The following is a 55,657-nucleotide window of genomic DNA, read 5'->3' as shown; positions in this document are numbered from 1 at the left end:
TGCACTTTTAAAAGCGCGAACATGCTGGCGCAGTTGCGTGTGGTTTGAGAGATACAGCTGTGATCAGCTGATTTCCCGAAAACAAAAATGAGGGCCCTGTTACTGATGCTCATCGACTTGAACGAAAACACGCAGCACCATACCGCCGAGTCCTGGGTGGCTCATGCGGCGTTAACTCATAAGCGGTCGAAGTCTACAGTCAATCCCTGAGAACAAATGGGAAGTTCTTTGCTGACGCCATCGAGATGAGACGCCGCGCTCTGAGTTCATACGGAGCGAACCCAGGCGGTCGGGTTGAGTTTTGCAAGGCCAGCGGACGTGTCCAACTCAGCACCGCTGTTTTGACATGGACAAACGGTAGAAGGTACGTCACTCCAAAATTTCACCAACCTATGTTCAGTCACGTGCAGCGACATCACAAAATGCGTTTTCGTATTTCGTCTACATCAAAAAGCGCCAAGTTTCAATCAGGGACGTTCGGGTCAGCAGCATGGAGCCAAAGCGAATAAAGCACCTCGGAAAAAAACAAAACAAAAAACAAAAATAACATACAAATGCAACCAGGACAAGAACTAGGCGGCAGAAACCATGGTGAGCTGAGCACGTACGGTATGAAGGCAGGAAAAAGTGAAAGGCATTCCTGCCGCAGATTCGTTTAGGGCAGACTTTTATTTTCGCGTCGAATACGCGGTTATTACCTAAGAACAAATAGTTGACGAGATAAGCGTAAAATATCGATTCTCTAAACGATGGAAGCGCGCATCAAATCTAGCACAGCGGCCTCACAGCACATGAGTGACAAACAGCTCGCTGCGAAAATAGCCACAGCTGTCGGCTATTTTCTCGAAACTACATCGAAGTGTGTACATGGCTGCACGTTCACTTAAAGCACGACTTCGTCCAAGCGCGAGAGTTACACCTACAACCGGTGCAGCGAGAGCGAGAAGCAGGAGCGCGCGCGCAAGAAATCTAGCACAGCGGCCTCACAGCACATGAATGACAAACAGCTCGCTGCGAAAATAGCCACAGCTGTCGGCTATTTTCTCGAAACTACATCGAAGTGTGTACATGGCTGCACGTTACTTAAAGCACGACTTCGTCCAAGCGCGAGAGTTACACCTACAACCGGTGCAGCGAGAGCGAGAAGCAGGAGCGCGCGCGCAAGAAATCTAGCACAGCGGCCTCACAGCACATGAATGACAAACAGCTCGCTGCGAAAATAGCCACAGCTGTCGGCTATTTTCTCGAAACTACATTGAAGTGTGTACATGGCTGCACGTTCACTTAAAGCACGACTTCGTCCAAGCGCGAGAGTTACACCTACAACCGGTGCAGCGAGAGCGAGAAGCAGGAGCGCGCGCGCAAGAAATCTAGCACAGCGGCCTCACAGCACATGAATGACAAACAGCTCGCTGCGAAAATAGCCACAGCTGTCGGCTATTTTCTCGAAACTACATCGAAGTGTGTACATCGCTGCACGTTCACTTAAAGCACGACTTCGTCCAAGCGCGAGAGTTACACCTACAACCGGTGCAGCGAGAGCGAGAAGCAGGAGTGCGCGCGCAAGAAATCTAGCACAGCGGCCTCACAGCACATGAATGACAAACAGCTCGCTGCGAAAATAGCCACAGCTGTCGGCTATTTTCTCGAAACTACATCGAAGTGTGTACATCGCTGCACGTTCACTTAAAGCACGACTTCGTCCAAGCGCGAGAGTTACACCTACAACCGGTGCAGCGAGAGCGAGAAGCAGGAGCGCGCGCGCAAGAAATCTAGCACAGCGGCCTCACAGCACATGAATGACAAACAGCTCGCTGCGAAAATAGCCACAGCTGTCGGCTATTTTCTCGAAACTACATCGAAGTGTGTACATCGCTGCACGTTCACTTAAAGCACGACTTCGTCCAAGCGCGAGAGTTACACCTACAACCGGTGCAGCGAGAGCGAGAAGCAGGAGCGCGCGCGCAAGAAATCTAGCACAGCGGCCTCACAGCACATGAATGACAAACAGCTCGCTGCGAAAATAGCCACAGCTGTCGGCTATTTTCTCGAAACTACATCGAAGTGTGTACATCGCTGCACGTTCACTTAAAGCACGACTTCGTCCAAGCGCGAGAGTTACACCTACAACCGGTGCAGCGAGAGCGAGAAGCAGGAGCGCGCGCGCAAGATAGCCTTCTCTCACGATGGAAATACAGGCGCGAGCACCAAAAGCGCGCAAAGCAAGTTGGCTTCGCGTGCGGACGGCACAAAGACACAAAAGTGTACAGGCGAGTTATTCGCTCTGCTCAGTAAAGTATGAGGCGTTGTCTGGAGAGGGCGCTGTTCACTAGCGCCTGCTAAAGCCCCGCGCCTGCTAAGGCTCGCAGTTCTCTTTTTTGATTGCATAGAGAACGGGGAGGGCCGGACGCCGCTCCCCGCACTACCAAAAATTACGTGCTACACCTATTAGATGCAGTGGCAGGCTTCAGCATAGCCAGAATGCAATGGCCAGCCTCAGCCCGGGTAGGCGGTATTTCTGATCACCGCTCTACCAGCACAGGGTGAGAGTGTTTTCAAACCGCACCGGTGAGCTTATTAGTCCACGTGCCGACCCACAGAACTTCGAGAGTTGGAACCTGCGTATCAGCTGGCGTTACTTGCCCAATAATTTTGACACTACCTTGATGATACGTTAATTTCGTTTCGTAGGCTTCACTGCATGGAAGTATTAATAACAAACAGCGATGCGGCGATGGCTTTACAAAACGTTGGGCTTTACGGCGCAATGAGTTCAATACCCTTCGTTAAAATTGATCGTTTTACTTTATATTCGTCACTACACACTGACACAACGAATAAACAATTGTCCCGCGACCAACAATAAACAACCATGTGCGCTGGTAGGTTGCTAAGAACATTAGCCATATTTTGTGTGCAAATGAATGTGAACGTGCTTGCGGGGCGTTGATGAATCGCACGCAACTGGTATTTTCTGCGCGCTTGATTCACATTGGTGTTTGTTGCGACGCGCGGATTTCTTTCTTTCTTTCTTTCTTTCTTTCTTTCTTTCTTTCTTTCTTTCTTTCTTTCTTTCTTTCTTTCTTTCTTTCTTTCTTTCTTTCTTTCTTTCTTTCTTTCTTTCTTTCTTTCTTTCTTTCTTTTTCTCCTCTGTCCGCACGAGGCAGCGGAGGTGGCTTAGCCAGTAGCGGGCCCGTGAATTTTTTTTTCCGTCTTCCTACAGTCGCAACAACAGAATGGTTTCGTATAGGCCGGGGTTAGACAAGCACTGTCCTGTGCAGTGCTGGGAAGGTGAAATCCTAGCAGGGCGCTGATTTATGTCCTCTTAGTGTAGTAGTGTGTCAGGTTTCCAGATACGTTTCATGCGCTTTGATAAAGGCCCATACTCTTGCCTGGTGCCGCCCTTCGTCGTAGTTGGGATGCATATTTCGTTGGATGGGGGTTACGGTGAAGTGTGAGCTAATTTCATCCGGGATGCGTTGCTAGGTGCATTTTGGTTCTACGCCTTCTCTGTATCACAGTTTCTTGAGGGTTGCACTTACCGTTTCTGTTAGTTTTAAGCGATCTAATTGGTTGATTTTAGCTCCGTTTGCATGGACCGGGACGGTTTGAGTTGAGTTATGGGGTCAATAGGACGGTTGCTGGGTTCATGTAAACGCGAAGGACTCGAGTGCAGTGAACTCTGCTGCAAGAAGCGGATCCCACTGAAGAAAGCATGTAAACGTGGTCTTAGTAGCTTTGGGGAATCGTGAGAGAGGTGAATGCGATGAACAACGCGAGGGATGCGCGGGTAAAAATACAGGACCCGAATTCTATCTGCTAGTTGTTCCTCTCGACGCTGCTCGTCGGGTAGGGTTGGTGTAGATGAGCCGAGTTCACTCAATCCTACGCTTCAGCTTGGTTCCCGCTGTTGCGTCCAACAGGGGGTTTACACGAGACCGACAAAGTCGAGTCGAGTCGACCTATCGGGATGAAAATCGGCTGCCGTGCTTATGCATACGCTATGATATCGAGCTAAACGTCCGTTGAGCCGCACTGCAGGACATAGTTTGGCTCTACCCGACCCGCGTTAGGCGAGCGCCTCCCCTCTTGCTATCTCTCCAGCCTGCCCGTCCTGCGGTGACATGCACGCTGGAGCATTTGCTTCTTGCATACCCAACCTCTGCCAGTTGCCGACTTCGACTTCAGACTGGCTATCGAAATCTTGGTCTCCCTGGAAGTGCAACTACTCTTCCCGGTTCGGAACCAACTTTCGGCACACCGAATCCTCGTCTGGAGGAGTCCGGTCTGAGCGCTGCTCTTTAGGTCTGCACATGCCTATAGGGCCATGTGAGTTTGAGGCGGCCCCTTCGCCTCCCTACAACCTCATCTCCACTCCCCTGGGCACCAAGAGTGATGCCACCACGATGGCCAACATACGTCGATACCAATATCCTTTCCCCCCCAAATATCCCATAGTTACCCCCACTTGCTGGTAGGGCAGCAGCAGGATACGGGACCGCGAGCTGTTCGTTTCCTAATTCTTCTATCGCCTGCGCGCGGTTTGCTTGCTCGACTCGAGGTGTTGCGGCAGCCATCGCTCTCACAGCGTCAGGTTTTATTGTGATATAGCCAGGTTACAGGTTCTTTCAGATATGATGGCTGTCTCAGCCCCCCCCCCCCCCTGTTGTCATTTTGAGGCAATGGCCATGATTGTGTATATATGCGGTGTCATATTCGTCAAGATGGCGGCGTACAGGCTGAGCGGCGGTGGGACGCTGGTACAGGGATAGGGAGAGAGACTTCAGCTTGTTTATGTTTGCCGCTTTTTTAATCCACTGAGGTTCGACGCTGTACCCAACTTCAGGGGCGCGTGAGAAGAGTGATAGGATTTTGAAGCCCGGGGTGGGTCTGAGGAAATGACCATCCTAACTTCTTGATTTCCAAAAAGTTTTAAAAAGCAAGGAAAATCAGTATTGAGTAGCCTGGCCTAGGCGAAGGAGGTCTAGTAGCTTAGAGTCTCGCGCGCTGAAGGCGCGCCAAGCAGTTGTTTTGGGATACGGAATCCCTGTCTTGAACTTTGGTCGGTTAGGCCGATAGTGATTTGTCGAATCTTCTCGACGTTGTAAATAAGCTGTGTAGATATTCGTATAAAGCCTTCCATCTTCATTTCAATCTTCTGCCTCCATGTTTTCGCCACAACCCACTACCACCGGAAAGACTTACTGTGATTTTGACTGCTTTTCGATCGAGAAGGTTGAGTTTTGAGCTTCTGCTTTCTTTAGAGCCAAACATGTTGTTTAGTATGTTATGTGGCTTATGATGAGAGCTTGCGATGCGGATGGTATCTTCTTTTTTCATACCGTGTTTTGTGCTGGACATGCCGAGTACCAGGTGTGCCACTTGAGTAACAGTAGTTTGAAGTTTCGGGAGTGTTGCGAACCCTGAGCAATCTTTCGGTATGCTTAGTCCAAGAACGCAGTGAGGCCGCTTGAAGGATAGGGGTTCTTTAAAGAAAGATTTCTGGATCAATAATTTTATCTTTAGGAGGCTTATTAAAGTTCGCTTATACTAGCTAAATTTATTTTCAGTGTTTAACTGACTGCAAGCGATTGATCGTGGCATATTATTTCTATCATACAAATAATGTATGCGAAAGCTTCGAAAACAAAGATTTTGAAGACTGACAATAGCTACACGACAACTTGTTCACGTTCTGTGATTTTATTCGTCTTAAGTGTGTTATATACAATTTTTTGCTTCTATATGGATCACTTAATATATATTTACTTTAATTTGCCGATCCCTGACATATAGGCTCCGAGTTATCGGGAGCTTACTTTATGAGAGTTTTAATCTAAAACACTGAAATAACAATATAACATTTCTGATCGTGATTTATTTCAATTTCCGCCAAATTGAACAGAATGTCATGTGTTGTCGGTTTGAATGCTCCAGCTCTTAGTTTTGTCCATTAATAATGACCCTGTGCCAGACGGAGAACACTATGACTCAGAGCCTGCTCTGGTTTCTGGATAAGAATAACCTCTCTGCGGCATACCGAAAACTCCGTCACAAAACTCGTGACATGTTGTCCAAATAATATTATAATGGAACATGAACAGAAATGCTTGCTTTAATGGGGCATGCGTCACGCTGAAAAAGGTCCGCAGTTTGGGCGCGGCAATAATATGAATTACTTCACCTAAAGAATACGTTGCCAAACGACCGAGAAATTCGCGCACTTGGCACAGAATTCCGCATCGGGAAATAGCACCGCGATAATTTCGTACACTCATCGATTTGAGGTTCCAAGGAAGGCTAGGAGATCGGCTTCATACTTTCCCATTAGCGACGTACAGAAAACGTGACTACTTCAAGGTACCTCAGCTGACCATTGCCCACCGCCAATGGAGGTAATGTCGTTCGCGTTAGAAGTCACACCTTATCTCATCATGACTACAGATGGCAAGATCAAATGTGCTCTTGAACACTACTTCCAACGTTAAAACTATTACTAACGGGGTGTTTTGCTAAACTTTAATCACTGCTTGTGCTATGTCTTTCGAAGAAGGACTGTTCCCCTTTATACGACGAAACAAAAAATATGCCCAGTTTTCAGTGAGGTCAAAACAATGAGCTCCAGTTGTTATTTAAGCGCATCTATGTGACGAAGCGGCTATTGCCCAGGGCCGTGAAACAAGACGGAATACATTCTCGCATCCTTGTCCTTGTTGCATATATAAGAAATATTTCTTCGACTTTTTCTTTCCGTCAGGGCAGATCCATGTGCGGGGAAAATCGAACCGGACCGGGGAAGGTTAAGCACAGTAGAGAGCAAAATAATGTCATTACGCGGGCATAAGCGAACATCCTTGCGTTGTGTAGCAGGTAGATCGAAAGAGACAAGAGTCCCGAAGCGACTAATTCCGGCATCACTGGCTCTCCTTGGACAGGGCGCGCTATCTTTGAAGATCCTGTCCTTGCCTAGGGAGATGAGATCTGCGGTAGCGACAAAGCGCCCGCTTCAGGGCAGTCCGCCAGGCCTTGTTACTTCATCCAAGGTGGTTATTATCCAATCCTGAGCCAGCTTTTCCGACCAGTGCTATCCTTGAAAAGATCGGCCAGGTTCTTGGGGTGACCTGCCAGGAACCCCATTTCTCGGAGTGACTCAAACGCCTGCGGACCTGTGGGGCAGACGGGCGACCGAAAACTTGCAGGCATGAGGAACGTACTATTCTGCTTGTTCGGGATTGGGCTTGTGGGCACAGGTAAGTGGAATCTGACAAGGAGGGCTGAAGTGCGAATGCATATTCTCTAGTTGAGGGCTTAAGCTTTAGAGGCAAGAGCTGTTTGGTTCTGGTCCTCGCAATCTACTGGGCGTGCATGAGGATATACTTTAGAGTTGCGCAACGCACTTTAATTTCTAGAGTTTTTTCATGGAAGGAAACTCCTGTATACACACTTATATCACTTATATAGTATAGAAATAGCATCCATCTGTACTATTGCGCTAGTCTGTTGAAGATGAATTTCGATGCTCTTCAGTTAAGACATCGGTAGGTAATGCGAGAAGGACTTTTAACCAATTGCTCGCAAAAACGACTTTTTTGAAAGGCCGCTTAAGTTTTAGACAGATTAATGACGCGAGCATACGTCTACATGGTGCTTATTTCCCCAAGAGTGTCTTCAACAACTTCCTACGTTAACAGATAAAACTCGTTCTGCCAACCAGTCGGTCAAATATGGTTGCTAGAAGCGTGTCAGAAGGAAAAAGGGAATATTCCAACCTGTTTGTTCCTAATTTTGTTCACATATTCTCAGTCATATAGCTTTAGGTTATATATGTGAGGCTTCAATTGCAAAGTTAATAATGGATGTAGAAAGCCGCTCGTGAGATGTGATGCCAATTTGCCAATTCGCCAAGATGGTGTGCGTGGGGGTTTTCGTTGCCCATACTGCTGTTCATGGGGCAAGAAAATCTCACATGTTCAAAAACGCATCATACTAAACGCCGCAGTCGCTTTCCTTGAGGCACCGCTCTGTCGTCGTGACAATAGACCCAGCAGCCGCAATCGCGACCATGGCAGCGATGAATGAGAAGGGCACTGACAATAAAACAGTGCTCGACCAGGCAAAAGGTGAACTGCAATAAATAGGAATAAATCATGACGGACCTAGAAAATGTCGTATAATTATGTTTACTGATCACACGAGAATGCTCTCGGAACAGAGGATGCAAATGGGGTGATTTTGGATGAATACAAGTAAGTGGACGTCGAGCTGAAGCAGTTGAATACAATTACACAAAGCCTTCGTCCTGTATTATGATGAATGATACTCCTGGAAGGGGAGGCATAGAAATATTTAAATCACAGTAGCAAGTAAATGCTAAAAGTAGAACAAGATCAATGACAAAATAAGACAAACAAGACAGTAAATTTTGCACGGCACTGTTAATAATGTTTTGCGCGGACTTATTTCAAACTCTTATTTCAAAGAGGCTATACAGATGTGAAACAGAGGCATCTCCGAATGACGTGAGGGGATAATCTGTCGTTCCTCTCATCCGGCAGCCGTCGCTCAGGTCGTGAGTCAGGGCAAAGGATGCAGCGATGCCGATGCCGAGAAGTGCGATTTGGAGTTCCTCACATTCGGCTTCAGCTCCAAGCTGCCGGAGACAGCCTCCAAGCTGGCCGACCTTTGCAAGTGAGTGCTGGTTAACCTTGCTTATCCTAATCGGCGCCACCGTTACTGCACTATCCACCGTTACATAGTCCTCAAATCCTATCATTGCGAAACTCAGCATCAAAGTGCGGACATGTCCTGCCTCTAGTTTTTCACGGTTAACAGATAAAATTGTCGCCAGTTAGCTGCGCATTCAGCTGTTGGTGACGACCAGCGACTTTTATTTTCTCGCCAGTGTGCGGTAACCGTGTGAAACGGTGTTATTCCAGACGCGACGTTCGATGGCGACAGCCATCGCCCGCTGGTCATCATCATCATCATCAGCCTGATTATACCCACTGCAGGGCGAAGGCCTCTCCCACATTTCTCCACTTAACCCGCTGGTACACCCGCCCGAAGCGAACAAGATTTGGTGACAGAGTGGAGCGTTTCGGGTGTGCCGCTTCAGTGTTCAATCACTTCGATTACCGGATGAGCAGACTTGCGCTAGTACCCCAGTTTTAAAAGAATAAACAGCATGAAAGACGCTTAAAGGATAATCATAATTTTTTGGCAATGAATTGCGTTTAGGTAATAAATTAAAAGGACCAGATGAAAGCTGCACAATATGGCCTAACTGCACTTCTGATGTGCTGAAACTTGTAATGAGTTAGAGACGTGCCCTTAATACACTCTTTCCTGTAGCGTAGCTCCTACACCAACCGCTACCATAATTGGTTTCATGCACGGGGGATGAAGCGAGCATCGGCAACGTGTTCCCTGGGAGCGCGCAGGGAAAGTATACATTTGCTTGCGAAATAGATCGCTCCTCACGTATGTGCCCTCCCACACCTCCAGCTATTGGCTAGGTTCGCGAGCCGATTCAGAACAATGGCCAAGATCTTCAACAAAACGAGAATCTGAACGACGCGATGAACGCTATAACTGTATTCGTGCGGTTAGCGCTTACATCGTATTTTGAACCAAACTGAGCGGTTTCATAGCCGCATATGGTGGGTTTGTCTGCTAATACAATTTTCAACCAATCAGAGTTCCGGATTTAAAAAAAAATTCTTGATAGGAATTTTGTCCTTTCCCTTTATCCTTTTGTTTAGGATCTTGATCGTCAACGTTAACACTGTATCCACATGAAATAAGAGAGTAATTACTCATTGTCATCCACCCAAGCGCAGCCATTCGGTCAGAGAAAACTACACAGCTTTCTCAGAAAGTTCGTAGTTAAGCAAAAATTCGTCCTGATCCGGGGATCGAACTCGGGACCACCACCTTTCCGGGGCAGTCGCTCTACCAACTTAGCTAACCAGGGCGGTCAGCAGAACAGATGGTAGGGCGAGAGCGAATTTATCAATCACTTCGTTCACCCTAGTGCCTACTAACAGTGGATTGCGTATTAAGCACCCAGCTTGCCATAGGCCGCAGAGACTCGCGATTAAATTTTATTTTCCTCTCTAGGTGATGTAGGACTCCAGGACAAACTTTAAAGCCTCGAAGTTTCGCAACATTGCTCAATATATAAGAAAATTACAGTGCCAGCACATTTGTCGGAGACTACACATCCCCTGTAGTTATTTTATAACATACCACTTTGTTGCATTTCATTCGCATTACATGGCATCGCAACTTTTTGGTTTTGTTACTTTTTATCCAAACGCTACACTTCTGTACTTCCTTCTTCCTCCCTTCAATTGCGCCTCCCTCCCCACTCCCCGGAATAGCAAGTCAGCGGATTTGAAAAGCTGGCTGAATTATCACCCACCCTTTTCATTAAAGAGTTTGTTTTCTCTCTCTCCCTCTCTCTGGTAACGGAAACTAGTATTTATTTTTTTCTGTTTTGTTAACAGAATGCCGTTCTTTCTTATTTGTGCGCAAAAAAAAAAAAAGGAATGTTTAAGTGTCCTTGGGCTTCGAAATGGAGAATGCCTCACAGCTCTTTAATGAGAAGTCTTTTAGATGCTTGCACAACTGTACGTCGCTCACATGACGTGAAGTGAAATAATTGTAATCCTTCGTAGTCCACCGTCATGCGTCAAGTGATCTCATGGGTTGCAGGAAACGTACGAAGGCATTGCAGTGCGCGCTCAACTACACCGACCGCTGCCTGATCGGCTTCTATCGAGGCACCGCATTCACAGCCATCAACACCATGCGAGAGGAGAACGAACGCCGGTGCAACTCCACGCACGAGGACCACGCCGGTACGTATAAAAAAGATGGCAGGCCAGATGAGTGAAGCAAAGTGAGGAAGAAGCATTTTGAAAAGACACTAATATTGCCATCCTTGTAACCGCCTACGACAACTGGCGCATGAAGAATATTACTACTAACAGGCAGGATTTGCGAGAAAAAACAAAAACAAATAAACGGTCAGACAGCCTTTACAGAGAGCAGAACATGAACAGAAAATTAAGCGCTATTTTTTTTTTTTTTGCGATGTTTATTGCCTCAGGGCATAAAAAGAATGCTATGAAGGATGAAGGGTGTAGTCAAACAATTGAAAAAAGGTGTTTATTCATTTCATAATTGTCATATATACAAAGCTTGCTGCTGCTTCGCTCCCAAAGCTGTGCTCAGAACATATAGGTCCGTATCTGTAGCGATCGTACTGCAAATAGTTCTGCCGATGCGTACTGCAACTTCGAACCGAAAGAAGTTATGGGCAGGGTAGCACATTTCGACTTAAAAAAAAAAGGAAGAACAGAACGAACTAGAAGGCTAAACAACGGTAGAATGTTAACTGGGAAGGCACAATTACACAGAGAATGCTATTAACCGCCAGGTGAGCCGTAATGTGCACTAGTAAAAGAACTTCGGCCTTTGCAAGGTATAATACGAGCGTAGTCATTATTTTTGCACTGTGCTATTAAGAACTGCAATTTGGTTGCAGATCACCATTTACGCCAGGCCTCATTACTAATGCGTACACCAGGTCTATGTACACCAGATCATTATAAACACCAGGTCTCCCACAAGTTTAAGCGTGCCGTGAGCAGAGCGGGAGTACACGTTATGTTCAGCGCTCCTTAGAAGCTGCAGCGTCTGTGCAGATGAGTCAACTTTTCAGGACATCGAAGGGCAGTTTGCGGCAGGAGGCATAAAAAGCGTCTTGTTTCTTGCCCTATCCACGTGGTTTACGAGGTGCATTTTTCCTGCGGTGCATTATATGTTTGACAGCATCAATGATCGCCTCAGAGAACATGCGTTGTTCCTTGATGATGTTTGGTTGGTTTGGTTTGTGGGGTTTAACGTCCCAAAGCGACTCAGGCTATGAGGGACGCCGTAGTGGAGGACTCCGGAAATTTCGACCACCTGGGGTTCTTTAACGTGCACTGACACCGCACAGCACACGGGCACCTTGCTTTTCGCCTCCATTGAAAAGCGGCCGCCGAAGCCGGGATTCGATCCCGCGTCCTTGGGAACAGTAGTCGAGTGCCGTAACCACTGCGCCACCCCGGCGGGTCTTGATGATGTGGTTCTCAAAGAACCTTGATGATGTGGTTCTCAAAAGCAACCTAGTTCTTCATTGTTGATCGTGGGATTCGTGCTCAACTTTACTAATATCTTCGATTTCGGATGACTAAGGGGAGCTAGCTGATTCCAGATGGTTGCAAGAGTGTTCCAAAAAAGCCGCAGTGGGCTCAATATTAGACTTTCAATTTGACCTTCGCTAACGCCTTGCATAAACGAAAAAAAAAAGTGTTTTTTTTTTTCTTTTTCTTCTTTTTGTTTTCTTTTTGCAACCGACAATACGCGGTGAGTGGGAATTCTCAGTGTCATGCGGCGCGAAGAGGATGTAATTTCAAATACTGAACTGTTCGGAATTGCTGCGCATATTTTTACAGCGCCTCCAAACTCTCTTTTCAGCTTTCTTGCAGCACGCTAAATGCCTGAACAAGGCCGGAGATTCAATCCACAAATGCATCGTGAACTTCAAGAAGGAGCTCTTCACCACATCCACCAAAGCTGAGACGAAGCACAGGATTCGTTACGGATGCTGGTGAGAACGGGCTGACTTGCATGATTTAGTGCGCAAAGCAAGCTTCGCGGAAGAAAAAGTTCGACGGAGTGAAGCTCTGGCTTTTTGAAATAAGTTCAGCAGGCAAAAAAAAAAAAAAAAAAAACAAGAACAAAATAAGGACGTGTGAACAGACCAGTACTAACACAGAATACAACACTACGCTGAGTTAACACTCCTTTATACAGCAAGCACGTGCTTGTTCTGAATAACCTTTAGGCTTTCTTGTCGGCATCGTTATACGCCTTTTCTTGTTTGCTTCTGTGGTGTTCACATGCGGTGAAATGGTCGGAGAGTTCAAATAAGGAGGCATTTAGGCATGCTTCTTTTCTCCATGGAAACCTACCATCTTTAATACTCGCCCCAGAAGGCTCTAGTGTAAAAGACATGCGACAGTGAGGCTTCATATTGGTTGCGACTTTAACTGAAGCCGCATCGAACGGGGTCACTCCCGTTTCGTTTGTTAAAGCGATACGAAACACAGCAGAGTCCTCTGATTTATTGGCCCGTGCTTGCTTGCTTGCTAACAGATTCTTCAAAACGTTTAGAAATCGATTGTCTCATTACGAAAGAACATGAAAGTATCGGTGCCATCGAAAAGTATTTCTCTGACAAGGAAGGAGAATTGCACCAGCTGAAGGTACGACTGGTCCTGCCCGAGGTAGAGTCGACTTAGTAAGCCTATGTAACCATATATTGCCGGTTTGCCTGCGGTCTGTATAAAGAAAATGCTTGATGGCAAGCATTGCTTTATTATAGTCGTACCATAAGGACGGTACAGGCAGACCTTTCACGATAGTTTCACGAGTTCAAGCTTCGCTCTCGCTCTAGCTGCAGGTGATATTTTTTTTTTCATTAGTGAGTACGTTGAACAAGAAGCCGTAGCTCATTGCCCTTTCCGCACGCGACAATGACTGATGTGGACGTCGTCGGCCCTCTACCATTCAGCTAGGAAAGCAATGAAACATTGGTATTCAGTTGTTCAGGAAAAAAGAAGAAATATCAAGCACATCATCATGCGGCGCATCTGGATCGTTTACGGCGTGTTTATATATATGTTACCTTTTGCTCTTTAATCAATAGCACTGTTTTAGACAAGCTGCCGCATGCACAGTCTTGGTCAAAAGTCCTGGAGCCAAATAATTTTCGCCCTCAGTCGCAAAAAGAAGCAGTCACAGTGCCATTAAAGACTAAAGGGCTGTGAAATGCTATGAGACAGTTTCTTAGTGCGGTAAGAAAGTATTTCCTGAATTTTAAACGTCTTTTCGCTTTCAATGACGGTGTGACGGCTCCAATTTTTCGGCTGAGATGGAAATCCGTCGGCTTCAATACTTTTGACCACATTGTTTCCGCTTTAAGCACTGGCAGGTCACGTAGTTCTAACAGGGATCGTTAGTTATCTGGTAGCTACTAGTGCACAGAAAACGCAATGACATAAAAGATGCAATTACAGAAGAAGGAGAAAGATAGGACCAACGACAACGTAAGCTAAGAAAGCTAGGATTGTTGCATGCGTGCTGCACAAAGCTTGTGAGCATATGTGGCCTATTCTTGCTGTCTTCCAATGCAGAATAGTTGACAACGTAAGATGCCTGTAATTTTAGCCGTGTCTGCAACATATCATGCTGGGATTAGCACCAAGCAGTCCAATTAACCCGGTTTTGATATAAAATGCAATCAACTACGAATAGTGTGAGACCGGTAAAAAGTGACGAGAGTCGGCAAATCAATCCGAGCTAAATAAATGTATACAGTGTAAAAGTCATCCCTGGCTTGCAGTCACAAAATTATGCTTCTTAATTCATTTTGCTCATCCCGTTCATATGTCTTGTATGTGTATAGTTTTGTGATATTGTAGTATCACTGGGCGCTATTTGAACTGAGTTCTCAATCCAGTTCTACATACGCATCACATGACGAAGAAGAATGAGTAGAATTAAGATCTTTTAGTTGATTGCCTGATTTAATGGTGGTATGACTGAAGGGTTGCTAGTTTCAATAACAAATAAAACATTTTTAAATGGTGTCGTTTATGTTTGGCAAGGCTAGCGATACATCAAAATATATGCAAATGATGTAAATGACTCCTTTATATCTGAGACAAGTGAACAATGCCTTCATCAAGCTCAGCCCAAATGGAGCGCTCACACACGCGTTATCGATTTTATACGCAATGTCAGAGCTTTATTGATTGATTGGTTGATTTGTTAGCTGATGCATGATCCTCAACTACCGTTTTTTGTTTTACCCTTCATACGCGCAGCGACTACACCAAGATGTTCCAATGTCGTGAAAAGAACTTGCGGGATAAGTGCGGTGACGCGACGGCCATCTTGTTCGCCCGCAACGCCGGAGAACACATCCTGGGCAACGCACTCAAGGTCTTCTGCGGCGGCTACACCACTGAATCCAAGTTCTGCAAGTCGCTTCCCAGGCTGCCCAAGCTGCCCTCCGGCACCAAAGTGCCGAAGAGCGTCCTGGTCATCCTCAAGAATTTCGCCACCCTTTGAGGAACTGCAACGAATGCCCACAGCTAGAAACTATCATGTCTCATTCCATTGTCACACCTGGCCTTGTTCGTCCTGGTCAAGGAACGTCACAGAGCAAGAGGGGCAGAGCACAATGCGTAAAAACTGTGTTTAAAAAAAATCCAGTTGGTCAGTCACTGGGAAGTGAGAACAGTTGCCGAGAAGTGAGAACATCTTGAGAACTGAGAAATGCGCACGCTTCCTCATCAAAGCAGATAGGCTCGTACAGACTCTCACCACTTTCATCGGGAACAAATCAGCTTGCTTGTTTGAGTTTTGCTATTAAATCGCTAAACAAACTCAAAATCTGCGAACTACCTACCTCGTGTGTAACATTCGCCTCCTTGAGAGTTGCTGCCTAATGACGCCCTAAAGGCCTTCGCTTATCGCTCCAAGAACCTTGAAATGTTTTCTTGTATTTGATCGATTATGCAATGCCATCTCGATAACGGCTTAAGTCACGCACTGAGAAACTTCCAACTGCGCACATTGCATGTCTTGTCTTCTTGGCATGAGGAGCCCGTCATCTAAGCAGCTTAGCGCCTATCTATGCGGGATTGTCTTGTACGGACGTCAAGAAGCTGCGGCGCAGGCGTCTGCCTTGCCTTGACCGTTAAGTGTTTGAGTTAGGTTACATGATGGGACTCCTCTGAATATCATACACGGCTCCAGCTTTCGCTAATCGGCCTGTGGGCGAGGTCCGGTTAAGCTGTCCTCATTAAAACGCATACCTAAGAGCCGTCCCACAACTTTAATTTCCTCTTCAGATTGGTCACATACTGCCAATAATACGAACTGAAATACACAGAAAAAAAGTAAGCGCTAATAGCGAGGTGATGTACACTGCACGAGGTGTGTGGAACATTGCTTTGAACATTAAACATTTTGTAGTTGATTGCTTAGAAGGTGGCAGAAGAAAATAAAGCGACGGGTGAGGTGGAGGGGTGCATCTAGGTCCTGTCCTTGCGGAGCCGTTCGTCGGCCGCCCTAAGCAGAGATCGCGAGACAAGGCCTCTCGCTCGAGGAGGGTCCCCCTTTCGTCTCGCGGCTGTTCCGCTCGCACTCCCTACGACGAACGACGACGCCGTAACGGAGTCAAGGTAACGCTCCCTCCAATCAAGGAAACTATCGCTGGCACGGCGCGCCGTTGAAAAAGCGTCGAACCACGACGAACCAAGAACGACGGGGGGTGACGACGCGCTGCTTTCTGGTGGTGGTGGCGGCTAGCTGCTGCTGGTTTTTCGCCGGAAGTTGCAAGGTTTGTTGTTAAGGCAAGCTGCTGCGGACCGCTACGTACGAAGCTGTGCGTGTGCAAGCCGAGAAGGATTTTCCTCGCAGCTTCAAATCGACGAAGAGGATGTGGTACCTACTAACTATTCTTGGTGGCGCGGCTTTTGGCCCGCTACTGTGTGCTGGTGAGTGACGTTTGATATCGGTATCTTTTTGTTCTCCCGCGCTTCTTACAATAGGAGCACCGTGTAAACGTACCGGAAGACACCATATATGTTCAAGCGAAGCGCAGCTAAATGTGGCGCGTTTATCGCTGCCATCTAGCGTGGAATATCATTACCATCAGCTTCAGAGAGCCTTTACAATGGAAGTAGTGGCACCGAATGCAATCCATCACATGAATTGATGGCATTCGCGACATCTATGAGTGCTGCGAAAAGAAAAGCCAATTAAGGATTCTTTAGAAATTGATGCTTCCTCCCGGGCAAAAAAGCAAGGGCAACTAAAACTAGTTCCCCCCCCCCCCCCCCCTTTTTTTTTTGTTACAAAGTGTTTGCTTACAAAGGAATCTTGACGCATATAAATTTCGGTATATTATGGAGCCGCAAAATATTTGGCCTATAGCGGTCTTACTGGTGAATCTGATTTGCAGTTGTGAGGATGGACAGCAACACGTGCACTCGTTAACCTCGGGCCATCTCTTGTTGAAAGAGAAACACTTACAGGCAGCCTCTATCGGCCTATGGGCGCAAAGGCAGCGCCTAAGTGAGAAAGAAAAAGAAAGAGGACAACGTACACTGCAATTTGATGCAAATAAATCTCACTATTGTGTGAGTTTAGTTCTCTATGATATGTTCCTTGGCGAGTTACAAGTTGTCACATCCAAATAAACAACTATGGAATGCGGAAGGAGGAACTTTGGGAAAACATCGTTGCTTGTCGCTTGTTTTAAAATTTATGCTGTTGCCGCTTTTTTTGATCCTTACGTCACATCAACTTCTTCCTGTATTCCATCGACTGACAAGTTAAGTCTCCATTGTTTCTATGGCCATGTAGATGCGATAAAAGTAGTTAGCCCACGATGGCCAGACTGGACTAGCCAAACGGGTAGCAATTCTTATGAAACGCGAGGTATCCGGCCATCAACTAGTTTTATGGCAACCGCGGTATCAACACCTCGCAACATTTCTCGTCCCGATCTCTTCGCCAACGCTGGGCTCAGGGATGTACACCTTATCATACGTGTAAGCTAACTAACTCTTATAATGGAGGCGTCGCATTCATCGCTCCTCGCATTCATCGCAGTAGAATGGTTGAAATAGACTAGAAAATGAAACTATTCGAAGTAGATGTCGCTTGGTAAAGCTGTCCACTCTATACGTATACCGCTGACGGTTAGCCGAATCCAACGGCGGCTCACCGCTTAGGGCTAATTGTTGCTGAGCCTTAGGACTCGGGCTCACTCACGGCTGCGGCTACCGCGTTTCGTTGGTGGCAAAAAGCAAAGGGTCCACCGGTCCGTATGCTGTGAGATGTTAGTGCTTGTAAAAGATGTCGAGGGGGTTGAAATTTATCCAGAGTCCTTTAGAACGGAGTCCATCTTAGCCCATCTGTATTTTGTTCTTCAAAAAGGGTATCTTCTTTGCTGTTCATTTGTGACTGATTCATTTCGTTTGCAAGTACGGAATCTTATGACTATTGGTTGATCGACAAAGGGCAGTATTCTTGGAATGCAACGTATAGTTAACTACTATTGAGTGCCAGCTACCCAGAATAAAAGTTAAAACGGCAGTAGAGAAGCCAGTGGCGTGATGGGACGGTGCGCAGTGTCACTGGATAAGCAAGCAGTAATGTGTGATTTGCATCGGTTTAGATAATTCAGTGCCTTATAGTTAGATGGATGCGTATAGTGGCCTTAAACCATTTCTAAAGGCGGAACTGGGCTGTCTGTCTACTGGGCTTGCCAAGCCTCATGCTTTATACTAGTCTGTCCCTCCTAATTGGCCTGTTTTTATACCATAAACCTTTTAATGCTGACTGTCACGAATTATTGACACCGTATACCCACTGCTACGTAGGGCGTGTGTAGAAATTTTGATGTCGACGTCCTTTTAAGCGATAGCTTACACAGCTCTCTAGGTCGAAAAGCCATCGGTCTAGAAGTAGACACCGCGTCTCGGAAATAATCGGGAGTTGCGTAAAAAAAAGAAGCGCATCATTGTAATTTGTGGGTCTAGTGTTTCTTGATTGATTGGTGCATGGTTAGAGATGACGAGTTAATGAAATTATTTAAATTAGTAAAAGAATTGTGCAAAATAAATAATAAAAAAAACAAAAAAAAAAAAAACAAGAAAAGAGGGTTCAAAAGGGGTCAGTATGCTATTAACGAAAAGCCACTGTTTGATGGTGCTAATTAAGAAAGTCTGTAATTGATAAATTGGTTAACTTAAAAACTGAAAAAAAAGAAAGAAAAATGCGTTCAAAGAAGCCAAACAGCTCCTAATGGAAAGCCAGTGTTTGCTGATAGTGACGCCAATGTTTGCTGAGTCAACTACCTGTCGCCGCTCGTCTCAACTTTAGAAGAATATATTGCTCGTTCTAGTTGTTCAGTTATATGCGCTAATTTCTACTGCTGCAATAATTTTACTGATTTTACTGCCAGTATCACGGCGGTTACCGCCACCCATAAATAGTATAGAGTGCATTCTACTCTCTACGAATTAGCGACAGTCAGTTGATCTCTGTGTTCTGACCCTGTCAGACAACGGAGTTGAATAGATTGGTCCTGCGCGGAGTTTTGCAACTGCTTCGAACAAATGGTTTTGCCATAATGAGCAGGTTTGATTGTACATGCTTGTTCTGCAGAAGATAAAGAAATAACACGGACCAGTAAGCCTCCGACAGAAAACGTTGTGAGAATGTCAACACGTGACCTCTGTTGGAGAGCGCAACAGCGGGACTGTAATGAATGAAACGAGCGCTAGAAGAGTATACGACACGCTCCGAAAGGCGGACTTAATAAACGAGGCTCACTTTCGTCCGTTCGGAGCTTTCGAAACGTGCGACGCATGCAAGACGGGAGAAGGGGGTCGTGATGGCGGGGGCAGCGTCATTTAGGAGGCCTAACTGGGCGGAACCGTCTTGCTCCTGGACGGCTGAGCGGACGGGGAAAGCTCGCAATTCGGTTTGCTCCATGAACCGACGCCCGCGTGGTGGCTTAATTATACGTCATTCATTCATCGGGGGACTGCACAGCAGCCAGTTAGGGTTAACACTGTAGCGGGGAAGGTTAAGAGGTGTCGACACTGAGCACGTCAACGGAGCGCTGTACCGTGGTGCCCAAGGAACGACACAGGAAACATATACCGGTTAAGGACTGAACGCGTTACGCAACGAAGCACTGACCCGAATTTTAAAGCCAGACAATTAGGTACGAGTAAATATCAAAGGTACACAAATAAAGCTTTTTCAACAGTGCAGACTCGGAAAGAAACCGCAACGAGGTAATTTCAAGGCATGCATGAAGGAAACAAGGATTTCTTTGCTTGCTTAGCGGGCGTTAGAGAGACAGTGTGGGTTGTTGGGCAATACCGAGCGCTCAAATCTCTGCACTGGGAGTCCTGCACCTCCATCGTCTTGACTGAGCCATGTAACACATTGATCTAGTGTACTGAAGGCGAAGTAACGCCTCTACAAAAGTAACGGCTCACCTTAATGCCCAGTTTAGGCGAAATCTTCAAACTAAATTGTACATGCAGTAGGAAAACTGCGCTGGCGCGCAACGCTGCGGAGTAGGCCCAAACAGTCGCTGATTGCAATTTATTGTTGTCAATCAGATATGCATTTGAAGAAAGCATCGTGATTCCATCAATAAAATGCAACCTAAAAAGCATTTTTTTAAAACTGTGCAGTGCGTCACAATGAAGGAAATTACATATTACGCATTATTTTGTGATAATTATACTGACGTCAAAAAAGGTGCTCAAAAATACCCTTATATTTCAAATGAATAACTTTCAAAAATTTAACCAAACCAGATAGGCAGGAATTAACACCAGATGAAAACTGACCCTAAAAATTGACCAATGTGAAATTTTCGACCACCAAATGTTTTGTTCTGGAGCATTTCCTCTTAAGTAGTAAAAAACAAATTAATTTCGCCTTTCAGCGGCGCTTAAGCGTCTGATAATTTTGTTCCCTTTTATTGTGCTCCACCGCCGTTCTCATACCAGTGCCTCCTGAATACTGTATATAAATGATGAGGCGTTGCTAATTAACACGGTAGGACGTCACACGCACGCACGCACGCACGCAGGCGCACGCACGCAAACACACACACACACACACACACACACACACACACACACACACACACACACACACACACACACACACACACACACACACACACACACACACACACACACACACACACACACACACACACACACACACACACACACACACACACACACACACACACACACACACACACACACACACACACACACACACACACACACACACACACGCACACGCACATACACACACGCGCACACACGCACACACACACGCGCACACACACACACACACACACACGCACACACACACACACGCGCACACACGCACGCACACACACACACATACACACACACACATACACACACACACCGCTTTCTCTAGACCCTCCTCTAACGCGCTTAAACCCCAATGGCGGCGGACGCAGGCTTCCGCCGTTTGTTTTCACGACTTCCTTAACGCTTTCACGTTAAAGACTCACTTCCTGTCCCGTAATCGAGAGGAGATATAAGCATGAATTGAGTTTATTATCGACGCAGTTCTTTCGTTTGGCTCCATTTCTCGCCTTAACCAGTTTACTCTGTAGACGATTTGTTGGTTCGAAGACACTAGTCTCGAAGTTGAGAGCCTATCAAAAGCGTCGAAGGCTTTTATGTCCATTTCGTGTTAGGTGTCCGCTGAGGAGTGATGAAGTTATTGGGTTTTTCTTCCCCTGTCCCCCAAATGGCTGTTGCTTAGCTCGGCTAAGCCCGGTAATACAAGCGAAAGCTTTTGTTATGTTGTGTTGGTAAGCAGGGTTAGACTTACATAGACAACCTAATTTATAGATCGGAAGTCGATTAAGCATTATTAGGCACGGTTTGCTGCGCTTTAACTCCAAGACTGTCTCCGAACGCCAAGGAAACACAACCGAAACATTGGTTCCAGCGCACGACTACTCCATAGCTGTTTGCGCGGACATCAAGGACACCCCAGCTGGGATTAGACAGCACGAAAGTGCCGAGGGCATTTTGAAGGAACTCCCAGGAGGCCAGCCAGACAGCCAACCGTGGCGGTGGAGGGAAAGGTTATGCAGACGACTGGAAGGTTGTGTGGCATTGTGTCGGGCAACGTGTTATTTCCTATGCATTGTGTTATTTCCTATGAAAAGGAAATAACAAGAAGAATAAGATTGGGATGGAGCGCATTTGGCAAGCACTCGCAGATTATGACTAGCAGCTTACCGGTATCGCTCAAGAGGAAAGTATACAACAGTTGCATCTTACCTGTACTCACCTATGGGGCTGAAACGTGGAGGCTAACCAAGAGAGTTCTACTTAAGTTGAGGACAACCCAGAGGGCTATGGAACGAAAAATGGTAGGGGTAACATTAAGAGATAGAAAGCGTGCAGAGTGGGTCAGAGAAATAACTCAAGTTACCGACATTCTAGTGGAAATTAAGAAGAAGAAATGGACATGGGCAGGACATGTAGTGCGAAGAGAGGATAACCGATGGTCGCTGAGGGTAACAAACTGGATTCCAAGGGAAGGAAAGCGTAGCAGGGGGCGGCAGAAAGTTAGGTGGGCGGATGAGATTAAGAAGTTCGCAGGGGTCAAGTGGATGCAGCTAGCACAGAACCGGGTTAAGTGGAGAAATATGGGAGAGGCCTTCGCCCTGCAGTGGGTATAATCAGGCTGATGATGATGTGTCGGGAAACGTTGTATGTCTGTGGAGATATGTACCGCTACTAGTAAAGTTTGGCAGCTATGTGAAGGAGGAGGAGTAGCGTATGTGCGAAGTAAAAGAAGAAGAAGCGAGAGCCGCCGGCTATGCTCGCTGCACCTGAGGAGAAGGAGCGCGGCGCCGGCTCCTTGTGCCGCACCTCAGGTCAAATCTGGCACGCTTATGACCTTGGCTCCTACTAGGCCAGTAAAGCTTTGGCTTTAAAACAAACCAACTGAGCATTTTAGTTTTATTGCGATAGCAATACTACGCCCGGTTTCGGCCCGTCGCGTCGTCCAGGGAAGGACCATGTTTGACCTTGAACAACCGCGGACAGGACGAAGACGAAGAAGACGAAAAAGAAGACGAAGAGGGCTAAGACGAAAAAGACGAAAACTAAGAAGATGAAGACGATGAAGAAGAAGAAGAAGAAGAAGACGAAGACTAAGAAGACAAATAAGAAGATGAAGACGAACAATACCAAGACGAAGACGAGAAGAAGACGCAGAAGGAGACGGCGAAGAGACGAAGAACGCTCGGTCACCCGCAGCTAATGCTTTCGTTCCACATTCGGTTCAGCAGCATTGAAGCCTTCTCATTTATATGGGGGCTGGTAGCGTATACGCTCTCGCGTCATACTTTTAAAGGATGAGCTTAAGTGTCCCTAATAATGTAGCACCTTACACTGATAGGGCGTGACAGGGGAATAATGTATCAGGCAAAAGAAGCTTCCGCAGTTGCTATCGCAATTCAACTAGGGTTAACCAGGGTTAAACCACAACTAATTTTATTTTGTTCTGTTTATAATGTTTATCGCTCCAAAGCGACTCAGGCTAGGTGCCGTAATAGTGGGCTCCATAAATTTCGACCACCTGGTGCACTTTGATATGCCCACTGATCACACAGTACTCGGGTGCTTTGCAGACTCCGCGTAAATTGCAAGTTGGTGTACGGGTGATGAAAGGCGTAGTATCTTTCATACTTCTCGCTGTATACATGATTCCTGTCGTGCAGGAAGAGAAGGTGTAATTAAGAGAGAGAAAGTATAGCTATGAATTAACTTCCATCACCTAGGAATTTTTAGGTACACTGACATTCCTATGCTAGTTTTTCAATGCTAAACCGCTTAACAAATTTATGCCAAACAGTTCTTTCGCACTTCTTATTCGGTTTAAGCGGAGTTAAACCCCGGGTAATGTTTACGTTCGTCTCTTAGTGGCTTCCTCAATCCAGCCTTGTTGCAATATCAAGCCTGCGTGTGCTGACGGGGGAGGACGCTTAGACAGCGATAAACACGGGCTTGGCTCATGTACTCGTATATGGAATGTATTCAAGGGAAATGTACAGAATGTCTACCTAGTGGCTCCGTAGCTTATGTCGAGTATAATTGCACTGGACTAATTGTATATTTCAAATAATTATCGTTAACTAGCTAAGTGTGAGGACACTAAACTCTATGCTACAGTATGAAGCCATATATCGCAGGACAGCTTCCGTCGAGTATAAATATACTAGACTAATTGTAGGTCTTGATTAATTACCTTAATTAGTTATTGTAAATAAAAATTCAGCTTTATGCTGCATCATCAAGTCATATATCGTTGAATAGCTTATGTCGATTGCGGCTTCATTACACAAATTGGCAGTATTATTACATGTAATTGGCTAATGGTGATTAACAGTTAAACATTAAGCTGCACCGTAAAGTCATTATGTTCTAGACGAGTAGAATACAAAATCAAAGGCTAAACAAAGCAGTATCATGTAAAAGCGACCGTTAGCTGAGTCCGACTCTGTTCAAAAACCCACAGCACAGATCATAACAGTAGCACTTGATGCTACGCATTCAAGCCCGTAAGGAGATTTAGACCTAAGTGAGCCCGGTAGTTGTCTTTTCTTGTCCTCATGCACCGCGGCGGACCGTAGGAGACGCGAGTTGTATGCCCAGTGCATATCCTTCATAGAACCTGACTGGCCTGCTTGTACGTTCGTGCTGACGATGACATCGGTAACAGGGCCGGGCGCTCAGCGCGGACGCGGTGAATGCGGCGGGCATAGTAGCGTTATATAGCTAGATAGAGCCTCGTTTCTAGTTCAGCACGTCTCCCCTGTTATGGCGCGTTTGAGGCGTCCACAGAGAAGTGAGATGGTCTTGCTCCTTTTCAGTTCTGCGCCACCAAACTAGCAAGGACTGAAGGCGGGCTATAGTTGACGCATGCGCGGCTCCAGTGGCAGCGCGACATGTATGCATCAGTATGCGACAAACGGGCGTCAAAAGCATTTCATGCGGACTATGGGTTTTCCCTCAATGTCGTCGTGGAGGCCTTTGTGGTTCTTTTTTTCGGCTGCCGCGTCTCTGGCTCGTCCTTGCGTCCGCTTCGACGGAGCACCTTGCTAAATCTTCGCGCCTACACCGTTGCGTGCGGGTTGTTGCGACATGTGCACTTTGGTATTGCCGATGAATCTGCATTGCCTCTCCTTCGGCAGCACGCGTTGCTGATTCTTCAGGGTTCCGCCATTTTGTCTACTTGTCGGCAACCGGCACATTTATATTCCGTCTTCGGAGTTTGTTGCTTGGGGCATCGGATGCACTAAGAAGAGGACCTTCGCACACGGCTTCGCGCCCTTCGCAAACCTCCCCCCTCCACTGTATCCCCAATAACACCATGGCTTTCGATGCGCTATAACTGAAGGCGATTCTTACTGAAACGATTATTTTTTCTGCGCCAATTCTGATCTACAAACACCTTGGTACGGACGAAGAGAAACCTAAAAAGAGGGTAAAATTTGAGAGCTTAGTCAGCCTGCATATATAGAGGTGAAAGCTCGTTCGCGCAGTGACGCCCTATTCGAAAAAGTGCACAGCGCTTGTTGACGGGGCTTAAGGGCCATTCTTTTAACCTACATAAGCTGCATCAGTGTAGCAAAACTTCAATACGTACAGTAGTGTTTTTCTACACTAGTTTAGCTGGTGTTGGTAAAAACAAAATGTCCCTTTAACGAGGGGATTCGGGCACACAACACGAGGTATTTTTTAGGGTCGCCTGGAATCCCTATCTAGCCACATTGTTTTGCCAGTCTAGCAGTGTATGCCACTCCGGTCGCGAAATGGTGTGACACCACCTGAAGCGTCGCGCGAAGAATGGTTGTGTCACAGTTTGGATTAGAAAGTGGAATAATCTTGCGTTAATGCATGCGTTAGTGATGTCTTAATAGCAAATGATACGCCTGAGGGGATAAAGAGGAAGAGCTCTGGCACAGGAGTCGCACTCTGAATCTTTTGCTGTGGGCCAGCGAACGTGTGACCATGTGTGAAGAGGCTCTTGGGATTAGAGATAAAAATAAAAACGCACGAGGCGGCGACACTTGGGAAAAAAAAAAAACCACTCTAATTTAACAATGAAGAAAAAACAACACACACAAGCAAGAAAAGGCAAAGAAACATGCGCAATGAATAGGAAAATAATTCACGCAAGAAAAGTAAAGGCACACTCATGTGTTCGTGTCTGGGGTGGTGGTGCGTCCTGCGGAGTAGTCCGTCTGGGCGTCGGTAAAGGTGGAGGCTCTGGGTGCGTCCCAGATTGACGAGTCGGGTCAACGGTCGCTCTACAGTAGGCCTCTGCGCTGTAGCCTGGATCCAACAGACGCGTACTTCAGATGGCCCGAGCAGCGTCTGGTGGAGGACACGCGGCTCACCTGCGTTCGTCCACCCAGCTGGTGGCCACGTCATCACAGCTGCTGGGAAGGTCCAAGTCTCAGGCATATGCTTCTGGAGTCAGGATTGGGTCAATCCGAGTCTGGAACCCGGGACGTCTGTACCGGAAGCCCCAGCCTGGTCACTCGGATCGCTAGCAGACAGATCCAGCCGAGAGACGTTTTCTCCCTGACAGTTCTCTTCTGTGTCATCGTCCCGACTCCCTTCTCTGGCTGCGCTCTCATCTCCACCTGCCCCTTGCTCCACGTGGCACCTGCTCAATGCGCCATGCTTCTGTGCCTTTTCCACGTGGCACTTTCTCAATGTGCGCCACGCGTTTGTTCCTTCCTTCTCTTCGTCGTCTTCGGCGTCTTACTTATGTGGCGCTTGCTTATCACATCATGTGAGCTCTACGGAAATCGACCGTTCAGGATAGATGTGCTGGGCAGCCGGAGATCTCGAAGGGCATTGTAGATTGCGAAGTGCGCACTAGCGCGTCTTCCGGAAAGAGATAGCCCTCTGTGTTTCCCGATTTCTTTCTTCCGTTTGCAAATCCATGTAGCTCAGTTGAAATGTGTGAAAGATAAGAATATGAGTGAAATGATAAGAATATGAAATACGAATGTTGCACCTCACTACTTCACGTCGCATTTACATATTGCTTTCTGTAGTCCTTGCGAGAATTAACCTTGCATTCATCGTTTCATTGTCATATATCCCCAATAAATTTCCTCTGAATCTAGTGTGCATGCCGTCGTCCCTCCCACTCACCGTTTCGGTGGCTCGACAGCGGTTATTCGCAACTGTGACGCGAGCGAGGAACACGAGCCCACGACCTTCTTTGGAACTCGACGTCTCGACCTCATGTACGTTCATATAACACGTTATGCCATATTGTTAGCATTGGGGTGTGTGTTTGTTCGAACTTTGTCGGGCTTGAAGATCAAGAGGGGAAAGCGAGGCGAAGCTCTCGGATGTACCTGGCACAGTAGAGCTATTGCTTTAACATAACTCGCGCTCACACGTAGTTGAAACCGAAAAATTGGGAACTTTTCAAATGAAGCTTTGCTAGTCTATGTATGTACTACGCAGAGTTTCGTGTGGCTCCGATTCAATCACCTTTAAACCAGACCGAGGTCAAACCAAGCCCACCTCCCAGGACTAGCAATGTGCATCATTTATGACTATTATTAAAGCAAAGATACTCTGTCTGTCACAGGTTTCTATAACACCTGAATTGCACAGTAAGGGAAGGAAGAAGGGGGGAGGGAAAGAAGAGATAGATAAAAATGGGTCCTAGAAGAAAGCTACGGAATAACTTTGAAACCACTGAAGTCTGCTTCAGAGGAGAAATGCGAAAGCATTTCATTTTATTGCTAAATAAGTTAAGTTAAATTGGTTCACAGGAAGGGAAAGGCGCAGTAACTGTCACACTTGCTCTGTGGACACCCGAACCGCGCCGTAAGGGAAGGAAGGAAGGTGGGAATGAAAGTGGAAAGAGAGGAAGAGGAGCCGTAGTGGAGGGCTACGGAGTAATTTCGACCACCTGGGGATCTTTAACGTGCGCTGACATCGCACAGCACACGGACGCCACTTCGTTTCGCCTCCATCGAAACGCAGCCGCCGCGGTCGGGTTCGAACCTGGGAACTCCGGCACAGTAGTCGGGCGTCATACGACTGCACCACCCCGGCGGGTTATTGCTACTGGTGATCCCGAATTACGTAAAAAAGTGCCAAGTGACTCCGGTATGGCATCATCACTTTTTTGCAAGTCATCCTGAATCACGTGAGACTTGTCACGTGACTGCGGTGCTACATCATTATAGGTGGTGGCCAATCTGAATGAGCCCCAAAGCACGCTGGGTAATTCCGACTTCCGGACCGATCGACGAGACGCGCGTCTGCTGCGCTGTGCTTGAAACTCGGCATCGACAAGCTTAAATTCTACTCTGCACCTGTTTTATATGCGCGAATGAAGTCGCAGAAGAAACCATAATGATCTGCACACATGTTATGACTCCATTTAACGTTTCGTATTTGAAGATGTGGTTTCTACGTGGACATAGGCCACCAACCACCGCGGGTTCGAGCGTCGCCCGAGCCGAAGCCCCGATCAGCTGTCACCACGCGCACACTGAAACACTGCAGCGCGCACTCAACCTCCACCGGGAGGAGAGCATTTCGCTGCAAGGACACAAGCCTCCAAGTTCACAAAGGAGACGTTTATTGAAATGCCATCCTCCAGCGGCACACACACACACGCACACACATACACATATATACAAACGCACATACACACGCATACTAAGTCACCGTGTCCCGGGAGCGCGCGAGGAGCAAGGCTCCCCTGCGCGCACGAAGTGACACGGAGTGCGCGCCGCAAGCATGCAAGGGCGTGCTGTGATCTCTCTCTCGCAGTGACCAAAGGGTTCCTTTGAGAGAGAGTGGGCAACCATCGCTAGGTACGCCTGTCGCGGATCGTTGGATCACGATCGACAGGCTCGAGTTGCGCTCTCAGGTACGACCCGGAGCAGACGAACTCGAGTACACACTGGTCTGCGCGGACAAAGGCCGGCAGACAAGAACAGTTGCGTACGCACCTTACGATGTCTCGGAGGGGTCTCTCCTTGGGCCCCGCTCAGAGGGTCGCGCGAGCGCGGCCGTCGAAGCGGTGCCGTGTTCCCGCCAAAAGGCGCCAATGGGAACAGCCACTGGGACGCCAGGGCGGAGCTGTGGCCCGAACGACAGTGACATGTCGTCCGAGCCTCTCTCCGCCGCCTCAGGCGGGAGGAAGGGAACGAGGAGAACAACTGGGAAGCGGGCGGCGGCCGCACAAAGGGCAGCCGCAGCAAGCCCGAATCCCACAAAGAAAACGGGTGAAAAATTATTGCGAGTGCAACCATTACAACGTGTGTCGTCTGTTCTCGCTGAAGTTTAGCATGCATCATTCATTTGGCGAAAGTTGTTTTTTCGTTGATGCTACCATGCAGTCACTACATATATTTCTAAAATATACTAGAGTAAGAATTCTTAGATGTATTTCGCTAGCAGAAGCCGCATAATTAGACTGCCGGCAACTGCAGTTTAGCGATATGTAGGAGCGGGCTGTGGCGCAAGTTGTGCGACGGCTAAGAGCTGAAAGCATGCAGATACCAGGCGGACATTGTGCACTTTTTTTGCAGCCTTTACAAAGCTTTATCGGTTTATGCTGCTCTGCCTGAGAGAATCAGAGCAGCTAGGGTTTCTTGTCTTGCGGTGTACAAAAGCTGCCTGCAAGCACGGCCGGTGCACCGTGTTTTAGTTGCTCAGCTAAAACTGTGACATGCGATTATAACAGTGTGTTGTGCTGTTCTTCCAGTAGATCTAGATTTACTTACCAGTGCTTCGAAACCTTAAAAGCGTGCACAATGCTATTTTAAGCTGCATGCTCTTGACAGCTCAACTTATTTTGTTTACATATGTGTTAGTTTATCATGTTTCTTCTAAAAACTGTAGGAGAGAATGCCAAAGAACTGTATCATGGGTAACATCATACTGTAAATCAATTAAAACATTAGGAGGATCACGAAATAAATAAAAATTTCTCAAGCATTTGGTTTTTACTTGGTGTATTACGAAGCTGAAACTGCATGATGCATGTGTTCTATATTCATTCTGCATGCATATTATACCCCAACATGTATGTAGCCAAGACTATATGGCCCAAAACCTCTACTGATGCTTGTTGAGGGCCTGGGTCGGCTGCTATTCCGGCAGTCAGAGAGGCATATCCACTTGCCGAGACTGCAGTGCATGCGAGAAAACCCCATTCATAAACAAAATTAACCAAGCATAGTGTGTGGGACATTTTACACCATTCACATACAACTGTGGAAGCTCTTCACGTTTGAAATTCCTATGCTTGATCGCCCAATACTGATTGCTGCATTATGTCGGTCAAAAAAGGAAGTACCAAAACAAAAGCTTGGTTTTAATAGCATTTCTTGAAACCTCCAGAAACTTCAGAATGCGAAACCATCACTTCTTCCAATTAAAGCTTGGAAGAGCCTGTAACTATTTTGCTGTTCTGTACTTTGTGCTTGGGGTCTGGTTGGACAGAAAAACTAGACTGTACATCCAGATGTTTCCAGTAGGCACATAAGTTTTTAATTCATACATACTGAAATGTGGGAATGTTGGAGTCCCTTTGCATCTGCCCGGCCCCACACATTCCGTGTCACAGCGTTAATTTGTGTTCAATGTCAGAGGCTTTTCCTTAGATGATTGAGCTCTGATAACAGTACTCATGCGCACTTTTGGTCTTTGTTTGCATATAAGGCGCAGATCGGCTGTTTTCCAAAATAAAGTTGTTAGTGAGCGAATATGTGTGTGTCCTCCTCTTCCCGGTCCGTCGTCTGCTATTGTTCTTTCTCTGACACTGAATAACCAACTCGCCCAGCAACATACCCTATTTTTTCTTACAGCGCTGGAGTGATATGCAACGGAAAAAAATTGTAGCTTGCAGTTGCTATCTGAAACGCAATGCGGTCGCTCCTTACCCCATTCTACGAGGAACTTGTGGTCTCTCACCTTGGTTGCTAATTGCCTTGTATTGTGGTCGTCTCATCAGAGACATCGTCTAACGTCAGTAAAGCTGATCTTTTCGCGCAAGGAGTAACGTGCCTGCAAAACATTTTGAAAGGGACTGTATATTTGCTAGCTTGGTTATATAGATGGTTGTCTTATGGTCAGCGTGCGTTCAACCCAAGAGACGACGCCAAACGACCCTGTCCCATAATTTATACAAAGGTTCATGATAAAATTTACATCCTTTTACGCGTCTATGTACATTTATCATTTAAGAAGTTTTTCAACGCCGGCAGATCTAGCTGGTAGTGTAACTGAAGGTACAGCCTTTGTCAAAAGTGCAGAGCCCAGTGGGTCTGCTTTTGAGTTTAGCGTTAGTGGAGGTCCTTCCAAATGGAGAGGGTAGGACACTAAATATTCTTACCATCAAGAGCTTCGGAACACTGGACATGCATTACAAGCCGCACGAAGCGGCTCAGAAGCAGACCCGCTGGACTCTACACTTTTGACGAAGACTGTACGTTGTTCGTGCACAGAGACTAGCAGGCAGCCAAAGCTTTCTGTTACTTTCCAGTTTCTTAAGCAGAACGAGTGGTTACATTTGTCCAAGTAGCTAAACTTTCCCAAATAAATAAATAAATAAACTGAGGATCAGCGTAAAGTTCTCAGATTTCACTGTTTCCTCTTGCTTCCTGACCTGTCTTTATCTTTGCCGGTTCGCTGTGCAGGAGCATCGTACGTTCGCGATATTCCTAACTGCGGTGACGAAGCCATCGATGCCTGCGGCACCGAGTTCATCTCGTTCGGCCATGGCCCGCGCCTGCCTGAGAACGAAACGCATCTTGCCCAGAGCTGCAAGTAAGTAGGGGAGGGATGAGGAATGAAGAATAAAGAGAAAAACAAAATGTTATCACAAAAAGAAAGAAGAGGGGCTATTTGATTGAATTCTTTTTTTTTTTATTTCGTACACTTGACATAAGGCATAATTTGGGCTCGCTGTATACAATAGAAAATAGTGTAAAGCATTTTCTTGCATGTACCGGAGACGATTCCTCCTCTTATTGTTATCGGGCAACCCTTTGGAGAAATCCTCCCCCTCCCTTGTCGCGGTTAGTTTCATTTTATTTTTGGGCACATTGATCTTTATTTGTTAATGTCGTTCCGATGAATGAACTTGCATGACCACTGCGTAACCTATACGCCTCCTTCGTCTTGTGCAGGCGCCAGCTGAAGGGCATCGAGTGCGCCAACGAGTACTCAGAGCGTTGCCTGCTGGGCTTCTTCCGTGGTTCCGCGGTGACGGCGTTGATAACGCTGCAGGAGGAGACGGAGCGGAAATGCGACGCTACTCATCCGGACCACAAGCGTAACGTATATGCCACGCTGTACACACCTCCGCCTCCAAGGTCGGCCGTTGTAACCTTTCGGTTGCAGGCGACTCTTTTGCGCTGTTCCATTTGTGTGGCCGCTCAAGTATGTTTCGCTCGCGACTTTCTTCTTGAAAGGACGCGCAATGCGCTGATGGACCGCGCAAAGGAGCCTGTCTGGCGTTATAAGGGCGTGTCTTCATGACGTCATTTCCGGACTGTGGATGTCATTTCCGGTCAGGACATGTCATTTCTGTTGACTGGATGTCAGCTCTGGTCTAGTAACATGAATGACATCGTGTCATGAGTCATGGCTGCTCACATGATTTGTACAACCTTTGTCAAAAGGGTAGAGCGCAGGGGGTCAGCTCCTGAGTCATTTCATGCGGCTTGTAATGCGTTTCAAGTGTTCAGAACCTGTTGATGGTAAGACGAATTTTCGCCCTACCCTCTACAAAGGGAAGAACCTCGACTAGTTTTAAATCAGCGCCACTACATGACTCACAATCATACCCCCTGGGCTATATACTTCTGAAAAGGCTGTACATATCCCTCCTCTACAAGGGATCTGTTCGTATCCAGGACTACCAATTACCACCACTAACTCAGCTAGTCACCCGTCGCATCACATTCGTATTATGTGCAAGCATCACGTGTAACGCTTAGTCATAAGCCCTGAAATACCACATCCACACGACTTGTCGATTACACGACTCACCAAGAATCCACTGTATGAAAGAGAACCGAACAAGCGTTGAGTGGGCGCTTTAGTTCGCAAGGCAACGTTTCGACAAGAGGACTGCTATTCGTTTGGGCCCGGACGAAGACGAGGTCCCTGGTCGAAACGCTAGCTTGCCTTGCGAACTAGCATGCTAAGCTCCAATTACTGAAATTAGAGGATGTGTATTTCCTGATGAAACTATTGTTTGCGCCTCGAGATTGGTTTCTGTAATATAGGACAGTTGAAATGTTCCCAAAATGCAGCCCATGTTTCAGTGTTAACACGAAAAAAAAAAAAAAATACCGAAACCGCTGTGACTACGAATACAACATGAACCTGGGAAGCTTGTTGTGGGCAGGCAGAAAACAAATGTTTTTTTTTTTTTTTTTTTTTTTTTTTTGGCAAAGGAGAGGACCCAACAGTTGCGTCACTTGTCTATGGATACCCGTACCGAGCTTCTAAGAGAAGGAAAAAGAAAGGGGTGGGAAGAATGAAGAAAGAAAAAGATGTCACAGTGGAGAGGTTGTAGGCGGTAAATGACTGCTCGACTGAGCAAAGCTAGAGATAGAGAAAGAGGAGATACGGTAAGAAATCAAGAGTGTGTTCCAGTCGGCGGCCCGGCATTGGGAGACGAGGACTTGTAAATGACAGAGAGGGGGCTATAGTACTCATGAAGGACGTATTCTAGAGACCTCTATGCGGTAAAGTGGCAACCTATCGAACGAGCATAAGAAGCGGGAAATAAGAAAGAAAGGATAAAGAGTGGGCGAAGTCTAAGCGATACAGCAGGCCAGTAACAAGCCAGGGTTGTGACTGCAGTGAGACAGGAATGGCCCGAGTAAATTAGCAGGAGACCTCAGTAAATGCAGGGTGTCTTGTAATTGTTGAAGACAATAACAATATAATAGTAACGACAGCGTACTTTATATTCATCCCTACAAATATTGAAATCGATCATTACTAACGACTATTGCCCTTTCAGAGCCTTTTCTTACCAGGTGTTTTGACGGCGCAGGCTACCTGAAGAGCGCCGCCTGCTTGAATAAGGCCGGTGACCGGATCCACAAATGCGTTCAGAACTTCCGCGAGGACCTGTACCAGATCGCTCTCAAGGCTCCGCCAAAGCAGAAGATTCGCTACGCATGCTGGTTCGTAAAAAAGAAAAAAGAAATCCGCATTTATTAGTACCGCATCCCTATATCCCTATACCTTTTTGGGTCAGGGGTAGCTGCTATAGTCAGGACAATGCCCTGTGCTGAGTGGCAGCCAATTTATTTAAATTAAGCCACTGGCTGTTAGTTCCCAATTAAGCCTCGATTTAAAGGCCAACGTCCTGTCGGAAGATGCCCGCGGGGTGAGGAGCACAAGCCTCTTCCGATATTTAGAGCTTCAGAGATGCGTTAACTGTCCGAATATATGGCTGGGCAGTGAACTCGATTTCATAGGGAGTCTTCGTCAAGGCTGACACTCAAATTGATGTCTACGGCATTCTTGGAAATACAGAACAATCGAGTAGCAGTGTCATGGGCAACGATGGGTGCAGGCTAACGAAAAGGGTTCTACTTAAGTTGAGGACAACGCAGAGGGCTAGGAAGGGAAAATGGTAGGTGTAACGATAAGAGATAGGAAGCGCGCAGAGTGGGTCAGAGAAATAACTCGGGTTAATGAAATTCTAGAGGAAATCGAAAGGAAGGAATAGGCATGGGCAGGGCATGTAGTGTGTATAGAAGACAACCGATGGTTGCTTAGGGTAACAAACTAGATTCCAAGGGAAGGAAAGCGTAGCAGGGGGCGGCAGAAAGTTACGTGGGCGGATGAGGTTAAGAAGTTCGCAAGGGTCACGTGGATGCAGCTAACACAGAGCCGGGTTAATTGAAGGAATATAGGAGATGCCTTCGCCCTGCAGTGGATATAGTCTGTCTGCTGCTGATGATAATGATAATGGCGATGTCATGGGAAAAACAGTCACTAACACTAGAGCGAGCGCTCGTCCAGCTTATAGGAAAATGCTTACAACCTACTTTTGTTTTGCTATTTCTGACGCAGCGAGTACAGCAAGATGTTTAGCTGCAAGCAGACCAGTCTGAGGGAGAACTGCGGCGACCCCAAGGCCCTGCAGTACGTCCGAGAGACGGCCGAGCACATCCTGCACAACCTGGTCAAAGTCTTCTGCGGTCGCTATGAGAGTGGCTCGGACGAATGTGGCTCGCTCGAGAAGCTGCCCGCTCTGGACGCATACGATAACGCTCCAAAGAGCTTCATCCTGCTGCTTAAGTCGTTCGCCGCATCCGTTCCATGAGCTGGAAACGCATGTCCCGCTCTCGTCCGCAGCCCAATGCTCCTCTTATGCAGCAGAAACACGGAAGTGGCACCGTTATACTTCCGGAGTTATCACAAAAGTTTTATACCATTGCAAATTAAAAAAAAAATAGAATTCTCACTTCGCAAAATGTATCCTTAAAGATGAAATCTAATGATGCATTTCAGGCAACGACTCATATACATTTTAAGTATATTTAAAAAAAAATGATATTAGACTAAAGGACTCAATGAGTTTTAGCACACATTAAGATCCTTCCTGGCGAAATAGAAGAAGCTCAGAAAAAAAAAAAAAACATACACAGATATTCTGTGTGTCAGTTTTAACTTTCGAATTAGGGCAAATTCTTTCTTAAAGACATGGAATCAAGTGCACTTAGTTTTGATCAAAGATGATTGCACAAAGAATACTTTATTGAAAACATTGCTTCCTGAAAAATTTGACTGCACCGAGACGAACCAAGCAAGACTAGACCAAGTGAAAACACCTCTCGATAAATTTTACTAGCTGTGGTGGCTGCAATATTAGCCGCAAATATCGCCTTACATTACAAAAAAAGCCAGAACAAAAACAAATTGCTTATATAATCCATCTTTTAATGATGTCCAAAAAATCCTTGCTTAAACCTATGTACTCATACGATGAGATAACTTCAACTTGCGCAAAAAAAAAAGAAAAAAAAAAGAACAGCGATCATGATTCATTTGCGCGCTGCCTTTCGCTACTGACCTTTCATTCTAACACGCTTTCATCGCCATCCAGGATACCAGCCTTAATTGTTTCAATTTCATGTTCATGTCAGCCACGCTAAAATCGCCGCTTCTCTTTGTGAGCTGTAGTTTTCAAGGGCGAGAGCTGTTTAACGACTACATCAAGAGTTTAGGAACTGTCAATCAAGTGGGCCTCATGACCGGTACAGATTGCTGAAGAACTGCAACAGATGACGCCAGGAGTCCTATCAATAATATAAGCCAAAATCTTCAGTGGAGCCCGGGGATGTTAAGAGAGGGGAGCGAGAGGTGGGGAGGCATGGCGTAAAAATGAGAGTGGTAGTAAGTCGAGTAGTAGTAATAAAAATTCTTCATGTGAAGCTTGCTAGAAAGCAGTGTTTTAAATGGATTCAGCATGCATTACAGCAAGGAGCTAGATGAACATTTTTTTTTTTCAAGTATTGTTTTCATTTCTAACTTCTGTACTTTTTAAAATATTTCGGACGCTAAGCACTAAAATTCTGTATGAGAACAGAAACAAATACGTGCTTCAATCAACAATTAAATATGCTGCCTTTTCTTTGCAAGAGGCACAGCATTGCCACCCTGCATGATTTCTAATTAAAAATTATTTACTTAGGGTATGAATTCGTTTTCCAGTTATGAAAAAGGAATCGGCTAAATCCGGGACAACTTGTGTTTTCTCGCACCTTTAGTTCCCATGAGAAAGGTGCAAAAACTTAAAAAAAATGATATTTTGAGGAAACTACAGGTAAACACTATGAGAATTCCAACCTTTGCATCAATGCTCGTCGCACCTTTGTACCTCCGCGATTTCCTTTGAGGTCGCAGTAGTGAACTAATGAAGGTTTCTGTGTTTTCTGACATTACACAGTGTACACTAAAATATATAACATAATTTATTAACAGCATGCGATACTACGTCAAATATGTTCTACAGGTGATCAAATGCTTTACAGTCTTTCTGAACTATTTGTGAAGCCGTAGTAGGAGGCACAAGCATTGCATATGAGAAAGCGGCTTTCTAGCACAAAACAAGGACATTGGATACATCAGCAAGTTCCATTCAAACCTATCAACCTCCCTCTAATTACCATTCTTTCCCTACTCCCAGATAACCTGAAAGTAACCCCCATTCCGAAAAACATTGCAGTCTCGATACTAACCCAGGCAGACGTTCCACTCACATTTCCAATGATGTTCATCGTACCGATTCGACGATCTTCTACACAGATGCATCACGAACTAACGTCGGAGCGGCTGCTTACACAGTTGAGAGCGGCAGCGAGGTTGTGGCACATACCCTCGGTCTTTACATAGATAATCTCCCTACAGCGACTCTAGAGACCCTGCCAATAGTCGCCAGTATTCAAGACCTCTCACTAGCATCCGCTAACCCTTCAGGATCTACCATATGCACTGATTAAATACAGGCTATAGGCGCCATTCATACGGGTCACATTCCAGAATAACTGCAGGATAATCTACACAAAGCTCTTACTAAACCACTTCCCCACACTGCCACACTGAGGTGGATTTCTGGTCACGCTGAAATTGCAGGTAATGAGGTAGTGCATCGCTTTGCCCCCGCCACCTACATGGGACGCTACTCTTCACTACAAAAAAGAAATCAGTCTTCACTATGACAACATTAGGGAAACTCTTCGTACACTTCCTCTTCCGGATAAATCCTTCACTACCACGCAAATAAGCATTCTTTCACTCATTGCACCTAAATACACTCCTTACTCCTGCCCCATCGTTTCTCTATCTAATCAGACATTCTCCCGCATGCCCGAATTGCCATGAAACCTATGCAAATTTAGAACCCTGTATGTTTTACTGCCCTGTTGCAATTCAGTCACCTTACTTTCCACACCCATTTACCCCAACGTGGCGGGCTTGGTTAGCCTCTGACCAGCTGAAAGACCATTTGGCCTTGGTGACCATGATCCAAGGCATTCTCGACGCTTAATACTTCGTTTCGTTAAAGTTTTTCTTCATCCTTTTCCTCTTATGAGAAACGGGACTCCATAAGGTGTTCAGCGGTATGAGACTTTCACCGGGAATGTATCGTCGATGTGACAATTAGGTGGGGCGTCGAGTTGAAAGTGTTCTTTCTGGTTTACCGCGTATAGAATACAGATTAGAAGTAGATTAATCCGAAATTCTGTCTCCTTCCCCCCCGCTTCTTTATCTTGCACATTTCATGGTGTGGCTCAGAAGTCCAGTCTGAGTAATACGAATGCCACTTGACCCTCCTCTTCTAATACAGCTTTCATCGGCGTGTTTGGGCCGGCCTGGCACGCTATAGATACAGGTCACGTTTGCCATGCTGTTTCTGCAATGCCCTAATCAGTGAGAACTTTATGTTGATTGCGCAAAATGCATATATATTTAGTCTGCATTCTTATATGAGTGCTGCGTGTACCGTGCTCGAGAACAGTGAAAAAGAGAGCTCCTCCTTCACAGCCGCTGCTCTGTAATGCGATATCAGGGCTTGTAATGCGGGGTTGGGAGGGGGCCGTTTAGCTCGCGCACAAATGAAAAGATAGAAGATAGGAATGTCTCTCTTAAGGCGAGGTGGCAGCAGGAGCCACTACGCTGACAAGTTTTTCTTTTTATTTCTAAAACGAAGGTGTCAAACTATGGCTATCAATAGCAACGCAACTGTCGATGGTAGCAGCGGAGCCAAGGAAGCCTCGAGACTTACTAGGAAGTAATGTAAACATAATTAACCCAATCCCGTTGCGCGTATGAAAATTTATTTCGGACAGAAGCACTAACAAGGATTACGATCGTTACAATACGAAGGATAGGGCGTCTTCAAACACTTTAACAACGGTACTTGGCAGACCTCTTTGCTCGCTCCACAGTTTACAGGATTTTCTTTTTATTATTAACAACTTTTGATGGCTGGTGAAGTTTCTAATGCTGCCCACTTTCCCGCACTAGCTAAATGCATGCTCACGCGATGCAAGTTAGGCTAGCATTTCATTGCCCACTTATTCATGTCATTTTCCATCAGACGAGGAATATAGTACGTGGTAAAAAATCTTGGGTAAATCTCGATACAGGCGGTATACTCCATGCGAACAGCCCAATTTTTACATATTCTTCTATTGACATTATCTTAAGCACCCAATAACCAGACTTTCATTACTACCTAATATTATCCCTTACAAGCTCTTTCCGTCAAAACTGCGAAAATAAGGGTGTGCATTCCAAGAACCTGTTTCGTTTTGCCTAAAAATAAACTACGTAAAGTTGGTGCCCTTTGGGGTCAATACTAGTCTACGGCGCAAAACACCAGTACCTTAAGAACTACGACTGTATCAATACTCCAAGTAACGCATTTTCAGAAAGTTAATTCACCAGTTCAGTATTAAAGGCTAGAAGAGCGCCGTGTTCCAGCTCTTGCCCAATGTTCATGCACACTTGTTTCGAGCCAATAAATGTGTTTTGTGTTACTTGTCTCGTGTGTTTCATTTTTTTTTTTGCGAAAATAATGTGAGCGACCATACTGGTGGTTTCGAATAATTTTTGTCGTCATCATTCGGTGCGAGGGTCCCAGAAAGCCCTTAAAATAGTTTAAAGAAACATGAAAAATAAATATGACAGGCTTCACAAGAGCTAGTACTTAAAGGAGAGCGCGGGTGCAGGAAGAAATTTGCAAAGATAAACTTGCCGTTTTCTTCTTACAATTTACCGCAGTGCGATAAAATTTAGTAAACAATTCGGCTAGTAGTAAACAGAATATGGAAAGTATAAAGCACAAAAATTGTGCTAGCTAATCCTTTTTCCTAGTTCACACCTTTTAGTTGTCTTCAGAACAGTTCAGCAGCGAGTGTATCTCAGTATCGTCACCTTTTCTTTAATATAAAAACGTTCATTAAACGAGGAATGAACAAGAATGATTCGTTAAACACTGCTGGAAGAAGCTTTCATTCTGAATTTGAACTCAATGGTCGCATTCCACAAAGGCGACCACATATATGATTTAGAGCCCCTCTTTGGGCCTCTGCATGCTGCAAGCGCACAAAGTGAAATGGGAATATGCTATACGTTGACATAAGGCGTAATTTTGCTGCGTACAAGCACTTTCCAAGCCTACTCATATTATTAAGGAATGGGGCGTAATGGGCAGTAGTAGCAGTAGAAATATGTTCTTGCTGAGAATAAGAAAAGCGCGTTAACTGCCTGTCGCATGCCATGCCGGATACATAGGTCAATTTGTTAGCACTAATTCCGGTTGAAGATGTAAGGACCGAATACATGACGATACCAAGGCTTACCAAGGTCGTCGTAAAGAATTCAGAACCACTGCAATTGTTAGACAGAACTTCGGTATATGCGCGCAAGAGGGCAAACGGTGGAGCAAGTCAACTTTGCGCATGAAATTGGGGCACTTTGGGCTATGATTCGGGACTTGGACCAAGCTCGGTTGGAGACGTTCGAGTAAGAAAAAACAGGGGAGGAGTAAGCCAAGGAGGCATATCAGAAGGGTATCCCAGCTGGCTAGCCTGCTCTGAGGTAAGAAAAGTAGGGGATTTAAAATAGAATGAACAAAAATAAAGATAGAAATTGGGCACAAAATTTCAATTATGCACGTACGTGATGAAGAGTAAAAGCTAGCACCACAAGGAGGAATGCCGTAGGAATGTAACAAAATGGTGGTGTAACACCGCACAAGTATACAGGTGTAGTACATTTCGATGGATTATGATCAGAATGAAAAGGTGTTGGATCCAGGGTAAGCAAATAACTGAAGATGGTCACGGCGAAAAACACTAATACTGACGTTTCGGCCGGGGTCCGGCCTCCGTCGATGGGACTGACGAAAGCCGGATCCCGGCCGAAACATCAGTATTAAAGTGGTTTTCGCCGTGACTATCTTACGTTATATATATATATATATATATATATATATATATATATATATATATATATATATATATATATATATATATATATATATATATATATATATATATATATATATATTACCTACCCGCCGGGGTGGTGCAGTGGTAAGACGCCCGACTACTGTGCCGGAGTACCCGGGTTCGAACCCGACCTCGGTGGCTGCGTTTCGATGGAGGCGAAACGCAGTGGCGTCCGTGTGCTGTGCGATGTCAGTGCACGTTAAAGAACCCCAGGTGGTCGAAATTTCCGGAGTCCTCCACTACGGCGTCTCTCATAGCCTTAGTCGCTTTGGGGACGTTAAACCCCACAAACCAACCAACCATATTACCCTCAGCTGCGACCTTGCGTCCTCGCTTAAAGGGCGTACCGCGCGACGGAGACTAAAAGAGACGTATACGATGTTTACACTGCCTGGCGTGACGCTACACTATAAAGCCTGAACTTTATGAGGCTTCCTCCGTCTCTAAGTGGCTATTGCTCCCAAGCGTGAAGCCGAAACACATGAACGCTGTCAGGAGTGAGCCTCCAAGTGTGCTTGTCTAGTCTTTGCACTTGATTAAGTTCGCACTTGCAGGGAAAAGTGTAGCTCTTGTCGTATATGTTTGTTCGTTGAAAGCTCAGTACGTTGGGAAAGCATACGGTTATGCTTCTGCCCTCTGGCTTAACACGGATATGCGGGCTATGAAAGGCAAAGCGGCTTGCACGTGCTAGTTTTAGCGCGCGGAAAGCAGTCAGTTAAGAAGTGGGTAACTGTATCATTCTTCAAGATACCGAGGATATTTATCACACGTAGAGTATGCACGTTCCGCGCGCACAACTGCGACGTTCAAAGCGAGGTGGGAAGGCAGCTATTTGTAGCAACATTTTTCAGTCCGTCGCTGTGGCTTAGTGGTTGTGCCTAAGTTCTGCTGTTGCGATGAAGGCCGTCGCCCGATTCCAATCACCAAGATTGCACATCGGTGGAATAGAAATGTGGCAAAACCAGTGCACCGAGACTTTCGTGAACATGAAACTATGCTCAGCATCATTAGCTCAGGTACGTCCACTGGAAGACAAAAGTCCTTTCCAATCATCTCTAACGTTGTCCTGAGCTAGAACTTCGACCACTATATCCCCACTGACTATTAACTTATGTCTGTACACATTACTCCAATCAGCCCCTTCTTCTAGAATCTACTTCTTTCTAAGGGCTAAATGCTTATCTGCTTCTCTCTCCGCATGTGTTGTCCTTGCCCACTTTGTGTTCTTGGTTTTTACTAGAATATTATTAGGTCGCGCTCGATCCCTAACCCGTACTGCCGAGATAACCCTATGAGCGGGCTAAAACTAGCAGAGCTAAGAAATCCTAACAGTAAGCGTGCGATAGGCTATGTGTAAAAAATACAAGACTGCGCTTAAGAGAGAGAATGGCGAAACCACTTCAAAGGGCTGTTTTCACGTCGTCATTTTTATTCCCACCACCACCAGCACCATCACCACCAGCACCATCACCACCACCATCACCACCACCACCACCACCCCATTATCACCACTGTGCTAGATATCCTTGCCATCTTTTGTGCGCAGTATCTCATAACTCTGAGCGTGCCGGAAACGTACAAGATTGTTCGCATTTCTTAGATCATTAAAGAAGGATATTTCAAATTTTTTGAAGCGAAGTAATAAAACAGTTAGCGAAAAGAAAATTAATTTTAAGATTTCAACGAAGCATATACTGAAATAAGCGCTAATAAAATGAGACCTTGGACCCAAACCACTGAACACAACTGCTTGCTTTTGGAAAATACAGAATACAACAGATAACATTCAAAGCACGCATTCGAACCTTAAATAAAATGCACACAATGTGACCTAGCTCTATTAATAGCTATCGCTACAGAAAACGGCGACGCAATGAAGACAGCAAAAGAAAGGCGACAAGACATGCAAGCTCTACCAACAAATATTGTGGAACGTTATCACGGTGTAGGCTGGGCTCGGAGCGATTTTTGTGGTGTGTCAGGAGCTTGAGGTTGGCGCATATACATAAGCCTTATTTCTGTAAAAAAATATTGGAGGGAGATTCATATTCCGTCAAATAGTATGAGGCGATAGCTCTGTTCCCGTTTGTCGTTTCCCATTGCGGGTGCTCGTTCTTGTACACTCACTCTGCTACTCGCTCAGTAAGCAATCTTTTATTCGCGCCTCTATCATCAAGCACATACCTATTAGTACGAAGTCGTAATAGACCACGTTATATGAACGTCCTTCCGACATGTATTTAAATCCACTCTTTAATCAAGCCACTGGAACTTTCCTGTGCGGCATACATGGCGTCTAATTCGGAATATAGCTGTCTTTGAGGGCTAGATTACGATCTCATCCTCTTATTTCAAAGTCGAAGTCCTAGTTGGCAGCACCTACCAATTCGGTCATGTCACGTGGTCGCCTGACGTTACGCAACCCCACGACCAATCAGTGCATGACATGTCGCCTGCCAGAGCCATTCCAGTGATTTATTGCTCATAACGCCGACAAAGACGACGCCGAATTTGATGGAAGACAGGGCCTTTATAAAGTAACCGCGTTAATAAACAGTTGATCTTGTTTGTGTTGTGTATGTTGTACTGCCGTTCTCTAGCAAAATGCCCCAAATCTCCCAACAGTTTGTTATCATGAAGCGCTCTATAGCCTTGATAGGTCATAAGAGAAAGCATTTCATCGGTGTAAATATCACCGCTTATGCAGCATTTCGTAACTTGGCAATTGAAAACGGTGCTGCAAAATATATTTAGGAACTGCCCAGCTACCACGTAGTCATCTACTTTAAAAGGTACATGACATATCAAAACAGAAAATATGTCCGGAGAAGAAGGCTCGATCTCTCCATTCCTGTTCACCGCATGCTTACATGAATTCAAAACGTTGGATTCGGAATGGAGAACACCTTTGTGGGCTCTGCTCTGATGATGGCATTACCCTGCTCAGAAATTCCGGAAGAAAATTGCAAAACATGATAGGTGATTTCAACAGGCAAAATAGCAACGGGGCTTAAAATTTCACATAAAAAGTTATGGAGCCCACTTAATCTCTGTCTTCAGGAGTATGATGCGATAGCGTAGGCCACCACGAGACATATAAAGCCTGCTCTTACCAAGCCGTACGAATCCGCTTGCGTGTCCTATGAGTAGCGTGCTTGGCTCGGTATCCAAGAGCACTGCAAGGTTGATTCTTATTGTACCTTCACACCCCAAGATAGCAACCCCAGTTAGCAGGTCTTTCCAATTTTTTGATATCATGTGGTCTCGTTAAGTCGTACAAACCATCGCAGAATCTGTGCTCGGTCATGTCAGCTACCAGCTGCCGCATGCCAATGCCATGCTCGTGGTCGTTCGCTCACAACGCTAGCACCGACAAATGATTTTCTAGAGAATGAGGTCATTACCGTTATTCCGTCAATAAGTAAGCGTAAACGGCTACATCTTGCCAGCCCTGACCTGTGAGGCTGACAGTTGGCGGCTAGAGATAAAGTCTTGACCCTAAATCTAGAGTATACCCCATGCTAATAATTTTCGTTAACCTTACATCATTAATTTAAAAAAAAATAGCATGAATTATGACATCGAAGCAAGTTAATTGTAACCTACTGGAAATCAGGCTGGGAAGCAAGTGCACCAGGAAAAGGACGTCTAATCAGGAGGGCAAGTGCTTCACGAACTTTCACATTCTCTCATTTGAATTAGATACAAGGTAAACGGAGATGCAGGTGGTACAGGGAGACGGTAGTGAGATAAGGTTATGAAAATTTTAGGGGTTCGTCAGGTAGCCGCCAGAGCTTCTAAGATATACACGGTGCTGGTTCGCTTCGAAATTTACGGAGGGCTTTATGGACACGAATACGGACCGAAAACAATGAATGAGTAATATACAATTTTGAGATGGTCCAGTTTCGCATACAATGAATCTTGCATGCAAATTCAGTCAAGACTTGCAGCTCAAGAGAGCGTGATGCAGGGCTAGTGTGTGTTGAATGCTACGTAGTTTAGCGCGAACTTTTTCATAAGAAGAGGAAGACCCGTCTGTTCGCTCACATTGCAACTTTGGACGCCACTGCTGGCTGAGAACGATCCATGAAATCACTCCATTTACCATCGACCTCTAGTATTATCTAGTTGGTTATTGGTGGCCAGCAGGAGTACAACAAGAAGTGTAACATCGTTAAGTGTTGCCGACAATAAATATAAGTTGTTGCGAAACAGGTCTGGCACGCGATCACTCTATCCTTCGTTGTGCTATTTGTTCTGCACTTTTTCCTAAGCAGGACTTTCCTCAGCCATCTTGACATGTATTTGCCCCCCCCCCCCCCCTTTTCGCCTAATTACATCTTCGTATTTTTTTAGCCTTTTCAGTGGTGTGCTTTTTTTTTTTGTTTCCACCGAAGTGATATAGTAAGACACCCGTGATCGATATGCATCTCATTTTACAGTTTCGCAGATTGTATACTTAAGGGGCCCCTCAAATGCTATACGCGATAATATTCTGATGTAATACATACGTAGGGGCGGTCTTTGTGAGTATTCGTGTCAAGTTTGAAATTTTTGCGCGGAGCTTGTTTCTTACAACTAATTTTCAAAACTGCTCCTGGCAATCGCTTGCAACTGATTCTGGCGACACATCCCCGCACGACATGCAATTGGGGGTTGCTGGGTGCGCCCACTCATTGGACGCTAGTTATGCACGGGCAGGATGCCTCACGTTTCTTTTTTTTTTTTTTTGGTTGCTTTGCAACGAATTCGATGTGTAAGCTGTTATAATGATACTGAGAATAACGCTGCATGCATGCGGTTAGCCTTGATATAACGTCGATTTTATTACTGTCTGTTATAGTTATCAGGTGTACAGTGGCTACAAATTTGAGCAAGTACTTCTTTAAAAATAGATAAGAACTTGTCACTGCAAATCAGGCCTTCATTATTGACCCGCTGCCAAAAGACGAATGAGTCATCTTCGATTTCTTGCCGCTACTCTTCTCGTCAAGTTGACACTACTACACGAAGAGCGAAGCATTAAGGTCAGACTCATATACATGGAATGATATACGCAATGAAGCCGTGCGTACACGAATGCCACAATGCCGCTGATATTCTTATACTTCGTTTATGTCGTTTAGGTACAAGAATTTGCAGTCAGTTTTACATATATATCAATTATTGTTGAAGATACACATATAGGGCAAAAAGAAGTTGACATATGCCGATAGCGTGCAGCTGTCTAATTACAAAGAGAGCATCCTAATGGAAAACTCTTCTTTTTTTTTTTTTTTTTTTTTTTTTTTACCTGGACTAGAAAACATCAGTAAACAGAGCGGCCACAAAAGCGTGACACTTTTGCTGACGACAATGATGAGGCAATAAAGGAACTCGCCTTAATAAAGCAGAGATGGCCTCGCGGGCCGATCTCGCTAGAAGAGTGTGGGACTGGGCACACATTTACAAATGCCACGGTACATCGGCACTAACTCAGAAAATCTGGCAACCTGTCCTTTTCGGTAAAGCCTCACAAGTTCGAATCGACTGCCTGATGGAAGTCTTTGTAAATGCTATTTTCTTCTAATAAGTGCGCGTTTTGCTTTTCTTTCTGGTGAATTACGATAATTGTGAGAAGAAGCCGGGTTTACAGTGAAATAATTGCTAACACGAAAAAACAAAATAAGTTTTTTTTGTCTTCTCGCTGAAAGAAGTGAGGCTGCTGGCTGCAGTTTAAGGATTTGTCGTTCCGAATTTCACTTTTCTTTCATTACTCCATCGTGGGGATTCTTGCCGCCACTGCCAAAAAATAACCGCCTGGAACCACTAGCTAAAAATCTTGTCGCAACCATTCAATGACGTGATTTTGCAGTGGTATGCGTAGGTGCTTAGTGTGCCATGTGGCATCACGCGAAGGGGAGTGATTGTTTGTAAACACCAGCACGACTCACGCCGCGTATTCCGCCTGGGTGCACCCGCACGTTGTTGACATCCAGAAGAGACGGCAAGACGACGTGCTCCGCGGCTCCGCTAAACAGGACACGATAAATAAAAACAAGAAAACAATAATTAAAAACAACGCAACCACACCTTGGTCTCGCCAGCATGCGCTCAAGTGCACACCGCAGGGTGTGCCCAAGGCAGAACAGGCTTCACTTAACCTCATTTCCTGCGCGCAAGAAAGAAAAAAAATATATATACAGCGAGGGAAGGAGGCGTACTGCCAGCTTCAGGCTTAAAAAGTGCGCCAAGGAGAGACGTAAAAGCGCGGGAAATGAAGAGAAAGCGGCGCACGCGCGTGAAAGCAATGCGCGCGCTCGGGGGCTTGACCTTGGAGCCGCTTTCGCCTTTCCCGCGCTTTCATCGCAGACGGGCCCGCGACGGGAGCTCGGCTAAGGGGGCAAGGCTCTCTGCGGAGAAACACACGGGCGGGTGAAGCCCGAAAGGCTTCGGCGGGGCTGCCGTTCACTTTGCAAAATAAAGCGCGCGAAAAAGAAGTCAAGGAGAACGCGAATTAAAATAAACGGCGCAAACTAACGGGTCTACAGGAGAGCGAAACTCGATAGCCACGTCGTGTGTGCGTGTTTCGGAGGGCGGTATCCAATCGGCAGCCGGTTGTCACGTAACTGTGTCGTCGCGTCCGAACTAAGAAAATAAATAGTTGAATAAAGAAAGCGAACGCACGCGAGCTTGCTTCTCCAAACGCCTGTATGGGTGGGTGTGAGTGGTCTAGTCGGGCTCGTTAACCGATGTGCGCAGACCGACAGGAAAACAGCGCCACTTTTGCTTTCTGACCATTCGGGCGCGCCTTGAGTGATGGAATACCTTCGTCTGATTTTCGTCGCGTTCATCACTCTGTGGAGTCATCAGGGTGAGTCGAAAGCGTCTGTGTCTTGCTTGGTGTTCTACTTGCTTTGTAGCGGAAATCGTGGTCCTTGGGAAGCATGAGCGGCAAAAAAAAAAAAAAAAAAAAAAAAAAAAAAAAAAAAAAAAGAAAAAGAAAACGCGCATTGATGATATAATTGAATGCGAGACAGTTAAGTAAGCTAGAGGGCCGGCTTTACGAAGATGCCGAGTAAAATATTCAGCACACGATGATTGCACAAATAACCGAGAACGGGCACAAATGGTGCGAGGAAGCGCATTGCTTGCGGGTTGCTTCTCTTTAAATCAGGGCCGGCTTGCACGATAAAGTCCGAGCTAAGTCCAGACTTAAATGGTGTCTTTAGAAAGACCAAGCTTATTTAAGACGCCTCGTGTTCCGAACGTCGAACGCTTCGGGTTCATGTTCACCAGAGTGGCTTCCCAGAACGGCCTCAGCAGCCACTTGTGGCATTTTTCCTCGTAACACAATCTTAAGCCGCAAAAAGCAATGGCACGGATTTTACACAACGCAAAATTGACGGAATGTGTGCATCTTACAGCAGGGACAGTGCCAGCGCATCCCTGTATTTCCCTAATTTCTCTACTTAGACACCTGGCGTCCTTGTGTCTTAACCAAGACAGCACTAGAGTCGTAATCATACAAGAGACTTATTCAAGTCAGGACTGAAGCCAAGTCTTGACTCCAGTCTTAAGCGTCCATGCTGGTGGCCTATTCTTTAGACTCCAGTTAAGTCTGGACTTAGCTAAGACAGTCTTAAGATTGTTTTGTGCAAGCGGGCCCAAGTCCTGTGCAGCTTTAAGGCAAAGGCACCCAGTTTATCTTGTCATTGCCTTATTATTACATCCTCGGTCAAGCCACCGATACACCTCGCGAAACCAATTTTGTGGCAGTAGCGAGGTAGTATTTTGGCAGTGAGCCCACGGGAACGTTCCTGGCATACAATTTGTGCAAAATAATGAGTGACGTTTCTGGACTCAGATACTTTGATGCTCGCTTAATACGAAAGCTATCTAGATTTCAGGTATTCCTTATATATGGAGAAACAGAAGGCACAAAAAAAAAAAGAAACCTTGCATAGAGTTTAAATATTTCGAGAAGCATTTGGCCACAATGACCGCGATTCTGGTGTAATCACCATGTTACGAAGAGTGACAGAACTCTGTATCCAAAGGCAGCGAATGTCCGTAGATGATCAGAATCAATTAACCTAAAACATGACGATGTCTGACACCACTGGGATCCGTGATTTATTTAAGACATAAAAAAAAAAGACTTTTTTCTATCCGTGGGCGAAATTCTCCTCGGGTGTTTTTAAAAATGGTCGCTGGCGGCCAAGTAAAGCAATTCCTCCAGTGCATGTAGCTTGTGAACGTTCTTCAGCCATTAGATGTTGACGAGCAAAACAGTATCTAGATCTGCTTCCAAATGCTATAGTTTATTTGGCTCCTCAACGACGCGAGGGAAGTGCCTACAAATGCTTCATCAGCGACAGATATTAGCAGTCCGTATTTAACTTGAGTGAAAAGACTGGAAGTTTACGTATCTGGTGATCTAACTACTATACATGTGAAAGACCTTTCTACTAACTGATTGCAAATGCACACTTCGGCAATCCGGTAGCCAGTAGAAAATATGCGCAGCTGATAAAACTCTGTGATCTGACGAGCCTGCATTACCATTATTGATGGTACATTTACCTTTTGCATTGCATTGATCAGAAGCGTTAGGCTTGGAGCCTGGCCTGAACAGGAACCTACCGGACATGCTAACTTATGTAACTGTCCCTTGGCTGTGTAGGAGCTCTGGATTTCGCGACGATGATTTGCTTTAGGACGTTAAACCCCATCAGCCAAACAAACCAATCTTTCGTGTCAAAAAGAAATATTTGAAGAAGGTGTGCCTCATAATCTCTAGTAGTGAACGGCTGGGACTGCATGAATACTTGTCCGGTGATGATACGACCTTGACTCTGACTGATGGTCGTATTACACAACAATATGATCATTCACTGTGGGAGTATGAAACCTTCCTTTCTCCATGTCTTCAATTCTGTTATTCTTAGGTCATATGTGTTTAGTTTTCGTATGCCAGGAGCGGACGCGCCGGGATGAGCTTCCTGAAATTCTATAGGCCATGATTTCCAGTTCACAAAGCATCAACCACGACTGCTCGCTTTGTACAGATCGCTCATATCCTCTTGTCGCTACCGCCATAGTAATGTGACGTCGCACAGAAAAGTACATATCTACCCACACATACTTTACTGTTAAAGAAATATCATGAAAAAGGGCGCCCAATAGACACTTGTGATCGGCTTGATACACATTAAAATGTATTGCTCAGATGTCTCTGAGAGGAATTCTCGCATTGTCAGTAACCAAACAGGCCTTCTGATTCGAATAGTAGCACCGCTGTCAAATTCATAGAATGACAAAAACAAGATGAAATAGTACATTCTAGAAGTTGTTGCTGTATGAACTCGGCAAGCCTAGTCTAGAAGGCGCAAGTCTATCCCGAGATGCTACGCTCCATGGCAACGCAAAGAGAATAGCATAGGCATGTGACTCGATATGACGTGCCTTGGATTTGGGGAGCCTGATAAAATCGCAGTCCCCTGGATAGAAACTGTGAGCAATTTTGATAGATATTTCTAGTGAGAGCGTGTAATCAGTCCCACACAATGCTATCCACCGGAAACGTTCGGTGTGCAAAGTTCAGTGTGACAGCGAGATTGGAAATTGTGCACTACATTATTTTGGCATAATGTAGACGAAGACGAGACTTGTGATGAATCGACGGTGCGGAGAATATTCCTTCAGAGAATACTTTTTCCTATTACAAAAATGACTGAAAGCTCGTTTTTGGCGAAGACATTGGTGCCCTGGGAGAGAACGAATTAATACGTTCGTGTTCGCACAAAATGCTTTTCTTTGCTTGCATTCCACAACCGTAATTTCCATAGCACATGGCAGCCTGCGGATAGGGATGGTTTCACTTGTGTTACTCATAAGTTTGCATGTGAAATGTAATTTGGTACGGAAGCAATCCATTTCCCTTCCAAACGACCCAAAGTCAAAGGGTAGCAAAATGCAAAGCAGGGATCAACAAACTTTAATATTTCGAGCAGAAGCACTTTAATAATACAAGTAACAGCACTAGCAAAAACAACAGCAAAACAAATGGACTGAACGCTGGTGAAAGGGTGACATAAGGTTATGGTGGAAAGGAAGTGACATTGTGACATTGCTTCGTGTGCAGGTCTGAGCACATATAAAAAAACAAAACAAAAAACGGGGATTTATTATTACAATTTGGCCTTGAAATTTGCACAAAACAAATTGCAGTGCTGTTTTGCGGTAGCACCCTGCCATAATCTTTGTAGCTCATCATGTGCCACGTCTTGTTGAAATATCGCCCATTTTTTTAACTGGACAGAGCTGCTTTTACTTTCATGATTACTTGTCATGTTTGATTACTTTTAACGCTTGCTCCAGTACGCCCTTGAATAAAAACAACGCTCCCTTCATCGGTGATTTGGTTTCAATGTTTTTCATTTGATCTTCTGAGATCAAGCGGTAATCGTGGTCTCGTAAAGCTTTCGTTGACGATGCCGATGCGCCGTCTTTGTACTGTAAACACTTTCATTGTTGAAAGGAAAATGTGCTTAGTTCTACACTAATAAGGATTGATTACTTTCATGGCTGGTTAGATTTCGCGATACCACTTTTGTCGACATGCAATTGCTAATGCGCTCGCTGATCATGGTTTTCAGCATCGGGGCACATAAAAGCGGACGCATAATTGGTGAAAAAGTAATCAGTAAAAATCTTCTACTACGTAATAATCTTCATGGTAAAAATCTAAGTTCTTTGCAGAATTAACCGCTTTAAATAGCAAGCCTTACGTGAGCCGGGAAAAAATATCTGGCAGACTGAAACTGAGCGTTCGGTTCCATTAAGACCAGAAGAAAGCAGCCAAATGTACATACGTTTTCCGAAGTCCTAATGGAAGTAACAAAAAATAAGACAGGAGTACGTCATGCTCCCACGTATCAATTACCTCATCATAATACACCTAGAACTAAAATTCACAATTCATTATAAGCAAAACATCAGTTTCCAGGTTGCCGACAAGCTTTCAAACGTGCAACGGGTACAAATGCGGCCATGTACGGCACTAACACGTGAATTCAGCTATCGTATTTGTTGAAAATAAAACGAATGGATATAATTATAACCCTTCCCAGATGAAGACAAGTCCCCCTGATTTGAGTTGAGTTGAGTGAGTTGAGTTGTTGTATGCCACAGGTAGGATTAGCCTTGCTTTCTGCCGGCAAATGCTGCACCGTAGTGTCACTTATATCTGTGAAATCTACCCCACTATGCGCACAGTCACTTATTAGTACATATTCCACTCCAGCAGTCACCATCTACGCACACATTCACTCACAGTATAACATAGTCCACTCCAGAAGTCACCGTCAATAAAAGATAAAAAGGTGGTCTACTCGCCTTGTAAACAGCACACATCAATGATTCCTATTATACACACAATCCTACAGCGCCAAGGAGTAACTTGTGTGGCTCAAAAAAAAAAAAAGCGTGATTGCCTACACGATTTCAAGGAACTTATGCTCGCATAGCGATTGCAGCCGTTGAGGCAATGCATCTTCGAATTAGAAGGGATAAAGCAAAAGGACGCGCACAGGCCAAAAATACGAAAGATCGTGAGAGAAATAAGTGAGAAATAGGGGAAGGTTGGCCGCTTCGCGCCTGCCGGAAGCTCTGCTCACCGGTAAACAGGTGATGCAAACGACCTGTTATAACTAAGCTTTTTCTAGCTTCAAGAAAAGATAATTTGGCACCTATCGCTGAGACTGCAACGTCGCAGTTAGTCGAGTGCCAGTCCGTACAAAAAAAAAAAAAAAAACAAAAAAAAAACATTGTTGGCAAGGGAATTAGGGCATTAGTGCACAGTCTACGTGGATCCCGCATCGCTGCTTCAACGTCTCGTTTCTGCTTGCTTACTTAATATGCGGCCGAAGTCGTTTTAAATCGCAGGTCAAAATGGGTGAGGATACAAGGTGAATCACTTTACCTGACGTGATATCAGTTAATAAGCATAACCTGCGTCTTTTTTTTTTCGCAACCAAATTGACCTTCCAAGAATTCTTTTCAAAGCTTGGCAGAACATCAGTAGAAGTCCTTTGTATGGCAGCCACCTTTTAACGTGCTATTTTTAACAGTTAAAGACCTTTTACCGAGCGTCTTAACGCAATTGCAGGGGCACACTCGTGAAAGTGTACTTCCCTCACGAGGAAGAGTGTGCGCATACTCGACTGGTAACGTTTATTGGTTGTTGTGTACTGGTACTGATTAGCAACCGGCAAAGGTCAAATATGTGCGCGAAAAGACAAGCGGGACAATGTCATTAGCAAAAAGACAAGTGGCACAACATCATTAGCAATATAGATAAGATGTCGTACTAGGGAGACAGGGAAACACAAGATAATGTAGTACATGCATGGGACAGCGTTGTCCCGTGTACCTCTTTTTCTTTTTTTTTCTTCTGTTTCTGCGCCTCTCGCTGGCCCAATATGCTAGGTTTCATCACTGGCCCAACTGGTCACCATGTTATAGCTAAGGTAGCTGCACACTGCCTGAAAAATTTTGCACACATCTCTACCGCAGCCAAAATAACCAGCATGCTAATGATACCAGTGGGATGGAGGAATGAGACGTCCCTTTCGGAAACGAGCACGGCAGTGAAGAAGGCTTACATGCAATGAAATATGTGAAAGAGTGTGGTAAATATCAGGTAACTGCATATTTGTTGAAGTACGGTGAGGACATTGTGCAATAATGAAACAAAGAACGATTACTCCTTATTTTACCTACTAAATTTCTGAGAAAACCTCATAATTTTTCTTTGTAACCGTACTACTGCGCTTAGGTGGATGTCAATGAGTAATCACTTCTTGTTTCAAATGTACTATACCGTGGGGATTTCCCGTAAACATTGGATTAACACTGATCCCACGTCGAGTTATTGTAGCGAAAGCTACACTGGCCTTGATTGCGATTTCGCTGTGGCGGTGCCTCGAGGAGGCACAGAGATCGACCTTGAGCCAATAAACTATATTCACACCATAAGCCTGGTGATAGGTAAATGCATAAGATATACACAAGTCATATATATGAATTTTATATACTACGACAAAGCATTCATGTGCGTCGAAAACCCAGCAGCAGTCATCCACGCAATGCGGAACCACGGTGTAGGAGCGGCATATACGTAATACAGCCAGAAAATATGTTAAGCAGCTGCCACGGCGACCATATTTCTGCATATAAAATTGATGAAATACAATTTCTCCTATTTTGCTAAAATATAGTTTTTCTATCGAGTGGCATACAGGCAGGTCGATAATATACTAGCCGAATACGAATCGAAGAGTGATATAGCTAAAATAAATTTTAACGCGAAAAGCTTTTATGAATAATTATGATGAACGTTTACCCTGTAAAAAAATAAATAAATGTTTTTCATCATCATCATCATCACCACCACCATCATCATCATCATCATCATCATCATCATCATCATCATCATCATCATCATCATCATCATGTTGATCCAGGCAATGGCGCAGTTGGTAAAGCGCTCGGCTGGGGATCCAGGGGAGGGAGGTTCGACTCCCGGTGGAGACAAAGTTTATTTATTTATTAAGGTGAAAGTCTTTAGTGTTTCATCGTTGTCAGCAGGAGCTGTCGGCAGAGGTGGTCGGCAGAGGGTGCCACCGCTTCGCGGTGTGCATGAGCTCCATTCAAAGCAAAATGAACTCGTCGAGAAGTAGTCTGTGCAGCTTCGGAGAGGGCTTTGGTATTGAAATATACACCAGAAAAAATTACGGCGCATTTATTGGACTTCCTCGCAAATTATTCGAAAACTATTTGAGACATTGAGAACACATTCGGCTTGATTTTAATAATTTTGAACGCTTACTTAGTCCTTGTTTGAGCGAATCGTATGGAATAATATAATTTAAGCTTGTGGAAAATTTCAGATAATCGCTCGCTCCTTTCTGACAGAGTATGGTATTGTCAGTGAATGGAATTGCTAACGAAAGGAAATATAAATGCAAGCAAGTATCGTGTAAACGCCAAAACCTCAGTTATCCGCATTCATTAAACTCTCTGCCACTCTTCGAGGCAAAATCATGCAGGTACCTTGGAATTATTGTAAACAACTAACTGGCCTGGTCTGGGCACACTGAAAATTTTTACAGATGCTTCCAAGCTGCTTGGATTTATTAGACGATCCCTCTCTTTTTCCCTTCATTCTATCTGTCAATTCGCTTACGTAACATTCATTCGTTCCAAACTCGAATATGTCTCAGCGATCTGGAATCCCAATCAGACCAGTCTAATCCATCAGCTTGAAGCCACTCAAGATCGCGCGGCCCGTTTTATCCTATCGCAGTACGACAGACGACACTGCGTAATCCTTATAGAGGCATTCCTCAATCTTCGCCTCTTTGCACTTCTGCGTAAAATTTCACAGCTTTGTTTATTCCTCAAATTGTATTACACCGTCGCACAGCTGAGAAACTGTCTTGCACCAGCCGCTTTGCACCTCACGTTGACTTATTAACTCTTTATTTTCTCAGCCTATACACGGCTCCAACAACTCATTTAAGAAATCTTGTTTACCTATCACCATTGCATTGTAGAATTTTCACCATTGCAGAATTTTCGTTTTTTTTTTTCCTTTACAACGCTATCGTATGCTGCTCACTGAAGATTGGCAACTTTTGTCTGCGGTAACAATCTATTTATTATTTCGGAGGCGCTGAAAATCGACACGGAGGCAGAAACGCAGCCTGTCTGTTTCTCCTGGTCTGTCTCCCTGACCAACCGGTACCAACTAGTACTATCCCTGAACAATTTGAGCGAAATATCCTACAGTCATTTAATCTCAAACCGTGTATAAAGTAATGCCAT

The 55,657-nt window shown here is 45.4% G+C and overlaps 3 protein-coding genes and 1 non-coding gene across 4 annotated transcripts in view; 3 read left to right on the top strand and 1 right to left on the bottom strand.

Moving 5' to 3' along the window:
* Positions 1 to 2,392: 2,392 nt before the first annotated feature.
* LOC146175717 (U1 spliceosomal RNA) lies at positions 2,393 to 2,551 on the bottom strand. Its single transcript, XR_014701637.1, has one exon. It is a non-coding gene; the product is annotated as a U1 spliceosomal RNA (small nuclear RNA).
* A 4,650-nt stretch (positions 2,552 to 7,201) lies between these two features.
* Positions 7,202 to 15,446, top strand: LOC146175716 (uncharacterized). The gene is made up of 5 exons (XM_084581194.1): positions 7,202 to 7,250; positions 8,556 to 8,688; positions 10,717 to 10,862; positions 12,529 to 12,661; positions 14,943 to 15,446. Exons 1-5 carry the CDS (start codon positions 7,202 to 7,204, stop codon positions 15,187 to 15,189), a joined length of 708 nt encoding a protein of 235 aa, XP_084437320.1. The 3' UTR covers positions 15,190 to 15,446.
* An 870-nt stretch (positions 15,447 to 16,316) lies between these two features.
* Positions 16,317 to 35,793, top strand: LOC146175715 (uncharacterized). The gene is made up of 5 exons (XM_084580852.1): positions 16,317 to 16,622; positions 31,427 to 31,556; positions 31,919 to 32,064; positions 33,802 to 33,934; positions 34,833 to 35,793. The coding sequence occupies exons 1-5, from the start codon at positions 16,565 to 16,567 to the stop codon at positions 35,083 to 35,085; spliced, it is 720 nt and encodes a 239-aa protein (XP_084436978.1). The 5' UTR covers positions 16,317 to 16,564; the 3' UTR covers positions 35,086 to 35,793.
* Positions 35,794 to 47,584: 11,791 nt separating this feature from the next.
* LOC146175714 (uncharacterized) overlaps positions 47,585 to 55,657 on the top strand; it is a 22,970-nt gene continuing 14,897 nt past the window's right edge. The window contains exon 1 of the mRNA XM_084580851.1: positions 47,585 to 47,639. Within this exon, the coding sequence (XP_084436977.1) occupies positions 47,585 to 47,639 (55 nt within the window). The remainder of the gene's footprint in view (positions 47,640 to 55,657) is intronic.

Source organism: Amblyomma maculatum, chromosome 10, assembly GCF_055883805.1.
Source record: "Amblyomma maculatum isolate TAMU_Amacu chromosome 10, ASM5588380v1, whole genome shotgun sequence".
In the NCBI taxonomy this organism is placed as follows: domain Eukaryota; kingdom Metazoa; phylum Arthropoda; class Arachnida; order Ixodida; family Ixodidae; genus Amblyomma; species Amblyomma maculatum.
This window is presented reverse-complemented; position numbering and strand designations above follow the sequence as displayed.

What these genes read in the sequence shown, in the direction of transcription:
- LOC146175716 (XM_084581194.1), top strand. Translation starts at nt 7,202, where the DNA reads ATGAGGAACGTACTATTCTGCTTGTTCGGGATTGGGCTTGTGGGCACA. An exon ending in AAGCTGGCCGACCTTTGCAA is followed by an intron (nt 8,689 to 10,716) that starts GTGAGTGCTGGT and finishes CATGGGTTGCAG; the next exon opens with GAAACGTACGAAGGCATTGC. An exon ending in CACGCACGAGGACCACGCCG is followed by an intron (nt 10,863 to 12,528) that starts GTACGTATAAAA and finishes CTCTCTTTTCAG; the next exon opens with CTTTCTTGCAGCACGCTAAA.
- LOC146175715 (XM_084580852.1), top strand. Translation starts at nt 16,565, where the DNA reads ATGTGGTACCTACTAACTATTCTTGGTGGCGCGGCTTTTGGCCCGCTA. An exon ending in TGGCCCGCTACTGTGTGCTG is followed by an intron (nt 16,623 to 31,426) that starts GTGAGTGACGTT and finishes TTCGCTGTGCAG; the next exon opens with GAGCATCGTACGTTCGCGAT. An exon ending in AAGATTCGCTACGCATGCTG is followed by an intron (nt 33,935 to 34,832) that starts GTTCGTAAAAAA and finishes TTTCTGACGCAG; the next exon opens with CGAGTACAGCAAGATGTTTA.